Source organism: Mesocricetus auratus, unplaced genomic scaffold (genome assembly GCF_017639785.1).
Source record: "Mesocricetus auratus isolate SY011 unplaced genomic scaffold, BCM_Maur_2.0 Super-Scaffold_100030, whole genome shotgun sequence".
Lineage (NCBI taxonomy): Eukaryota > Metazoa > Chordata > Mammalia > Rodentia > Cricetidae > Mesocricetus > Mesocricetus auratus.
Window position 1 is genome coordinate 14,379,051 of NW_024429211.1, and position 72,089 is coordinate 14,451,139.

The following is a 72,089-nucleotide window of genomic DNA, read 5'->3' on the forward strand; positions in this document are numbered from 1 at the left end:
GAAGCAGAGCTAGTGGCAGCCTCTCTGGAAAGGCCACCACCATAGGCATCTCATGCCCTTTATGTTTTCTCATGCATTCTTTTATTCTCCAGTGAATCCTCGGAGAACTCACAATGTGCCAGACGTGACCATAGAAACACAGAAATGATGAAGACTTAGCCTGTAACCTTGATACGCTTGTTGTCACACTTACACGTGACTAGTGCCACCACAGAAGTCAACTTGGGCAGGCGAACAGGTCAGGGCAGCAGATGGGATCCCTGGCAGAAGGAACAGTAGCTTAGATGAGAGAGCATCCGGAGGGGCCGGGAGAATGACAAAGGTCCTGTGTGCCTTGGATGGAGGGCCAGGTCCTCATTCTATGCCTCCAGAAACAACGGTGCTTTGTTGGATGGTGACTGTGACTTTAAAGATCTTTGGATCAAAGGGGACATGCGCAGGACAGTCACCAGGCAAAGTGAAGAGCAGTCACAAACACAGGAGCAACATTGCAGCTGATACTGGATGGCAGCTAGCAACCTCAGCTACTCGTCTAGTTCCACTGAGGAGGAAAGGCAGAGGATTTCTCTTGCCTCCAACTCTCCTCTCTGCCATCCATTCCCAGGGTTCCCTCAATGGCTCTCAGATGGCCCCAGGGCTTCCTCCTGGAGAAAGACTGCCAAGCCCCTGGAAAGCGGTCTTGTCCCTTGTTTTACAGAGGAACGGGAGCATGTGGGCCTGGTTGCACTGTAAGGGATGTCTGGGTTTTCACTGGGGTTTGATTCCATTTGGGTCTTGCAGGACACCCCTCTGTCTCTCTCCTAAAGTCAGTTAGCCTCCTAGTCCCATGTTTCCTCCTGTCAGGGGCTTCTGACCCACCAGAACTACAAACTGCTCTCCGGGACAGACTGAAAAGCCGGGCAGGAAAGAGGCAGTCGGGGAAAGCCATCTCTAGGCCTTGAATCCATCTACCTGGATTCAGGACCAAGGAGGGCTCCGCAGGAGGGCATGGGCCCTCTCTGGGCACAGCTGCGCCTCTCTGTACCCTTAGGCATCACAGGCTCTTAGGAGCGACCCTGACGTCATGCTCACTAGACTGGTAACCTGACCCTTGATGACAGCTCCCTCTTCCCCCAGCTGGGCCCATCAAGCTGGCTCAGGGCAAAGGTCGCCCCCAGGGGAAGGGGCAGCTGGAGCTCTTTGGAGTGGCTGTGAAAGGAGAGATAATTTTGATGACTGACATCCTTCACCCTCAGCTGCCCCTAGTTCTCCTTGCCCAGCTGCTTCTAAACCAAGGCACTGGCACTTCCCGCTGATCCATGATCGGTGATGACGACACCCCCTGCAGGCTTAAGTTCACTCTGGCCAAGTGTGGAGGTGGCAAGTAGTCAAAGCCTTGTATAGAAGCTGAGATCTCCAGGAAGACAAACACAAATCAGTCCTTTGTTAGTCACTTGCCCTTCCCACTATAAAACCGGTTTCAGTACCAGTCAAAAGCTAAATGTATTTATCTGTCAGATGGGGCATGGAAACATACTTCTGAATCCTGCTTAAACCCATGGAATAACTACAGGACACCGCCGTCCTTCAGCATAAGATCCGCTCTGGGGGAAGAAAACAGCCCTGAGCAGGTTTCTGCCTGTGTACCCTACAGATGTCCCAGGAGCCCCGACACTGTGTCTCTCTCTACTACATGGTTACTGTCTTCTGGCTCTCACCCAGTGTCCACACTGACCCTCCAATGAGACCCATAACAGAACAGGCATGGTTCTCCCACTTAATAAAGAGGGAAAGGTGACCTTCTGCAGACTGCTGAACCGCTTCGCTGAGCTGGGATTTCTGTCATTTGCACTCCGGAGCTGACATGCTTAGCCTGTAAGTGGTTCTGTAAAAACCCTGCTGCAGGTAGAAAAAAAAATCACAGTACAAAGCACAGACTGAAGAGAATCAGAGAAGAAAGGACTAGAGAAGAGAGAGAGGCTTCAAGCAAAAGTGTGGGCTGCATCTTGAAGAGTGGCCAGGGGCAGCTGGATGGAGGAGAGGGGGCTGGGTGAAGGATGAGCCAGGCTGCTTGCTTCATAGATACCCAAGCCCAGCTACGGTCATCCCCTTGAGACCCTGAACACACCAGGAGCATCACCTCGGTTGGGCTAATTTGTCCCATGTTCTCCCCCAAAGAGGAATAAATGTGTTTCTTGCCCTAAGAAGAAAGCTCCAGGGCCACAAATGATAACATGCTGCCCAAATACCTCCCTAGGAAGAGGGCAAACAACAACCAGGCCGTTGTTCTGTAGAGAAACCTAGATTCCCACGGAGAACAACTTCATAGAAAGTAACCAAGTAGTGACCGCTCTTTGTAAGTTATTTAAAAGAATTCCGTGGTGACATCTCCTATAATACAAACCACTGTTTTATGATTGAAAACAAGTCACTTGAACAGTAGGGATCCACGACTGAACCTGTTTCTCATACTGTCACAGAGACGTCTGTCTGCTTGAGGTCATTAGGGACTCCTGTGGTCCTCTGCTCCAGTAAATGTTGACCTCCCTCTCATGCAGAAACTCCAGGACTCTGGGAAGACACTGTGGGAGACACATTATGACAAACTACAGAGCCGAACATCTGCTCACACGTAACTAGGATCAAGTTGGGATGATGGGGACAGGTAGAGTGACACTAGCTGCTCTCTGTTAACCAGGCAAGGCTCAGTTGGTCCCAGAAGATGATTAAGCCTGGAACACATGCCTAATAAATAAGTTGCAGTATGTCTCTGCCAGGAAGTATCCTTCCTCCCATGAGGAGAAAGTAAGGGTACCAGCGGTGGCTTCTGTGGTGTGCTGGCCCTGGTTCCTATGGCAGAGGGTCTAAAAGAGCATCTACTGTCATTTACTTTTTGGTAACTGCTGATAGTACTTTGCTTTTTTGCTTTCTTATTTATAGTCTGTTATTTCATAAGGAGATGACTATCAGTGAACCCCTAGATGTCTCTGAGATAGAGGCTGGCTGTCCTGTCAGAGGGAGCAGTCACATGATCAATTTCTAACCTCTAAGGAAGGGACAAGGGTTAGAGATGGAGTGAATGACCAATGGCCACTGATTTAACCAGCCACACTTCTAACATGGGGTTTCAATCAAAACCACGAACAGTGGGGAGGAGAGCCCAGGGTGGAAGGAATCACATGGAGGTATTGACAGGGTGTGTACCTGTAGAGGACTGTGATCCCTCCCGTATCCCTCACTTTCTGTACTTCTTCCAGAGTTCTGTAAGGCATTATAGATGTGATAAAACCCAAAGAGGGGGCTGGAGAGATGGCTCAGCATTTAAGAGCACTGGCTGCTCTTCCAGAGGACCTGGGTTTAAATCCAAGCATTCACATGGCAGCTTACAACTGTCTATAACTCCAGTTCCAAGGTGGATCTGACAATTTTACCCCAATGCACATAAAATAACGTTAAAATAAATTATTAAAAAAATAACCCAAAGAGGTGGTGGTCATGGAAACCCCTGACTGAAAGCCAGCTGGTCAGAAGGATGGGGTAGCCAGGACCTGGGATTGGCATCTGAAGTACAGGCAGTCTTGTAGAACTGAGTCATCTTCTTGTGGAAGCTAATGAAAGTTCCTGGTAGAAAATACCAGAATTAAACTGAATCTCAAGACAGTTGACTCTAGAGGACTGATCAGGATAGGGAGGAGGGGCAGTCTGGATGGTGGGTGTCCAAAGGGCTCTGTGGGTAGAAAAAAATCATAGTAGCTGAGGCACAGAGTGCCTGGGTTTAAATATGTTTGATCTTGTGTCCACTTGCCAGCTTCAGGGGAAACTCCACCAAGTTACTCTGAATGAAGATGACCACCTCGTATGACTGTTTCAATGATAAACTGGGGCTGTTGCGTTATGCGTTCACTATTAAATAACTTCCAGGTGACAGGAGAACGGGATGGGATAAACGGACAGACAGATGCAGAGGTGAATAAATGCCAATGGTTACTATGGTTACTATTGGGTAGAAGGAAAGGGTAGGTCTGTAGAAAGTGAGGTGAATTTACCTGCACAGAGTGACTATATTAGGAGCTTTATAAGCTCATGGTGGCATCTATGATGTAGCGTGGATGTAGGAGAGCATTAGGAGAGAGAGCATCATGGCCATGATACGGCCCCAAATGGACACAAACTCTTCGGTTCAGTCATTTCCCTTTAGATCTGGAGAACAAAGGGAATGGATGTCTTACTCCTGTAGGCTTTCTCGGGGTGGGAGTGGGGGAGGGGGAGGGCAAGCTCCACAGCACAGCCCAGTCTATGAGCCGGAGGTAGGCAGGACAGTGACAAAGATGAGCTGCAATTCAAAGTTGTTTGGGATCTGGGCAGTAGACGGAATCAGAGCTGCAGTTCTGGGAGGGATGGAGAGAGTCCAAGGACACACAGCACACGTTGTCAGCTCTCTGTCCCACACGGAGAGCTGTGGGATAGTGGGGAGTTCAGCCTGCCTTCTGAGAAAGTGCAGGAGCTATGGGCTGCGAGTCCTCACACCTACGTCACGCTTCCGTGAGCCAGACACAGTCCCTAGTGTTGACGGCTTACTTTAAGCTCAAAACGAGTCCAGAGGGGAGACACCACCATTACTCCATTGTACCAGTTGGGAAGCTGAGGCCCCTGAGGAGCTAGCCAAGCTGTTTAGAGGTAGCAGATCTGAATCTCAGGCTTGGGAGCCCATGGTCTGTGCCCTGAGACTTCTCAAAGTGCTTGACTTATAGTGGGGCTCGATAATAAAAGCTACTATAGTTGCTGTCTGCCATCTTAGTCTTCATGCCATGGGGGCACTGTTTCCCGCACTGGAATCTGTGTACGCCTCCTGGCATTCAACATCATTTTAGAAGGTACATTGGAGACCTTTCAAAACGTTTATGACCATAATTTTATTGAAATATGTATTAGAAAGGGCAAGTTGCCCATCAAATCCACAATGCCACTGAGGTGACCCTTGCGACAAGCTCAGTTTTCTGAAAAAGTGAATCCATTTAAAGACAGTAATGACGGACCGGGAGTCAGGTCACTGGTGGACTAATGCCCGGGGACAGGATGGAATGAAAGGGGACTCAGAAACTGCAGTAGTCAGCCTGGTTCCCTGTCTGCAAAGTGGGCACAATAGCACCCCTCAGCACTGGCCCACCCACCCCCAGCCCATCCCTACCCGGTCCAGCCCACACTTCCTCTGCCTCTTCCCCTGAGCCATGGCAACCGGGATGTCCGAGCATCAGTCTTGGAGCAGCCCGTTTCCCTCCTCACGGTGCAGCTCCAGCAGGCACCTCCTGCCACCTCCTCAGACGTGTTGATAAGATATGGAGACGCCACAGGAATCCAATGGGGAAGACGCTCCAGGGATGCAGCAGAGATTAGATATTTTTCAATTACCATAGGCAACGGGCTTCACGTGGCTTTACTAATGCAAACTGCTTATTTGCTGTTTCCTTCTTGCTGCCCTATCTGGTCCCTGCCAATGATTGATGGCCACAGGAGGGGAGAAAGCACGCATCCGCCACTCACCTTGGCAAGCCCCCTCGATTTCTATCTACAGAGTGAGTTGGCTCCCTTAGCTTGCTGCAATAACTCAAGACCATGGACGGCGTCCAGGACAAAAGACATTCAGGCTGTAGCCAGTCCTGTCTCCCAAGCAGAAGGCTCCCTCTAAAAGTGACCAATATCCCAAATTCCAGCAAGCGAGTTGGTTTTAATGTCAGGGCAGAATAAGAAGGAACCAGGGCAGGGAGTGACTACCAAGTCAGAGCTGTGTCTCCGGGAGCTCGCGGCTGAGAGAAGAACCAAGCGTGCTTTTTCAGACTCCTGACGAAGAGGGACCCACAAGGACCTCAACAGCAAAGTGCAGTTTGTTGAAGCTCCGTGTGAGCTGAGACGCACATAGAAGCTCACTAGACACCACCCCAAGTACTTTACATACATCAAGTTCTTCATAAATGGAGCTGTCAGGATTCCCATTGTGTAGGTGAAGTAGAGAGCTTCAGAGAGGCCAAGAAATTTCCCTAATATTAAACAACAAATAAATCATTGCAAAGATAACCTCTAAACCCAGACTGCTGACGGTCAAAGTTCGGCCCACACACTGTCCAGCTTCCTTCTCCACTGTGGAAAGCTCTGCCTTGTCTGCTATGTTCCTCTTTCAGCGTAGGAAACCTGGTGGATGTTGGGTTGATGGTAATTCACGTAATATCACTCATTCATGTGATGCCACACTGTGAGTAAGGAAGACATCCAAAAGACAATTTCTGGACCACTTACTACTAAGCAAGCCTCCTGCCCCTCACCCTCGTCTGCCCTCTTATGTCAAATCTTACCCAGTTAAGTAGAGATGCCCATCACCGCCCATCCAGTCAGGCCTCCTGGGAGCAATTCTCCCTCAAAGGTGAAGTTCGATGTCATGTGACTGCCTGGCATTAGCACAAACTGACTAACCAGGACTTGGGACTCCAAAGGCTGACATCTCTCTAGCTCAGCTTAGTTTAAAAAATGTAAATATTCTGAGCTAGCAAGATGGCTCAGCAGTGAAGAGCTCTGGCTGCTCTTGCAGAGGACCTGGGTTCAGTTCCCAACACCTACCTGACAGCTCACAACTATCTGCAACTCAAATTGCGGAGCATGCAACACCTTCTGGCTTCCAAGGATGCCAGGCCTGAGTGTGGTACGTGGACATACCCACACACATTCAAAATAAATATAAAAGTGCAAACTTTCTGGTGCTTGTTGAAACAACAAAAAGGAGTTTATTCAAGACTATGGCAACAGAGAAACTGAAACAGGAACAGAGGTAGGGTTCAAGTCTAAACACATTAAAGGTAGCTAGGAACCTACTGACCAGAAGGGGGAAGGGGGAGGGGGAGAGGGCGCGACTCAGAAAAGTTAGGCAACATCAGAGGTGGGAGCTTCTTGTTCAACTGACCTAACAGGATTCTTGTTGAAGGCAGGTCCACAACTTCTTCATCAAGGAATGGCAAAAACAAACAAACAAACAAACAAACAAACCAACTTGATCAGATACTGGGGAAGAGGAAAGTCTTGCTAAACTGACAACAGCCTTTTTTCTTTTCTCTTTCATTGTCTTGTTTTCTGAGACTCCTCGGCTAGCCTCAATCCTCCTGCCTCAGCTTCTCAAGCACTAGGATTACAGGCATGCACTAACATGCCCGGCTTTGGAAGAGGGATTTCTGCTAAGGCTAGGTTGGGCAGGCTTCAATCAGGCTAGGTGTCAAGACTGAACCAACAGGCAGAGCCTGGTGAGGGTAAAGGAGGAAGTCGGCCACCAAACCTACTCAGAGACAGAGACAGGGCAGAAGAGAAGAGTGACACAGGAAAAGTCCTGTCTGCCCGAGAGGAAAGAGGGCATTAAGTGGGCGGGGCCTTTCTTCTAAAGGGGCCCTTTGCACCTGGGCTGACCAGGGTCTACTGCCTGAGTGCATTCCGCCAGGTGACGGGCAGGCCAGCATAACGCCTGAATCCTTACAAAGTGGACCCCACACCACAGAGGTGTGAGAAGCCAGAATCCCAAGCTGCCTGACTTCCCGGGGCCTGTCTGGTGCAATACCCACCTGAATCGGTCCCTAGGCTCAGAATGTTTCTCTTGAATACCGTTCTCATTTTCTCAGAATTTCTGGGATGAAGGGCACCACAAACGCAGCTCCACAGACTTTTCCTTTTAGGAGACTGTTTCTCTACCAAATGGCTGCCTTTCTGATATTCTGCGTGCTTGGATGGGATGGCCCCTCCGTTGAGGAAACAGAGAGTCCCCTCTAACCAAGTCTCTCAGTTTGCTCCACTGTGCTGCAATGTGAAAGGGGGCGTTCTACACCCTTTCCGCTCTAACCTGCTATTGTTTCGCCACCAACTCTAGATCATAATCAGAGTGGAGTCCTAACTCCTCTTTGTGCCCCTTCCCATTCAGAGTGCCTACTGCCACCCATTCACTCAACAAGCAGTTACTGATCCTCCGCCAGGAGGCAGACACTGTACTGCATGTCCTGACATAGAAACTACCATGGCACTGAACGACTCAGGCAAGAGGGAACCTGAGCAACCCCTGGCAGTCTGGCTACCCGAGGGTTCTGGAAGCTACAATGCTTTGTTCTATTTTGTAGCTTCCCATGAGGATTGTTGATGCCATTGAGGACTTTTGCTTATTGAAAATGTAAATTATAACCACAGATGGAAAAAGGAGAAATATTTTGACATGCACTTAGAATCTCCCAGGAAGCCTCTCATCTCATCTCAGCCCACCCTTTAAGAAGCCTCCCCCTCCTCCCTCTGACGTCAACAGGAGCCTGGACTCTGGTGTTCTCACATGGCCAGGTTGTGGGCTCTGTGACAGCATTCCAAGGGATGGGGGTCGTCAGAGGATCAAACTAGCAACAACCAAAATGCAGACTGTTACCTCACACAGTCCTCTGCCCGGTCCCCTAAAGAGCACGGATCCTGGGGACAGGCAAGGCTTTGAGGAGCCAGCCTGGTCTTGTCTTACTCAGCTTAGCCAACAGTCCCATGGTCACCCTAGAATCTCCCTCTCTAGCACCCATGCACAGCTCTGGGCCCAGGTCCCTATCAGTAGCCACCCTGGTCTGACCTCCTTGCCATCTGCTCCAGGCCCGGTCCTTTGTCCCTGCCAATGGTTTCAGCATGCAGCCACCAGTCCTCGGAGTTGCCGCCTGGCTTTGGGATAAGCTGCCTTACAAAAGCCCCGCTTGGCCTCTGCCATCCATATCTACTCCCAGTTTTGCTTCCCAGCCCCCATACCTCCCCCCCTTTCTAATTATCCCAAAGAGAAGGGAGATTAAAATTTAATGCCCCGAGGATGGGAGTCAGAGATGTCATTATTTTGATTCAAACCCCAGGCGTGCCAGAATCTGATCTAAGCTGCTGGAGAAGGGAACCTGGGTGGCTCTGGAGAACCTTGATGAATTGAAATGCACCCCCAGGTAAGAGACTTCCCTCTGGTGCTTGGCTTCAGCCACAGCGGGTGACACCCACAAAGTCATACTGCAGCAAACATTCAAATTGCAAGGGGGCATCTCAGACCTGCACAGAAGCCTGCAGTCCCCCACGCAAGAGGCATGCAGAATTATGGGGTCAAAGGTGTCCTTATAGCAGTCTCTCACACAAAGGAGGGCTTGGCCATGGACTTGCTTCAGGAGGATGTACAGCAGCAGGGGTCTAAACCAGGGGGGGATTTTGTGTGGCCGTGATTAACCAAAAGCAGACCCTATTGCCAGAAGTTACCCTGGTTATTCGCCAAATATGACACTGACAGGGTTTCTGCCAAGTTCAGGGAAGTTCAAGGCTGGGAATTCTGACAGCTTCCATTCAATAGTTTAGTGCTGTGTTAAGTGGGACCAGTGCAGTGTCTCGGGGTCCTCTCCAGGTGCCATTACTGACTTCCTAAGTCTCACCTTGAAGATTAATACTAGAAGGGTTAGATACATTGTCTGACGTTAAAAAGTCCCACAGCTACATGGGTAACTATACCAGACAACTGAGGTGGCTTTGCCACATGCCCCTTTGTCTTTTAAAACCCCATTAAAGCTAGTTTAAAGCAGAAACAGTGCTAACCAAGGGCAAGAGAGCTCTCAGACACCAGTGACAGACAAAGGCTTTGACGAGGCCCCAAGTGCCATCTGAAGATGCAGGTGACGCAGCTCCGCTTGTCGCTTCTTTTTTTTTTTTTTTTCCAGTTTAAATTTAGATAAGAAACAAGGTTGCTTCACAAGTCAGTTCCAGGTCCCTCTCCCTTTCCCTCCCCTCCTCTCGTGCCCTCCCCCCAACCCCCCCCCCCGTTATCCCCTCATTCTCCCAGGGAGGGTGAGGCCCTCCATGGGGGTGTCCATAGTCTGTCATTTCATATAGGGCAGGGCCTAGACCCTTCCCCAAGAGTTCAGGGTGAGAGTGCACCTCACATTGTTCTATGGAAGTCCCGCTTGTCGCTTCTTACCACCGGGTCCTGCCCTCTTCTGGTCTGAGGCCTCTGTGACTTGGTTTCTGAAAGAAACCCCATGTGGGCAGGACAGGAAGGCAAGAGGGGACCCAACGCTGATGTGCCCAGGGCGCCTCATGGGACTTGTGGGAGCTGCAAATAAATGGGGAGTGGCCCGCACTGTGTTCCAACTTTCAGTGCAAAGCAAAGCAAAGCAAATCCTACACACATTTTTCTAGTGCCTTCCAAATGGGATCTCTAAAAATCCACCAAATCTTCCCCAGGGAAAATTTAACTAAAGTGGTAAATGCGCTCATTTCTGCTGATGGAGGAAGACCGTTTGACTCTCTGGAAAGTAACTGTCGGTGGAGAAAGGAAGGAAGGGTAGGCCACCCACTTCTGATTATTAGCGTGTCTTGTGCTGTTTAGTAAGTTGTGTATCTGCCTGTAGCTCTTGTACCTTAACCACCAAATGGAGATAGCACCAATTGCTTTCCTGTGACAGGTGCAGGTCACTGTATACCCGAGGGCATTAGAAAAACACAACCCAGGGCCTGGAGAAATAGGCCTTAAAGTGCTTGCCTTGCGAGCACAAGGACTTGGATTTGAGCCCCCAGAACCCGCAGGCACACAAAAACTAGACATGGTTGGCACACGTTTGCAGTCTCAGCACTGCGGAGGCAGACACAGGAGGTTCTCTAGGGTTCATTGGCCACCAACGGCTCATACCTAATCAGTGAGTTCTAAGTCAATGAAAGATTCTGTCTCAAAGGCAGTGGGGGTTGTTTTTGAGGATGTTATCTGAGGTTGTCCTCTGGCCGCCACACATACTTAAATGCACAAATAACCACCCCCATATACAAGCACACACATGTGCATGCACACACACATGTAAACATACACAGAGGTGGCATATGAAGAGCCACCAGGCTGTCTGTCATTGTCCCCCCTGAAGGCAGAGGTAAGTTCTGGACCTGATCACCAGGAACATGCATAGATCAAATCCACATCCTGCAAATCCTCTTCCTTAGGTGCTTCCCTTGTATCTGGGCCTTCCCTCTGTCCTCCATGACATTGGAAACTTGTTACTAAATGCAGGATGCTAGTGACCTCCTACCTTGCCCCTGGGACTCCATGTTGTCAGGAGGGGAACATCACACCTGATGAGTGTCCTCGGGGCACTTCCAGAGAAGACAGCTGTGGGCGGATCACCTTTAACTTGCCCTCTTTCTCTTCAGCTGCCATTATCTGCCACAACAGAATGCCACACCAGACATCTTACACAGGTGCAGTCCCACCCCACCCCCCATGGATGGCAAAGAGCTCACAGTCTCCAGCCTCTCCCCTTGGCATGCAGACAGCAGCCTTCTGATCCTCCCTCCCATGGCCTTGCTCTGTCCTTCCAGCCCTGGGGAATCTTCCCCTTTATAAGGGCTCAAATCCTACTGGAGTAGGTCCACAGCCTTAGGACCTTGTTGAACCTTAATTGCCTTCTCAAAGGTCTTATCTCCAATTACTGTCACTTTGGGTGGGGATGGAGGGGTGGTGGGGGTCCCAACACATGAATTCTGGAAAGACAGATTCAACCTATAATGGTGGCGACCCCAGCTGCAGCCCCACCAGAGAGCAACCACTCTCCTGGGGGCTGTCTGCTCAGCCCTCCCCCACCATCCCGGCTCTCCACACACACACACACACACACACCGTGCTTCTCATTGAGTCCTTCCACACAGATTTTGGGTTACTTATCCTCTAAGGAGACTTCCTTGGCTTCTCCAAGCCAGAAGGACAGCTACCTAATATCTCTGACACTGCTGCTTGAACAGACACTACCTCTATGACATGAGAAGCTAAGCCCATCATCCTCTCATAAATAAATGTTGAATGGATGGATTCTGATGGCTAGGGATGAGGGCAGGTACCAAGCCTATCCCCTCTGCAGTCCTCTCCCCCTGCCCTGCCCCAGAATGATAGCTCACAGTCCACTGATCGAATCACATATGGCTCCAGTCTCTTTCCATCTCCCTTTTCATTGACGTGTGAGATGCTGCTGTGTGGCCTCCGCATCTGCCCCTCCATTCATACCAGCCAGACAGGTGGGCCAGCCAGACAGGTGGGCTAGCCAGACAGGTGGGCTAGCCAGACAGGTGGGCCAGCCAGACAGGTGGGCCAGCCAGACAGGTGGGCCAGCCAGACAGGTGGGCTAGCCAGACAGGTGGGCCAGCCAGACAGGTGGGCCAGCCGGAAGGCTGCAACAGCCACATCCCCAGCTACAAGAGGTATCCTCACGGTGGCTGAACCAAGAATCCAGGAAAGCTTGTGCATAGAGCTGGAAGGTGGGCTGTGGCCTCATCCTCAACAGATACATTAGGATATCCCCAGACCCAAACCATGTGAATAGCATCTCAGAACTCAGAACTGAACAGAGGCAGATTCCTCTACAGAAGATCTGTGTTACCACCACCCTGCAGCTCACCTTGGGAAGGCTGTTTCAAGTAAGCCTGATTTACAGACTGCCATGGACATGGTCCTAAGTGAGTGATAGTTGTATGGTGTCATGGTGGCCAGTCCAGTACATAGAGTGTGTATATACACATGCATGCCTGGGCATGCATGCACACATACACACCACACACACACACACACACCGCTCTCATATATCATATATGCGTGTGTTTATGCACAACAGCAAAAATGTTGAAAAGATTGAAAAGATCGTTTTAAAAGTTCAGACATGGAAACTTAATGGAAGGGTAAGATTTCAGTGAGGTCCTGTAGCCTAGCAGACACTGCAACCTGTTTAAACTTTAATCAGGTTTTTGCTTCTATGAAAAGGGTTATGAAAACTTGTATGAAGGATACTGGGCAAAAGGCTCAGTGCTGGAGTGTCTGTTATACACAAGGCTTGGCGTTCGATCCTTAGCGCTGGAAAAACAACTAAACAAACAAACAAATTTAAAAAAAAACCTACACAAATGGTCTGAGGAAGAACTAAAGTAAAAGAAACTCCTGGTAGCTCTTCCAGACATAGGGCAGGTACCTGATACATGTTAGTCACTTTCCTTCTTCTTAGACTATTGACATAGGTTTTTAATACTTTCGACACAGTTCACTGAAAGTGGCCATCTATTCCCAGGAAGATTAGCACATTTGTGGGTTTCATTTTCCCCGTGACTAGAAGGAGTAAGCACTGCTTTCATGGGCGCACAGCAAATGCACCGAGAGAGGAGAGAGAAGGCACCACTGTTTCAAGAAGCCCCGCCCACAGCTCAGCTGCTCCTTTCCTGAGTCACTGCTCTCTGAAGCCACAGAAGCAATGACGCTAGCTTGTGCCTAACATTCATCCTGCCCACCCTGTGCCCAGGTCCTCACCGACTCCACTTGTCACTTCGATACAACTGCTTGGAGTCCACTCTCTCTAGACCCTGTCTCGTCTCTATCAGATATCTCAAGTCCTCCACAGAACCCCTGAATGTCGGCTTGAGTCGTATTTCTCCCTCTTCTATCCACTAGTGGAAACGTATTAAATCTAAAAGGCCTGGGAGTGAAGTCCTTTGTGAGAACTATGACATATAAGTAAATACCCAGAAATGGGGGGTCAACTGTGAAGGAAAAATCATCAGGGCTTAACAATGAGAGATGTGGGGTACAGGGAACGCCTAGTCTTGGCGACAGCCACACACTAAACACTCGGTGCCTGGTGATTTGCTGACATCTTGTAAACTATGCATAAATAACACAAGGGACACAGACACGGAGTGTCCTTAGGTACTTCCAGGTTCAGGCTGAAGCAAAAGAGATTCCAGCAGGACTTCAGCATCCGTCACTCACGGGGCTCTAAAAAATTAAGTGGCCGGGGCTGAAGAGGGTGGCCTCTGTAAAGGAACAAATGGGAAATCGCTGGTCAGGATGGCAGCAGCTAGACTGTATAGAGCCACCTTGCCCAGGAGTGGACAGCGAGGTAAGGGGGAACTAGCCAGAATGATATGCCACCCGCCAAGCAAGACATCTTTGATATGAAGCTAGGAATGGAAGGGGCAGGAGGTCAGAGGAGACACAGATGCCAGGCCACCTGGGCTTACAGGGGGTGACTGTAAAAACAATTGGTCTTCTTGGGGGCGAGTGATTCTAAGCTGAGGCCACAGGTGCCAGGGCAGTCAGGGATGTAAGCAGACAAATGACAAGGAAAGGCTGGTAAGGCGAGCTGAGTGACGTGTGCCTCTTAGTGGGACACTGTGTGTTACAATCTAGAGCAGTTCAGCCACGTCTACACATCTTAATTACATGAAGTCTGAGTCTGCCCTCTCCAAAGCCATTTTAAAAAACTGGCTCTAGGAAGCTTTCATGCTGAGAAGGGGACAGCCTGGGGGATAGTCAGGCTAAAATATCCTTGATAACTCTTCAGTCACCAAGCATCTTTGAAACATCCAAACCGATGATTATTTTCCTGCACTCACCCTCCATGGAAAGCTTGCTGTGGAGGACATGGTTCTGTGCAGAAGTAGGAGGGGAAAAAATCAATCCAAAAGTCCTTCCCATGACAGATCAATAGCTGTCTGTCGGGAAGTCTGACTTCTCCCATCTGTGCGGGGTAGATGCTCTCAGCACACAGACACACTCACAGACTGGATTTCTGTCTACGATGATTTGCAGCCCTGCAGCCCCTTTGCCTCATTCCTGACTCAGCACAAGATTTGAATTTGACAGAGAGGCAGAAGGATCTGCTATTCATAGGTGGCACCAAGGGATGTCACCAGAGCAGAAGGGATGGGCTTTGTGAGCTCTGAAATGAAAGACACCTGCCCCTATACAGGTTCTAGACCTGAAACTCCATGACTTCAGCTACCTCTAGATATTCTTGTGGCCAGCTGCTGCTCATCATTAGGTCTCCACCCCAAAGAACCTGCCTTTGGGTGGCATCCCCTTAACCCCAACTCAGATTGCCCATGCTCTCAGAGCAAGAGATGTTATAGATCTTTGACTGAAAAGATGGTTCAGTGGTTAAGAGCATGTGTTGCTCTTACAGAGGACCTGGGTTCAGCTTCCAGATCCACATGCTAGCTCACAGCCAGCAATTACTCCAGTTCCAAGGGATCCAACGTCCTCTTCTGAACTCATGGGAACCAGGCATGCACATGGTACACATAAACACATGCAGACAAAACACACGTTTAAAATTTAATTGATTTTTTTAAAAGAGATAGTACATATCTTATTTATGGGGTGTCTACACAGATATATGAGATGCACAAAAATCCACCAATCTGAAACTTTAGAAGTCTGCATTTTACTAGATCTAACATACCTTCAGCGAAAAGGAAAGCTTAAAATTGATCTCAAAAATGAAATCTACACCAGGTGGTGATGACGGCAAGCGCCTTTAATCCCAGCACTGGGGAGGCAGAGACAGGTGGATCTTTGTGAGTTTGTGGCCAACCGGATCTACCGAGCGAGTTCCAGGACAGTCAAAGCTGTTTCTTCATGTCACCCCTTAGCCTGCTTGTCACCCCCACAGACAGACAGACAGACAGCAAGCACAGACCATGGTTTACAAATGCACATTATTTGCCTGTTGTTTCATGCTCAGAAAGCCACTTGGCAACATGGTAGCCACTAATGCCACGTGGCTATTGACTGAAACAAATAAAACAGAAAACCCAGTTCTTCAGGCCCACAGGTCACATTTCTAGTGTTCCATGGTCAGTTGTGGCTACTGGTCACTGGCACATACAGTGGATAGGAGGACTCTCCTATCATGGCAGGAGGTGACACCAGAGAGGCCCCACATGTCATCTACAGAGAGGAGGAGGCCATGGCTATCTGGCTTTTCCTAAGCCCAGAATCATGTCTACTATGTGGAGACCCATCTTTGATCTTTGAGGAATACATGAGTGATGGAACCTTGTAAGACAAACAAAATCCCAGAGCTAGAAACATCCCACAGGCAGATCTGTGTTGAAATAACCATGAAATGCTGGCGTGCCCTAGTCATCAGTAAAAGGCAGGGCAGTTATGTGTACAGTGAGCCAAATACACTCACTATGCTAAGTAAAAAGAAATCATATGCAATATGATTTAATCTTATTAAGGAACCACCACCAACAGTTTAAAAAGAATTGTTTTTAAATCCAAGGAGTGATGCAGGAGTGTCCAACGTTGTGACATTGTGATGTGACATCAAGGTCTACAGATGTGCTGGGCTGCATCATAGCTAGCTTAGGACACACATGATCCACCAGTTGCAAGTAGGACACCTGAACAGATCAAACTGTTGACAGTCATCACTGCTGGCTAGAACTTGGAAAGAGAACTCTTTACATACTTCTGCAATATTTGAATTTGAATATATAAGTATAGCTTGAGTATTTAAAATCTAACCTCATGCAGTTCTTTAAAACAAAAAGAGAATAATACAACATTTCAACCTGTCCCAAAGACATACAGCATTTTTAAATGTCTCCCAAGTGCAAACTCCCTGCTAGTTTACTTCATTTAATCTCAGTGCTATCCTTGTCTTCTGATAGGTAGCACCGTCTTCTGCTAGACCAGAGAGGGTCACACAGCAAGGGCACAGCATCATTAGCATGTGAATCCAGCCTTCTCCTTCTGTATTCCATAGCATTCTTCACCCACAGATGTGGTCTCCAAAGACCACATCCTAGATGGACCCTGAACAGGCCGCTCCATTCACAAGGGAATGGCAAGCTGAATGAAGCTACCACCAAGTACAAGAGTTAAATCTCTTATTGCTCATGATAGTGGGAAATACAGTAAAAGTTAAGCTTGCTAGCCCTCAGCAGTGCTTGTCACTCACCCCACAAAGGCCTGTGGGTAACTCACGCCTGCTGGTGGAGGCTCCCCAGCTCCCCAGCAGATGCCTTGCCTTTGTGGGATTTTCAGCCAGTCCCCCGGAAGAGGAGCTCTCAGCCCATTTGAGGTAGGAGCCAAAACACTGCAGAGTCCCCTTTCAGCTCTGTGGACAAGACATTCCAGGTTCCATGCTGTGAGGCTTGTTTAGCTTCACACTTGACGCAAATGGGGCGTGTGTTTACCCACAAACACACACAAGTGCACAACAGAAGCTGCCGGCCCGCCAACAGAAGCCGCTGCTGAGGTGCAGTAGCCTGGAAGCCCAGGCTGAGTCCTCAGCAGTGTGGAACTCCATCACAATGACTATCAGAGAAAACAATCTAATTCCTCCTACGCCAAGTTTCAACCTCTGCCCAGAAAATTCAGTAGAAAATGAAATGTAATACTCTATTAAGCTTTATTTTCCCAGCACTAGCGAGGGCTCACCCGAGCATGGAGAGCCATTAAAATGGATCTTACATATATCATTATAAATTTAATAATCACCATGACGGCTAGAGTTCAAGTTAAAATGAATGTCAGCTGAGCATGACCAATTGATGTTACCCCAGCTGCTGCCAAGCTCACTTGGGGTTGTTTTCTCCTTCCAGAGGCTCGGTGGTACATGTGGACCCAACCTAAGCTAAGCCAAGAACAGATGGGAAATGCAAACAGCTACACCTAGCCAAGGAGGAGCCATCATAATTGCAAATTATCTTAGTGGACCAGCCCAATTAAATTTTTCTATGGTGTCAGAGATCTCGAATGTTCCTCTGCTAAGTGTCTGGATCCCAAACTTCGCTGACACTAAGTGAAGTGCAGGCATTCCTCGAGCAGCTTGCTGCAAAAAAATGTTCCTCCGAGCTCTGGGAAAGCTCCTACCAAAAATGGAGCAGAAGGTCTAGCAGGCTCTATACTTGGCAAATGAAACACCGCCAAACACATCCACTTATCTAGGTGTCTGAGATGGGGGCATTCTACCCAAATCACAGGGAGCCAGTCTCAAGAGCGATTCTTTTTTTTTTTTAAGGTATGGAGTCGGTGTCTGTGTTTTTAAAAATGTATTTCAATTTATTTTTATCCTCTGAAAGACAGAGTAAATCCCAATACAAAAGCCTTACACATACACAGCATCACACACACCACAGCTAAGATATAATAGGATGAGTTAAAAAGCCATGGGTATCACACACTGGGAGAGTCTCTCTTTGAAACTCACAAGTGGAGGGAACATGATACTTCATCACCTAGATAGAACACCACAAGTTTGGGTACCATCCTAACATTGCAATGGAAACACAGGGACCATTTGCAGACAAGCACAGACCCCTGTTCTACATCGACAAGAGTAGCCCTTGACAACAGTTGATACCCAGCCTCAGCTTCCTTCCTGAACAGTCAGCTACAGCATGCCAGTATGTCTTCCCAGTGTGTGTGGCTTTTGCAGAAGAGTTGCAAATTAACTAGCAGACACAAGCCCTGGGTGACTGTGGCTTTCAGACCAGTCACAGCCAGTGACCTGCACTTGATGGGCCACTTTAAATGACGGTGACATTCTCACAAATGGGACCAGAGAGTCAACAGGGTGCACTTTGTGATCCATATACACAAGAGCCAAAAGACAGCACAGAAAATTCCTTAGACAAAACCAGCTCAATCAGGAGCACCATGCCCAGAAAGGCTGTGCACACCCCCTGAGTAACTGCACCACAAAGGAGCCCAGCTCGACTTTGAGAACAGCAGAACTCTTTTGCACACTTCTGTAAAGTGTGCATAAGCCTTCACCTTCCTAGTTCCTGGCATTAAATTATCCATTCCTTTTGTTTATCTTAAGCATGACCACCAACAAGCCAAAGCAAAAGGCGTAGCACTAGGACACCAAAGCCAGGAGCACCCGCTCTCACCTTAACACAATTCCTCTGAGCACCCAGCTCTAAGCCACAGCTAGCGACTCCACCTCCAGGCAGCAAACAGCAAAAAGTTCCACCACTTACTTACCCTCTTTTGGTCTTCCAGTCCATGAGTGACTGCCTTTCTCTTCTGCTGTTGGCTTGACTCAGAAATCGGTTCCATTTCCCAGGCATAAAATCTCCTTCAGCGATATTCTAAATCCACAGCAGATCCAAGTGACCCACACAACACCTACGAGTGCACACCAGACAAGGTCCCACCAGAGGGGAGATTGTGCTATCTCTTCAAAGGTCTTGCCATCTTCTTGAAAGCCACTTGGGAACCTGGCTGGCCAACGGTGCCTTGGAGGTGAAGGAGGCTGCCACTGACATCTTGAGGATGAGGACCAGGGTTTCACTCCAGGTCTGCAATTCACTTTACGAGAGCCCAAAGGACAGATTTGGGCAAAGAAGAGTCCATATCCTGGGGCGTGTGCCGCATTCCTGCCCCGGGATTTCTCTGCCTCAATGTCTGCTTGGCACAGATAATTTATATGTCAATAACAATGTAAATGGGCATTTAATCCACCGAGCTGATAACATCCACATCCCTCTCTGCAGCCCTCGGCTCCTATAAATCACCACAAACACCTCTCTGCCAGCCGCTCCTCATAGCTCTCGTGACTGCTTGTCTCCGTGGTGGCTCCCCTCCCGACTGTCATCTTCCTTCACGCAGAGAGACCCAGACCTGAAGAGAAAATGTTCAACGGTCAGCTTTGTCTTTGGTGAAGTGTGATGCTCAAGCTGTCTTGCTGCCATCTGGAGCCACACAGCACGGCCTGGGCCCAACAGTAGCCAGCAGTCTTTCTCTGAACCCCAAACTGGTCACATTTGTGGGTAAGCACCCTGGGGGGTGGCTCATGGACTCCCCACATGTCCTGCTCTTGAAACAGCAGGGCAGTGCTGGAAAGGAGTCATCTTTCGAACCCACGTGGGGCTGTCAAGGCAGCGATAAAGCATCATAGGATAGTGAGAAAGGGGAAAACGCTCAGGGCGGCGGGACGCACCAGCATCCCCCCCGTTACAGTTATAGGAGGTGATGTGTAGCAGGTGAGACATCCCTGGTGGCCACAGGGAAGGGGAAAGTGTAGCACTGACCTGACAAACAGCTGGAAGGCAACTGTGCCTGAGAGCTGCGTCCCCTGCTGGAACCTGAAGTGGCCTGAGGAGACCTCGGTCACTTCCTACCTGATGCCATAGACGCTCTGAGAACTAGGGAGGAGGGGAGAGAAGAGAGCACCCCAGAGCAACATTATCACTGGGTGCAACTTCCCTGGGTGGTTTGAGAGGTGGGGACAGGCCTGAGTGCACTATAAGTCAGCAACATCAAATGTCTCCCTTCTCAATACCAGCACCTCAGGAGACAGAGGCCGAGGAGGTGGTGGGGGCTTACTAAAAAGCCCTAGCTTCATGCCAACATTTCTAACCAAATACCAGCCCCCAACCCCCAGCAATTGAGTCAGTGCCAGCCTCCAGGGGAGCTGTGGCAAGATCCAGCCAGAGTTAGCATAAGACAGAAGCCTCCAGATCCTTTCTTGCAGCTGTCCTGACCAGCAGCCACTTTGAAATGAGACTGAAGTCACCCTCTGTCACTACCCTCTGTCAGGCTTCCAGGCAGCTCACTGCCAACACAGGTTGAAAGGCAGACATGAGAGTTGGCAACAGAAGAGAAAGACCAGACTCAATGGGGTGGCACTTGGAAGAGATGCTATAGAAAGAAATGTGGCTTCCCAGGGGTACCCCCTGAGAAGTATGCCTTGTCCTGTGCCACACGCTTGGCCAGAACAGAGTTCAGTGAGTCACATTGCCCCTTCTGATTTGGATTATGAACCAACAAGGAGCTGGAAGTCCAGAAAAGGGCCACCCGGGGGCAAGATTTCAGAAGTTCTCTACGGGCCCAGGAAATAGCTAAGCACCCTTAGCCACCCACCTGGACATTACCCCTCCAAGAGATCTCTAGTTAGTTCCAGAGCACAAGGCAAGAAAACTACCAAACCACCTCCAAGTAGAGCCCTTTCCAGATGCTCAGCTGAGACTTCAATAGAGGACTCAGGTTGATGTAGTTAAGTTTGCATCTCAACTCTTGCAACTACCTCGACGTGTGACAAGCATCTTCTCTCATCTGGAAAGTGCAGGTAATGCTAATAACTAGACTGTGTAATTCATTTACCGTGTGACCTGCTAAGGCCATTGAATGCCTACTGTGTCTCCAGTGTGGTGTCTACTGATACACATACCCATTTATTCAACAAATCCCTTTGCCATGTGACAGTCATCTTGCCTCCTGTTGAAGACTGGACAAGAACAGTCAAGCAACTGAAACGAAAGACAGTTAAGAAGTGACGTGTCTGGAATCTGAACCAGGTCTGGCTTCAGAATTCTCACCTATGTCCAAACTGCTCTGGAAAGATCACTGGCAATTAGCTAGTTCAGGGTCTACACTTTCGATGATTTTTGGCTGTGCTCATGAGTAACAATGAAAGGAAAACCAGAACAGTGCCCAGAAGGCTCTCCTCCTGACTCCTCCAGCCCTGGGCTCTGCTGTGTCTGAGAACAGCTCCGGCCCCTCCACCAGACTTGAGCCAGCCCTCTGTCTCGGGTGAGACCCTGTCACGTCCCATCACACCAACAGACGCACACACTCTGAAAGCACAGGAGGACAGACGCCATCGCCACAGAAGTATCTTCCCGGCCAGCAGGGAGTGGGAAGATGTGCCACACCTCCTGCCAGCCTTTTGTTTTCTCTAGAAGGCAGTCTGTACCAGTTCTGGGGCCACCACCGTCGTCACTGTGCAGGAGTCGCCGGGAAGCTGGGATGTCGCTGCCAGTACCGTCTCTGATGTGTGTCCTGATGGGCAAGGGGCGGAAACTTCATAAGAGCAAATGCCCTGCTTTCTTACTGCCAGAGAAGTCTACGGAAGTTTACGTGTGCTTGGAGTTGGAGGTGGGGAGGAGGCAAGACTAAGAGGACATTAATTAGCTCACTAGAAAGTAAACATGCCTGTTGGATTGATTCCCCAAATGCAGCTCTTCAGTACCAGCTTCTCCTCCATGCCATAAGTTAGCCAGGTGTCAGCCAGTTAGCCTGGGTCAGGGAGTGGAGGCTTAGAGCAGGTGATACCATTAGGTGAGCTGGGGAGCCTTACGGGCAAGCTCCGTATCTAGAAGTTCGGAAAACAAGCCTAGCCATGTTACAAATATTTAACCACACTGCCAGGGGTCCCAGACCAAACACAGATTCCACAGGGCTTCAACCCCCCATTCCACACCTGCCCCTACTCCTTCCTTCTGGACAGTCACAACAGGGGTATAGAGGACCAGTTTGCAGGTTCAGCCCACAGGGTACCAGGACAGAATCTAGTCTTCAAGGCAGAGATCCTCTCAGAGGTCCTTTTGTGTACAAAGTCCCAGTCCCTCTGAATGGCCCATGGGATTCCAACGCTAAACAGTGGCAGGTTAGGGCTTCGGAGCTGGACCCACGCCTGCTGAGATGTTAGAAAGTTGAGTGTATTTCCCACATTTTTCTTAATTTTCCTAGCTTTTCAAAACTGGGTGCTGTCCGTTGGTCTTCTCCCTTCTCCCTGCTGCAGCTCCCACTCCTGGTTTCCCGCCCGGATTGAAGGATGAGAAAGGGAAGCCTGACTGTGTTGTTTTGTGCATCCCTAATTGAGCATCTTTTTGGTTGCGCCAACAGGAGAGCCAGAGGTGCTTCTTGCAGACCTAACCTTTCATCAACAGAGCCACAGACAAGTTATACAGGGTGTGTGAAAGAGTTCCATGGAGGTATGGTGAGCTTGGGACTTGGGGTGCAGGGCAGGATATTTCCCGAAGGAGTATGTGAGCCAGGCACTTCAGCCAGGAGGACTGACCCAGCCGACAAGCCCAGCGCCTTTATCTGAGCACACCAACGAGCCTAGCTCGCTCCCGCCTCTTCCTCAAGAAAAGAAAGGATCACACACAAAAATAAGTCACTAGGGCCCCAGCTGGGCGGTGCAGGCTGCCTCTGCCGCCACCGCCGAAGTCCGTTTGCTGGCAAAAAAAGAGCTGGCTGGGCAGATGCACACCTCAGCAGGGAGGGCCAGGGTCCCGTGCTGGGGTGCCTCTTCCTCGGCTCCACCTGGAGCCCACAGCTGCCAGGAGTGGAGTGTGTGTGAGAGAGAGAGCCAACGGAACTGGGCCTGGCATGGTACCCCAGCTCAGGCTCCCATCCACCTACCCCCCTCCTCTCGCTGACACGGGAAGACCCAGTGAGAAGGCAGGCTGGAGAGACAAGACATATATACAGGTATACGTAGACACACACGCACACACGCGTACCTACAGCTGCTTTGATCATACACACGGGGACACACATACACACACTCACAGAGACACACGCAGATGAGTTCCAGACATCTATTCGGAGACAAATGTGGCCAGAAACAGAAGCACCGGCATATAACCACACGTAACCATAACGAGAAGCCAGCACAGAAAAGACAAACACACACACATACACAGAGAGAGAGAGGGGGGGGGAGGAGAGAGAGAGAGGAGAGAGAGAGAGAGGAGAGAGAGAGAGGAGAGAGAGAGAGGAGAGAAAGAGACGGAGGGAGAGAGAGAGAGAGAGAGAGAGAGAGAGAGAGAGAGAGAGAGAGAGAGAGAGAGAGAGAGAGAGAGAGAGAGAGAGAGAGAGAGAGAAAGAGAAAGAGAGAGAGAGAGAAAAGCCAGGAACAGTAGTCCTCAGCCCCCAGCACCCCAGAGAGAGTCCGCAGACGTCCACTACGAATTCACAGGGACCCAGACGCCTGCACAACCCAGAGGCACAATCCCAGAGTGGAGCCAGAGAAATGCAAAACAGAGCACTCAGAAACACAGGAACACGCGCAAGGAGACGGGCAGCCTCGGACGCACGCGTACCCCGAGAGGGACACACGCCCACTCCGAATGGGGAGTGTGCGCGATTTCGTGCGCCAGGCCTGAGAAAGTGCACAACGGGGCTCAAAGCCCCGGGTCTCAGGACCCGGAGCAGCTAGCCCAGCCTCTGCTGGGGAAGTTTCTCAGCTCATCTCTGAACAAGGGTGGCTGGACTGGCCCGCCCGCTTACGCGGGTGGCCGAGCGTCTGCCTGTAAGGTTTCTGTGATTCAACCGGGGGCTTCGCAGGCCCCCCAGCCCTACTTCAAGGTCCTGGGGTAAGGGTGTGGTCCCCCAGCCTAGCCCCGTCCCCTTCGAAACCCCACCCTGCCTGGACCTCCAATCCCACCCAGAGCATCTTTAAGACCCGCTTCTTTTTGTCAATCCAGTTGGGTGGCAAACTTTCCCCGGGCCGGTCCTAGTGGACAGCCCGGCCAGGCTTGACCCCAAGAAGGCAGCGCAAGATCCTACCTGCGCCCACGCCGGCTTCTGGAGACACAGCCTCCAGCCAGTCTCTGTACTCTGACCGGCGTTCCTCAGCCCCTCAGCCCGGGCTTTGCCACTATAGCCGCTCCTTGCCCTCCCGTTGCCCGGGAAACCGCCTCCTCCCCCCTCCTTCCCCCAGCCAACCAGTGTAGTTCACATGGTGCCTCCCAACCAATGGGCAGCCTCGCCATTCTTATTCTCCCCCGCCCCTTTCAGGGTCCGGAGTGTCTCCCCCGCCCCGGGACTAGAAAGATAGACAAGGCCCCTCCCGGAGTGGCTGTTACTCCGGTGGTTGGGTGGGGTCCTCTGCTAGCACCTGTGTGTAACCAAAAGCACTTGACAATTCTAGAGAGCAACTGGACAACCTGAGGAGGGAACGACCTCTCAGTCAGCTCCCTCCAAATTCGAACCCCCCCACCCCGGATCCCCGGCTGCCAGGGAGCGGCCAGGGAGCTGTCCAGGCGGAGCTCAGCAGTCCCCACCGTGATTAGCACCGTCCTGAGCAAATCCGAGGTCTGGAGCATGCTTCCCAACGCCAAACTCAAATCTCTGCTTTTCTTGGACACGCAGAAAAGGGTTGCACGGGCCATTTAACAGCCAGGCCTTCGGGAACTAGAAGAGGCTATGTCCTTCCCGGGTCACCCATCTGGGGATGATTCTCTTGTGTTTTCTCCAGTACCATCTTGAAACTGGAGCGGCGTTGCCCAGCTGTCTCCCTTTCACAGAGTGGTGTGGTACCTAACTGCCCAAGTGTGAGGCTGGAACTCGAACTGACAGAAACAAAAATTCTCTCGTCTTCTCACTTAAGTCAGACCCCAAGACATGTAGTTAAGGGAGAGATCAGACATGTCCAGATACAGGAGTGGAGTGAGCATGTTCATTCATTCATTCATTCACTCATTCATTCTATCTCTCTCTCTCATCTCTCTCTCTCTCTCTCTCTCTCTCTCTCTCTCTCTCTCTCTCTCTCTCTCTCCTCTCCCTTTCTCCTCACCTCTCCCAGTCAAGTGAGAGCTGAAGGTGTCTATCAAAAGACCATTTTAGTTTCCACCAGCCGAACTTTACTAATAATCGCTAAAAATTTACACCCAACTATCTATTTGAATCACAACCTTCAATCTGTCCGGGTCAGTCAAGGTGGAATGCTGAAATTTCCCAGACATGGAAAATCTGGAACAGGGCATGTCTAGGTCTCCCAGGTTCCAAGACTGTCAGCAGGGAGACTACAGCAGCACCCCCAAACGCCCCTTCACACCACCAGTCTGTCCACATTGGGCTCAGCACAAATGTCCCATACAGACTGCAGAGTGTCTCTGGAATGGTTCAAATTCTCAAGGAAGAATATGATTGGTTATTGACCTTAGAGTCAGGTCAGATGCCAGTCAGGGGTAGCAATTAAGAGAGGGACCTTTGTTGCCGGGCATTGGTGGCCCACGCCTATAATTCCAGCACTCAGAAGGCAGAGGCAGGCTGATCTCTGTGAGTTCGAGGCTAGTCTGGTCTACAGAGAGAGTTCCAGCACAGATTCTAAAACAACACAGAGAAACCCTGTCTCGAAAATCCAAAGAGAGAGAGGTGGGGGGAGGGGACCTTTGCATGGAAAGCAACAGCACCCTGGAAAGAGGACAAGCAGAGGCACCTGGCTCAGTTTCTAACACCTGAACCCAAGGCTCTCTCACACCTCCATGTTGTCCTTAAAAACCAAAAGAGGGATGAGTATGTATTAGAAGACATTACTTGCATACATGGAAATGTCAGGGGAGCCCAGCACTCTACATAATTAATGCAAGCTAGCTGTAAGACGGGGACCCTTTTATTACTCTTGGGGACCTAATTTTGAGATCCCAAGAATCTAGTAGGCGGAGGCTGGCTGTCTCAGCTGGTCTCCAGTATATGCAGAAATCCTGAAGAAGTAGGCTCTAGGGTCGGAGAAGGGATGGACTTGCCAGTGAGGGCAAAGACAAACAGGCAAAGAAAGAGTAAGCTTCCTTCTTCCAGGCGGCCAGCAGAATGTGTAGTCCAGATTAAAGGTGGATCTGCCAATAGGTGGATCTGCCAATCTCAAAAGATCTGTATTAAAGGTATGTCTCCTCCCCCCAAAGATCAAGATTAGAAGTGGGTCTACCCACTTCAAATGATTGAATTAAGAAAAATATCCTTTACAGGTATGTCCAGCCATTTGTGCTTTATTAATTCCAGACATAGTCAAGTTGGCATCCAAGAACAGCCATCACAGACTCTCATAGCAACACCTGTTTTCTAGCATCTTCCACCCCATATCGTAACCATCACTCTCCCTTCTTGTGTCTTCAGTTTATGTATTCACTGATCCTTACTCAATTCAAGGAAGAACCTAGTGACTCAGCAAGCATTCTGAGACAGAGCAGGGAGGTTCCTGTTCTCATGGGGCTAGCGGGAGAAAATAAACAAATGGAAAATAGACTAATATCACCTGCAGATCATTTGGGCTAGCAACAAAAGCTGTATGGAAAAAAATTTAAAAAGAAAAGAAGGTCAATGGGAGATAGCTTTCTTGAAGACCAAGTTCAAACGTGGGTCTTAGTGACTAGCAAGACCTGCCCATGCAAGGATCAAAGGGAAAACATTTAGTTAGGCAAAGGCATCTGGGAGTGTAAAGTCCATAAGGTAGGTAGTAGAACAGGAATATGTGCTCACTATCAAGAGTATGATCAACACAACCGCTGCATAGGGACAGACCATTAGAGGGGTGCTGGGTGAATTCGAAGAGCTCCACCGTGTAGGGTTTTTGAGTCCACAGAGGTAGACCAGATTTTACTGGCACAGCTAGAATCCACGGAGCACTTCAAATTTGGAAACAAGCATATATGATGCAATGAACCATGCTATCTGCTTCATTGAGAAAAGACAAGAAAGGAAGCAGATAGGAACCTTGAGGATGGGGCAACTGTGATCAAGATGAATGGATGGGATTAAGGAAGACTTTGGAGTCGGATGCAACCAGACTTCCTGAACCTTTGTGCAGCCTACAAACAAAACTCATGCATGTCCTGATTTTTTTAACTTGAGTTACAAGGGGCATTCCTTTGTTATGAGGGTTTTCTCATATTCTTCTTGCCTAGGTCTGTACTTAGACATGAATGGAGTACATGAATGCTCAGTCGACCTTTAGATAGGTGGTAGGGTGGGGGCATGGCTAGGGTATAAATGGATGGGTAGGTGGGTGGATGAACTGATGGGATGGGTGGATGTGTGGGTGAGTTGATAGATAGATGCATGGGTGGGCGGGCGGGTGGGTGAGTGAGTTGATGGATGGGGTAGGTTGTGGGTGTATGAATGAATGAGTCTTTTAGAAATGCCTTGCTCGGTGATTAAGTGTATATACTGCTTTTGCAGAAGATGAGAGTTCTGTTCCCAGCAACCACATTAGGTGGATCACAACTGCCCGGAACTCCAGCTCCAGAGGGTCCCACACCCCTGGCTTCCGAGGGCACCGATGCTCACATGCACACCTCCCACACACAATTTAAAAATAAATCTTTTTTTAGTTGAAACAAAACAACAGAATCACCTTGTTCCCATCATCCTGGGGGAAGCTGGGGAGCCAAACCTGTGGGATCACCAGACTTCTCTTTTCATACCTCTACATGACTCCAATGTTACCACCCAGGCGTCTTCCCTTTGCTTATCTCTCTCCTCTTCTCTCCTTTCTTATCCCCCTCTCTTTTCCCTCCCAAATACCCGTGTAGCCTACGCTGTACTCCCTCACTTCACCTTTTCCCTCAGAGATTTAGTCCCATCTGACTCTGCTCTCATGGGCCATCAGTCATTTTTCTGAGCATTTAGGAGTGCCTTCATGTGTCTGTTCACAATGATCTCACTGATAAGAATTTCAAGAGGTGGGAGTCCCGAGAAGTCAAAAGAGATGGCTGAGAGATTGGCCTCTCTCTGGTCTTCATTCTCAGCCGGCCTGTCCACCCCTCACACCTTTAACAGAGCCAGTTTTTGTGTTTTAAACCCATGACAAACCAGAAGAGCACACTCAACACTACCCATTTGAACTGACAGCCATCATTGTAAGAGATCACAATCTGGCAGCTAGACCAGAGACAACAAACCCGTGAGAAGCAGCACAGAGGGTCTGGGCTCAGGCAGAACAGTGAGGTGTTTCTCACTGGCTTCCTGGAAAGCAGACACAGGGAAGAGAGGAGGACTCCTGAGTTGAGAAGGAGCTCCTTAATGAGGTGGCAATCCATTTTCATTAAACACACTGCTGTGACTCATCAGAATGCTGGCTCAGAAGTCAGTGACAGTCTTACAGAGCAGGGAGAGTTTAGTATGCTAGCCTGTCCTGTGAATTAGCTAACTGGGTTTGAATAGACAGTCTCAGGGCTACCAAAAAGTTCAACTGTCTAAAATGTCTCAAATCCTACACAGCAAGAATTTATGCTAACAGAACTCCTCATTTGAGTTTAGCAGACAGCTCCAAGGCATGCCAGTCAATCTAAATACTTGACCCTACCTAAACCCTCAATAACTATAAATAGGCTCCATTTATCATCATGCTCTAACGAGAAAAGAGGAGGCTCAGAGGAGTTGACTAACCTGCCTTCTTTGGTCACAACACTTTTTTTTTTTTTTTGGTTTTTACGAGGCAGGGTTTCTCTGTATTGTTTTGGAGGCTATCAGTCCAGCCTAGCCTCGAACTCACAGAGATCTGCCTGCCTCTGCCTCCCGAGTGCTGGGATTAAAGGTGTGTGCCACCACCGCCTGGCTTTGGTCACAACACTTTTTGATGGCAAATCGTTTGCAACCCAACCAAATACTGTGTGGGGACACAGACTATATTCCTATGTCTTATTCCTCAGAATGTAGAGCAGAGACCTGGGCATCAAGGATATCTTCAAAGGAGGGCTCAGGGATTAACACCTCAAACTCTTCCCTGGGCAACTCTGTAGGTGCTAGAGATGTTCTGAGAGAAGTTTCGTGAGCCTGTCTCCTGGGAACAACACTGGTGGATCTGCCCCAGCTTTCAAATACTCACTGTGTTCCCTGTGATGACATGAGATTGCAATTATGGATCTTTTGGAACTAGCTGGAGTTTCACCCTTGAAAGAATAAATCCTGGATGACAGTGAAATCAGAGACTGGCTGTGAGGGAAAGTCAACACTTGTTCCTCCAATGTCACCAGAGAGCCGGCGATACCTGTGCTTAGATGCCATTCTTCTACAGCTTTGCTGACAGTGACTAAGTGGATGTCGCCTGTAGTTTCTCTCTGAGTCCCAACGTCTTCATCAGCAAAGTGCACGAACAGAGTGATGGGAAGGGGGGGTGGCTGCAAGACTCCGGGTCTTTCTGCCCTCCCCAAGGTGGGTTCTGCTCAAACACTCATCGTGTGGTCTTCACTCGGCACCACTGACCCGAGCAGCTAGGGCAAGCATGAGAAGCCATTTGCCCAGCTCACGTTGGGTTGAGGCGACATAGCCGTGTCTGCAGCAAACAGTGCTGTGGAAGTTTTCTGTCAGCTGCCAAGGCTGGGAGCAGAGGGTGGACAGCTACATGACCTTGACTCTGGAACTTCTACAAGCATGGGAGGACACTGTAAACACAGGCTGCCGAGAAAACACCCACCTCCTGCTGGCTGCAGAGGAGTCAAATCACAGGAAAGACGTTCCTCCGAGGCGAGCATTTTGTGGAGGCTGGGATGGGTACTGACATCGTCCCTACGTGCCTTGTAGAGGGTGCATTGGTTTTCAAGATATCTTAAGAAACGGTGGGTGTAAAAGTGTTGGAAGTAGGGTGCAAATTGCCAGCAGATTAGATGAACATTTATCAAGTCCCACACAAGGGCTGTTTCTGCTACTGAAAATGCTACTGTGACCGTAATAGAGTGCTCTATCCCGCAGTAGTGGAACCCATTAGGGCAGAGAAACACACACACACACACACACACACTCTGGATCATCTAGTGTGGCAAAAGGATGTGACGGAGGATGGTGCATGAACAGGGACTGTGGGTAGAAAGACTGACATTCCATAGGATGACAAGGGAAGATTGCTCTGAAGAGGTATCAGTCCAAATTAGACCTGATGGGGCTGGCCGTACGTAGGAAAGCCTTTGGGGAGAAAAGACCCTGGGGCCACGGTGAGTTAGAAGCAGTCAGAAGGCGAGTAGAGCCGGACTGTGGTGAAATGATAAGAGTATGAGGGCACGTCAGCCAGGGAGCTGTGCTCTAAAAGCCATGGAAGTTTCAAAAGGGATGTTTCCAGAAGGTTCCTTCAGCTGCATTGTTGAAAGGAAGCAGGGGCACCAGTTACAGGGTCATAGACACCAACAGGCTTGCAGAGAAGATGAAGATGGGAAGGCATCAGGGAGGGTGGGAGGAAGTGCCAGAGGGGCCTTGGTGGCAGTAGGAATTAACTGCCCTGTCTGAAACTTGGCTTTTGTACAAACGCCCATAGCACCCTGTCCTCCCCCTGTCCAGGCTCCTGCATTCACACTGAACTACCACAGGGACCGTCTCCCATCCAAAGGTGCATGCGGCACCTTTGGCCACAGTACACACTGCTAACTGGACCCACCTCATCCAGGCACCACAAGGGACCACCTTACCTCTCGTCTTTGCTCACTTCTAGGGCAGATGGGAGACTCTGGTGCATTTTAAGAAGTAGGACCACAGAGGCAGTGAGCATCCCAGCATGCCAGCATTTCTCAGGAGGGGTGTCGCTGAAAACAACAATGGGTAGGCCCACGAGTGATCTTAGCTCGCACCTCTCCATCAATGTCTTTCAGTGTGCATTATGTGTAATTACCAACTCAGTCCTCGAAATTACCCCATGACACAGATGCTATCCCTACTTTGCAGCAAAGGAACCAGACACCAAGAGGTTTGTGAAGTTGGGGTTCAAATTCACATAGTACAGGGGGGATGTAGCTCTGTGGTAGAGCATTTGAGAGCTGGGTGCCTTCTAAGCACCAGCTCAGACGTTTCTGCGGAGGGACCTTGAAGTGGACGTTGGGGAATCTAAATGGAGGGGAGTTGGGTGGGGCCACTCACAGGGCTAAGCTCCAGACCTGCCTCTGCTGCTCCTACTTCTGTGACTTGGGAAAGCAGGTGTCACTTCTTAGAGCCCCAAGTTTCTCTTCCGATAACAGACACACTGTGTAGTCTTGCTACTGGTGTGTTTGTAAAGCAATGATTATGAATCTGGCGTATCCCGTAAATCAGACAGGGGCTTCCGCAGGAGTGGAGGACAGGAATGGCCCAGAGGGAGGATTGGAATACTGTGGCAAAGACCTGGAGACAGGAGAAAACTCCTACTTCCATGCCTCCATGAATTCTTAGTTAGCTTCCTCCACCCTGGATTTCCCTGACTGCTGTACACACACACACACACACACACACACACACACACACACACACACTCACACACACACACACACACAGGGTACCATACCATACCCACTGCACTCCACTGCCCACCCCATTGTAAGTGCCTCCACCCTGGGTTTCCCTGACTGCTGTTCACACACACACACACACACACACACACACACACACACACACACACACACGCAGAGGGCACCATACCCACTGCACTCCACTGCCCACCCCACTGTAAGTGCCCCTGCAAGGCGTCTTTGAAATTCAGTAATGCCACCACTCTGTGTTGCTGCCTTCTCCCCTGGGACTGAGGGTTAGAAGCCTACATAGTCTAAGTTTCCAAAGAGCATTTCTTTGTTTTGTTTCTTTGAGGCAGGGTTTCTCTGTGTAGCAGGCTTGGCTGTTCTGGGGCTCAATTTATAGATCAGGCTGCCCTTGAACTGACAGAGATCTGCCTGCCTCTGTCTCTCAAGTGCTAGGATTAAAGATGTGGGCTACCACGCTGGCCTTCAAAGAACATTTCAAAACCCTGTCTTCTTCCATGTGGCCAGGTTAGCTTTGGGAGGACTTGGCACAAATTCCGACCCTCACCAGAAAGCTATTTGTGACTGGTAACTCCTGGGAAAGTCAGATTTCTCCTGTGGGGTGACACGGGTGTATAATAAAGCACAGCCAGGGCAGGGGCAGCCCCATGCTCAGGAGTAGGTGACTAACACCAGTCACACTCCATATATATATGGACCTCTCACACACAGTGCTCAGTGCTCTGTCCGTGGTCAGCCCCACCTAGACACAAGTTTACTAGGGAGATAGTAAACTCTGTTCATGCACTTTGCTGATGAAGATGTTGGAACTCAGAGAGAAACTACAGGCGACATCCACTTAGTCACCGTCAGCAAAGCTGTAGAAGAATGGCATCTAATATATATATTGTTTTGAGAGAAAGAATTTGAAGTTGGGTGGGATCTGGGAGGAGTTCAGGGAGGGAAAAGACTGTGATCAAAATACATCATATGGAATTCTCAAAAAATAAATAAAAACATTAAAGAGTTCTAAACTTTACAACCACAAAAAAGGCAAAGGAGAAGGAGACGGAGGAGGAGGAGATGAAGAAAAGGAGGAGGAGGAGCCTGCTCTGGAGAGAGGGATCGGGCATTGGAATCATCTGCTGCTCTTACACAGGGCCCAACTCCTATTGCCAGCACCCAGATCAAGCAGCTTAAACTGCCTGTAACTCGGCCTCTAAAGGGAATCCAAAGCCTTTGGCCTCCGAGGGCACCTGCAATAGCAGGCACATACTTCCACACAGATACACACACACACACACACACACACACACACACACACACACACAATGTAGAAATTAAAAATAAGCCTCCAAAAGAGAGAATCTATTCTAGTTGAATGAAGTGGAGCATGCCTGTAATCCCCCAGCTCTGGAGATGTAGAGGCAGGATGATCGAGGCAAGTTTGAAGCCAGCCTGAGCTACAAAAGCCATACAAAATAAAGGAAACAAAGCGAAATGAAAGGTAAAGACAGTGCTAAGAAAATGGTTCACCGGATAAGGGTGCTTGCTGTGTAAGCATGAGAACCTAAGTTTAAATCTCCAGAGCCCACATTCAAAGACCAGACGTGGTCATACGCATGCCTATAACCCAAGAACTGTGGAGTCAGAGGCAGGAGAATGCCGGGGACCTGCTGGCTGCCAGCAGTTGTCAGCAATTGGTCAATGTCCTCTACCCATAGACAAAGTGACCTCTATGACCCAAGTGGTCCAGCGAGCAGGAGAGGCAGAATGTTAGACAGGACCGGGATTGAAGAGCAGAGGCCATATGTCCCGGCAGGCCTGAGGGTAAGCAGGTAACAAGTCCAGGGCAGGGGTAGAAAGGGGAGAAGGAAGCAACCACCATGGTGAGACCCAGCTTTGTAGCATGGAGCTAAAGAGTCTCCCAAGAGAATGGGGTCATGAGTAAGGCAGTGTGTTAGTTAGCACGCCTCTTCCTGCTTACCTATAGACGGCAGTAAGATCAAACCACAAGCTTACACTTCAGTTTCTTCCTCATCCTCCCTCAGGCTTTCGGATGCAAAGGCAGAGAAGGTGATCCAGGTACTGGCACCCACATCCATGACCATACCCCAGAGCAGGTGGACATGATCTTCCAAGTCAGGGTGAAGCAGAGCTGATGAGACCCATTCCTCACTCTTTGTGGAACACTGAATGACCCATCCCTACTGTCTAGACCCCAGCATGGCTTCACAGATCAAGCTTGAGGGGATTCCTTGAGTCTCATTGCCCAACTCACAGAGCATTCTGAGCAATCCAGAGTCTGTGGTGACCTTTGAGAGAAGTATATGAGGGATAATAGAGGGTCCTATCTAAAGAGGAACCAGACTGAAGGGAAACACTGAGTATGTAGAGCAATGGCCAACCTCTCCCAGATGGCCCAGGGATATGCCAGAGGCCAGTGTTAACCTGTATAACCCCAAAGGTGAGAGCAGACCTGACTTCTCCTTGTCACATGCCCACACAGGCAGGCAACACCAGTTCCACAGTTACTTGTCTACTTCCAGACCTGTTAAGAACCTTTTTTTTGTTTGTTTTTTGTTTTTACGAGACAGGGTTTCTCTGTTTTGGAGGCTGTCGGTCCAGCCTGGCCTCGAACTCACAGAGATCCGCCTGCCTCTGCCTCCCGAGTGCTGGGATTAAAGGCGTGCGCCACCAACGCCCAGCCCTGTTGAGAACCTTTAAGGAACCCTGTCACTACTCTCCACATAGGGAACTCTACTATCTCCCTAGTAAACTTGTGTCTAGGTGGGGCTGACCACGGACAGAGCACTGAGCACTGTGTGTGAGAGGTCCAGCTTCCTGGGCACTGTATCCTTTGGGATTTTGGTCTGGTAGCACATCCCTGTGGCCTCTGCTTCAGTCTCAATAGACATCTAAGTGGGTTATGCACAATCTGCATTTCCCTATGCCCCAGCATCCCTCATGACAGTGAGCAGCAATTACTATCCCGTTGGGCTTCTCAGTCCCTGTGGGCAGATCCAGTTCCCCTACACGGCACTGGGCTCCTGGTTCTTTAGACTGGGACTAGGCAGGACCAGAAGACCCCACCCCAACCGGCACCCTTCATGCCAGGTTAGACCCCTAGAGTCTATCACAGACTCGGGGTGGGAGGTTAGATCATCTTAATTAACCAAGGCCTTGCAAACTCAGCTGATTGTAGTCTTTAAAATTGATTAAGGCAAGGGGTTAAGACTGGGCTGGTTTAACCCCCAGAAACAGCTGACCTGACAAGGGTTAGCTCTTGAATCCCAGACTGATGGCTGGGAATCCAGCATGGGACTGATCAAGACCCCCTGAATGTGGGTGTCAGTGAGGAGGCCTAGGTAATCTATTGGGCCTTGGATAGTCGATCAGTATTTATCCCTGGCATATAAATGGAATTTGGGTGCCCATCCAACAGTGATTATATGGTGCTGGGCATCAAACCCAGGGCTTTGGGAATGCCAGGTAACTATTTTACCAACTATATATACCCGTACCTACCCGATGCCCTTCTACAAATACATTTTCATGATGGACTGTCTCGTTTGAGTCACCTGGGTTTTAGCAGATCAGACATCTCTGCATCGGTGTCAAGGATGCAGCCACCACCTAACATTTTAACAATACGGAAGAGTTCACAGAAACCAAGGTGTGAAGCTAAAAATACAGGAAGCAGGAAAGACAAGTAGAGGCGTTAACACACTGCATCTGAAGCAAGCACTGAACTTTCCAGAAGCCACGGCACAACCCAACTAGGTCAGATGCAAAACTCTCACTACAGACCCAAGGTGCCCGAGAAATGCTTGTTCAACTTGGGTCACATGCTGGAGTTAGATGGCTTGGCCCCGATTTCTCAGAGAACAGGTCTCAGAATACCCTTGAGCTATATAATCTTGGACTAGAAGAGCCAACACATACCTCATGTCTTCATACCCAAAGAAGAAATGCATGATTTTTTTTGTGGGTTTTTTTTTATTTTCCAGTTTAAATTTAGATAAGAAATGAGGTTGCTTCACAAGTCAGTTCCAGGTCCCTCTCCCATTCCCTCCCCTCCTCCCGTGCCCTCCCCCCAACCCCCCCCCCCGTTATCCCCTCATTCCCCCAGGGAGGGTGAGGCCCACCATGGGGGTGACCATAGTCTGTCATTTCATATAGGGAAGGGCCTAGACCCTTCCCCAAGAGTTCAGGGTGGGAGTGCACCTCACATTGTTCTATGGGAGTCCAAAGTCCGTGTGTATACTTGGGATGGGTACTGATCTGCTGCCCAAGGCTCAATAGATTCCCTAGGCCTCCTCACTGACACCCAGATTCAGGGGGTCTTGATTTTTACAGAGACGGCTGCGAAGAAGACGTTTAGGAAATGATGGAGTTGAGCAGGGTTTGCATCTGTAATTCAAGCGCTTGAACAGCTGAGCTGAACTGGGAGATTCACCAGTTCTGGGCTAACTTGGACTACACGGGGGACCCTGTAACACATACACAGAAAGAACAAAGGCAAGGAAAGGAACCAACAGGAGATAGCTCTAAGCAGTGCTGAGCCCGGACTCGGAGCCTGACTGACATAGGTTTTGTCATCACACAGAAGCTATGTGACCTCAATGGTTTGGGGCCTCTTGTCTCCCCACCTAAATATAGGGGTGATAAGAGGCTCCCCTAGAGAACCTGTGAGGACAGTGAACAAGATGGCGCTGGTAGCCTATCAGTGTTATTTACTGCCATTTCACAGACTCCAATCCCTAAGTTTCGTTTTGTTTCCAGAATAAACTAAAGATGTCAAAGGCAACACATTGAGGTGCAGAGCCTGCGCTAATCACAAAAGGAGAATGTAAAATGAACATGCCCATGTTAAACTGTTATTTAGAGGGAGGAGCTGTAGAGCCAGAATACAGTAGGACCAAGGATGGTATCAGAGACACAGCTGTGCTGTGTCACAGAGGACTTGGGATGTTCCAGGATCTCCAGGGCTTCCTGACTGAGCCTCACTTAGGTTAGAAGCCGCTTTTCCCTGATGTGAAGGCAAACAGGACTCTCCGCAGCTTAGAGAAGAGACCTGTGCTCTCGCCTGCCCGTGCTGGGTTAGGAGGACCAGCTGGGGGAGGCATACCACCTGATTCCACTGGCTCCCCAGGCCCTCTGTCTTCAGAGTCCACCCAGAGATTCAGATAGGCGGAGAGGAAGGGACTACACAGTCAAATGCAGCAAATAAAAGGACACATTCATACCTGATGCCTCCATCTCATGCCTCATCCTGTGATTTTTTTAAAAAAGACTAGTACTGAAAATCTGCTGTAAACTTGAGCGTCCTCCCCCCCCCCCCCGCCCGGGGAGGGGGTGTCCCCATGCAGATACAACCTCTGCTTGCATCCTGTCTCAGGGCTTTTGTGAACCTGCACGAATCTTCTAATCTAAGGTCTAGAGGTAATTTTCTTCATAACAAGAATTTTGAACCCTTGAACAGAAAAGTTCAAGTTATCCCACGTGGGATAAATGATCCTTTGAACAACAAACACCAAAAGTCATAAACTTTCCCCGGCAAAGCCGGGCTGCCTCCTCCCTTGCTGCTGCAGTGTGACCCTCACAAATTCCAGGGGCTTATGAGCTGAACCCCACTTCCAGTCACATTCCCAAATCCAATCCCTCCCTCATGGAATGGCCTTCCTGCCAAGCGTGTACCAGCCTGAGACATCCCCAAGGCACAGCCCAGGAGTCCCTCCTAACCAGCTGGGCAGTCAGGGCAAGCCTCATTGCAAAGCTGTCAAGACAAAGGCAAGAGGTTACATAATTCCAATTAGCAAAAGCCCCACCGACTCGAAACAGCCCCTCACAGCTTCATCATCTCTCCCCTCAGAGGAAATCATCACAATTGCCACCAACATCCCAGAAACAAAAGGTGACAGAAAAAACACGCGGCTTTCAGGCAGACCTCAGGATTAGAATGTAATCTCAAAATAAAGTCTAATAACTTTCCCCCTTTTGAACACACTTGGAATAAAATTAGCATATAAATCAAAGCTTAATTAGGACATTGTAACAAGAATCAGTACCGGCTGCTATGAGGGGTTTCAGGCCTGCTATAATGCACCAAATAAACACCATAATTAGAGAACAAAATCAAGGCGGTCTCTTGGCAATCAATCACCCAGCCAGGCTGGAATCTCTACACCGAGGGTCACCTCTGTCTGCTGTCTTGTGCCTCTTGTCTCCCAGCCAGTCTCTCTGAAGTCACCACACACCTTCTAGTCTGTGTTGGTGGCACACATTTCTGGGTCCTGGCACTCATCAGAGGTTGGGGCACTTTCAAGTAACTCAGAACAACAGTCTGAGGGCTTCCGGCAGAAGCAGTTAACTCCCTATTCCAGCTGTACCAGATCCAACAATGGCTGGTTTTACCCACTCCAGAAAAAAACCTGCTGGGGACCTAAGGAAGAGTCTTCCCTCATTTCACTATGTTGTGGCCATGTGACACCCCCCCTCCGTCTCTGTCTGTCTCTCTCTCTCTCTCTCTCTCTCTCTCTCTCTCTCTCTCTCTCTCTCTCTCTCTCTCTCTCTCACTCTCTCTCTCTCTCCCCACACACACACTTCCATTAGGACATTTACACATGCTATCCCCTCTCCTAGAGATATGTTTTTATTTTTTGTTTGTTTGTTTTCCTTGGATGGCTTTCTCTTTTCTCTCTACAAATAACAGCTCAGATGAGTAGTCCTCCTCAATTCAAATATTTCAGATAACACCTCCCGTCATGTTGACACCCTTTGCTGGGAAGTTTGAGGGGCCGCAAAATTGCACCATCTACCCCTGTTGTGGGATATTTGTTTAACTGTACAAAGATGTTTTGCATTTGTTTAACAATGTGAAGTTTATGTCACAGAATACTTGTTTAACTCTGTAAATATGTGTTGTATTTGTTTAATTAAGTAAGGTGTGTTGTTGTTTTACCTTGCCTGCCTAAGGCACGTGATTGGTCTAATAAAAAGCTGAATGGCCAATATCAAGGGAGGAGGTATAGTGGGAATTCCAGGCAGGGAGAGTTACGTAGGAGAAGGAAGAAAAGAGACACCTGGGAGACACCAGGGGCCAGACAGACAGACACAGAGGAAGCAGGAAAGTAGGACATACAGACTGAACAAAAGGTAGAAAGTCCCAAGGCAAAAGGTAGATGAATAGAAACACGTTAAATTACAGGCCTAGGCTAAGGCTGAGCATTCATAACTAATAGCAAGTCTCCCTGTCTTTATTTGGGAGCTGATTGACAGCCCAAAGAAACTTCCAACTACAAACCCCTCAGATCTGATCCAATGGCAGGAAAAGAATAAGGATGAGAATGCAGAGAAGGAGGAGAAGGAGGAGGAGGAGGAGGAGGAGGAGGAGGAGGAGGAGGAGGAGGAGGAGGAGGAGGAGAGAGTCAAAAAGGGCTGGGGGAAATGACTCAGTCTGCAATGTGTTTGTTGTGCAAGCATGAAGACTTGAGTTTGTTCTGCAGTACCCACAAAATAAAAGGCCAGGGCCAGGTTTGGAGAGATGGCTCAGCAGTTAAGAGTATGTACTCCTTTTGCAGAAGACACAAGTTCAATTCCCGGAACCCATGTCGGGTGACTTTAAGCCACCTGTAAGTCTTAGCTCTACTATCCAATGCTCTGTTTCCCAGGACACGTGTGTGTGTGTGGGGGGGTGTGCATGTGCACGCACACATACAGACATACACACAGACATAATTAAAAATAACAATATAAAATACATTTTTTAAATCCAGGGCCAGTGCTGCATGCCTATAATCCCTGCACTGGTTAATAGAGACAGGAGAATCTCTGGGGTTTTCTGCAGCCAATCTGGCCAAATAGCAGCAGTCCATGTTCAGTGAAACACCCTGAGTCACTAAGGAAAACACCAATGTGGATCTCTGGCCTCTACAGGCACATGTGCATGTGTATACCACGCGCGCACACACACACACACCATACATAGACACAGAGGCACACACACAGATACACAGAGACAACTACACACATAGACACACATACCACAGACACACTTACACACACCACACACATACAAACATCACACCACACACACACACACACACACACACACACACACACATTGAGAACAGGGACCAACAAATAAAGAGGCAGAAAGGGAAGTGTCTTGCAAAGAGCACAGTATGATAGAGGAAACAGGCTCGTCAAATTATATTAGCTGACATTACAACTTGGCATTTGTTCTCTTTATTTTCATAACTCCATTTTAAGCAAGTCCTAGCAACCACCCCCTGTGTTTTCTACAGTGAAAAAGTAGAAAAAGAAAGAGGAAATGTTTCACCCAAGATTGTTAGTGGCCGAACTGAAATTTAAACCCAGTAATGGCTTGTCTCCATGCTCACAACAAAACAGTGTACAAACTATTACAGAATAAAACTGTGGACTTCTGTAACACTGTGAAAAGGACAGAAAGACTCCATGGCAGGGAAATTTGATGTGGCCAGGGAAGGAAGGAGGGACAGCCAGGCAATGCTCTTCAGTGACATTTGACCTAGGACTTTCTGGATAGCAGTTTACTTGGCTAGTTGAACTCAGGTACAGTGGCCCTTTCCACATGGAGGGCCCATGTTTGCAAAATCTTGGAGGACGTGTCCTGGGGAGCCTCCAGTGGCTCACAGTCGGGGTAGATTAGAGGAAGGTGGTAAGATGGAATAGTGACAGATGTCCATGAACGTAGTCTTCATTCTTGGTCCAGCTGGAAGGCCTCCAGCTCTCAAAGAAACATCCCAGTGAAGAACAACCACAGAATGTGTAAAATGTGCTCAAAGCACAGAAAATCTCATTTTTCATACCCCTCACTCATTCAATTATTGCACGATATTGCCTGAGTCAGTGTCGTGGGAGTCAGGGACATGGTCGCCATCCTTGTGAGGTGTGTACAGAGCATGCTGGAGAGAAGTCTTAGACAGCTCACTGTGCATATTTTGGTCTACACTGCATGGGGCCAGCTAGAGCCTGTGTCAAGGTGCTCTATTGAGTGGTCTCTGTGTTTTAATAAAAAGTGAAGACACGTCCCCAAATTACAACTAGACCCAGTGACCAAAACAGACAGCACTTAACAACATCAACAGCCACTTAAGTCTTTATTGGGTTTAAAACATGTCTCATGAAGCTGGCACAGGATAAGTCATGCGGGCTGCTCTATAGCATGAGCTTTGCTAATGAATCAAGGATGATGAAATGAATGTCTATGGACCTGTGATGTGTTCTGCATATTGAGGTGCTCTACTCCACTGAAACTTGTCAAAGGAGTACAGTCAGCAATAAGTGGCATAAAGGTGAGCCAGAAGACAGATTGCTTCCAAACAGACTTCAGAAGCATTTTCAAAAGTGTCTCCTTGGCCTCTTGCTATGTCCTTCCTCCTGTAGAACAAACAACCGGAGATGCTACCACACTCCCCGAGGCCCACTTCTCCAAGTCAACCTTCTTTGTGCAACTCAAGAATGCCAAGCTCACTCCCAACTGAGAGTCTTTACTCGGGCTATCCCCCTGCATCACGTGCTGTTGCTCCTAATGCTGTCTGGGACTCCTCTCTAATGCCACACCTCAGGCGTCACCTCCCAGGAGAGGTGGTTTGGGCTGGTTGCTTAAGGTTTCCCAACCCGTAGCTATGTGAAATGATCTTGCTCTGAGATCTGTTTGGTTTACCCCCTCCATCTTCCCTTAGTAAAATAAAAGCATCACCTAGCAAAAGGCTCACTTTTAAAAAGAAATCTCCTCAGCCTATAGCCCATCACAAAGCAGATTGAAAAATGCATGTATGGGTTATCTAGGGTGTTTTTTTCCCAGCATGCTCTGGACACACCCCATGAAGGTGGAGACCCTGTCCCTGACACCCACAACACCCACTCAGTCAATAGCTTGTAATAACTGAAAGGGCGAAGGGTGAACAGTTTCTCTGTTTTGACCACATTTTACACACACCGTGGCTGTTCTTGTGGGGCCCTTGGCGTGACATTTATTTGGAAATCAGAGGCCTTCCAGCATGGTCAAGGAAAAAAGAAAACTGTTGTTATAGCAATAGGGTGCTGCTGTGTATCCTGCTTCAATCTTGGGAACCACATAGGAAAGACCCAAAATCTGGGCTCCTGTATCGCTCGCTGCCTGGAGGAGAGCTGCTGGGTGATCATCTGGTTGAGGTTCCAGTGAGGTTTGAGGTCTGCCTGTTATGTCAGCAAGTATTTCCTTAACTAACCCAACACCTTTGACCCAGTTTCTACCGAGCCCTTACAGTCTAGATTTGAATCGCTGTCTGGTGCAGGCATCACGGATACTTCCTCTGGGTCTGTTGCTCATCGTTTAACTCTCTGTAGCTGTCTTTTGTTCCGCAGACATTCAGAATTTGTACCTAGTCAAATCTGTCATCCCAAGGCTTTGTTATGCACTAAGAAAGAAATCCTCTATCCCAAGATTACAAAACAACATGCTCTAATATTTCTTTCCTATTCTTTTCTTTTTCTTCTAAGTGGGTCGTTAATTGTCACAATATTTCAATTGCTGTTGTTGCTGGTGGTATAAGAGGTTCCTTTCTGCTGTGATCCTATGCATTCTCTACTCTGTTCTCTGAGATGGCTTTACCTATACCAGGTCACATTTGGGGTGGGGGTAGGGACTTCCAGAGCTTTATAGTTTGTGCTAATAATATAAGTGTCCTTACATTATGTTTTTATTCCTCAGTTTTTTTTTACTGTTTCTTTCCATTTATTCTTCCAGATTAATTCTAGAACAAATTACATTTTCACCAAAACTATCTCAGTGTTTTGTTTAGCAGAGTTACACTTATGAACTAATTTGAGAAACATTGCCTTTACAATACTAAGTCTACCTTAGGGAAACATAGTGTATTTATCTCTTACTATTCTTTTTTTTTTTTTTTTGGTTTTTATGAGACAGGGTTTCTCTGTATTGTTTTGGAGGTTGTCGGTCCAGCCTGGCCTCGAACGCACAGAGATCCGCCTGCCTCTGCCTCCCGAGTGCTGGGATTAAAGGCGTGCGCCACCACCGCCCGGCTGTCTCTTACTATTCTTTAGCTTACATAATAAAGATATAAGTTTCCTTTACATTAGCTGTCTTAGCTTGCATCGTGATGCTGTAACAAAACGCCCAGGGCTGAATAATTTATAAGAAGAGGCTTGTTTAGGTGGCGGTTTTGGAGGGTAAAAGTTTGAGACGTCAATCTGCTTGCACTGTCATATGGCTCTTCTGAATGCTCTATAGCAGCCAGCCACAAAAGTGGCAGCCGTGCTTGCTTGGGAGGGAGGTCACATGGCAACGAGGAAGCAGGAGAGTAACTTTTTACCAGCCTGCTCTTCAAATAAACAATCCTGTATCCTTCCCTAAGGCACACTTCTAACACTGAGTTTTTGTTGAGAGAAGCCATGGCACTGGCCTTGACATCTCGTCTGTCATTACTCCCAGGTGTGTTAAAGAGCTTTCTGTTGTCCGAATTCTCCCTATTGGCTGCTAGGTTAGTTTGCAGCTAGAATATCCTCAAAGGACCCCTGTGTTAAAGGGTTGGTCTCCAGATCACAGTGCTGGTGGGATCTGGTGGGACCTTTAAGAAATGGAGTCTGAGTCAAGCGGTGGTGGCACATGCCTTTAATCCTAGCACTTGGGAGGCAGAGGCAGGCAGATCTCTGTGAGTTCAAGACCAGCCTGGTCTACAAGAGCTACTTCCAGGACAGGCTGCAAAGCTACACAGAGAAACCCTGTCTCGAAAAACCAAAAAGAAGAAGGAGGAGGAGGAGGAGGGGAGAGGGGAGGTAAGGAAGGAAGAAAGGAAGGAAGGAAGGAAGACAGACAGACAGACAGACAGACAGAAAGAAAGAAAGAAAGAAAGAAAGAAAGAAAGAAAGAAAGAAAGAAAGAAAGAAATCTGGAGAGAGGTCTTCCTGTAGGGATACCTCCCTTGAGTGAGATACTGGGGCCAAGTCCTTCCTCTTCTCTCTTGTATCCTGACAATGAGATGAAGGGCTGGTCATGTACTGCCACCACAACGGGCTGCCTGACCACAGGCCCAAAACAATGAACCCAAGCAATCAGAGCTAAAGTCTTTAAAACAGGAAACTAAAGTAAATCCCTTCTCTTTATCCTTGGCTGTCTCTGGAGCTTGTTAGAGTAACAAAAGCTTAACACCAGTACCCAACCAGTAGTGATTAACATACCAGAGAGTTATTGTTCTGCATATTTCCTTGTGCCCAGAGCCTTAATAATAGTTTTTTAAGGCAGAAACTTCTTAATAGTTAATCTTGTTATAATGCCCATCCAAACAATTCTACCATCCTCAAATAGACATGTTCATCTCTTTCCCTCAAATATTTGAATCTTTTATTTCTTTATCCTATCATATTGCTTAGGCTAGGAATCTAGTCTCATCCTGGCCAACCTCAGGGACAGTGTCCGTCTTGTGCTTTCTTTACTGGAGGGAGAGGCCTCTATAATTTATTATATATTAAGTTGAATGCTGCTTTTCATTTCTCGTGTTCTTTGAGCTTTATAGCTTTCAGAATTCACTAAGTAAGTTTTAATGGGGGAAATGATGTTTAGCTTTGTAAAAATGTGCATTCAACATTTGCAGAGACTGTCATATGGTTCTTCTCCTTTAACCTATAAGTAGAGAAGAATCGTTAACAGAGTTCCAAATGTTGAACCACACTTACTTTCACGGACAAAACCTTACTTCCTCATGGTGGGTTGTACTATCAATGCTTTGTTGATTGTATTTGCCATTTGGTACAGAATCTCTTTTCAACCACATTCATAATCATATGGTTGTTGTTTGAGACGAGGAATATTCTGACATCCCTTGGAATATCCTGAAAACACGATGTGGGAAGTTATGGAACCTCATGAATTTAGTGGCTAACTGAAAAGAAACAGAACAAAGAAACAAACTTCTGAGGTATATCTAAAGCTAATGGCTAAGGCCTCTGAAGGCAATCTACTTGCTAACTCTGTGGCATCACTGCATCCCTTTGATACCTGGGAGTCAAAAACGAATCTGGGAGAGCCATAGGTCCCATTCAGGCTCATCCTGGTGGGTGACACCTGCACCAGGAAGACAACATTCATGAAGTGCCACTTGATGGGTAAGTTTGGGAAGAAGTGTGTAGCTGCCCTGGGTGAGGAGACTCACGCTCGTGTTCCATACCAACAGAGCACCTACAAGGTTCAATGTGTGAGACACAGCTGGCCAGGAGGAGTTTGGGGGCCTGCACAATGCCTATTGTATCCAAGCCTAGTGTTCAGTTATAATGTTTGCTATTAACCCCAAGAGTTATTTATTAGAACATACCTAACTGGCATGGAGGTCTGGTATGTGTGTGCATGTGAAAACATCCCCATTGTGTTGTGTGGGAACAAAGAGGATAGGAAAGAAGAAAACAAGTCAAAAACCTATTGTCTTCCACCAAAAAGAAGGACCTTCAGCACTGTGACATTTCTGACAAAAGTAACAACAGCTTTGAAAAGCCCTTTGGATGACTTGCCAGAAAGCTCGTTGGAGATCCTGACTCAGAGCTTGTTGCCATGCTGGCTCCTGCCCCACCCCACATGAGGTGTGGCAGCACAGTGAGCGCATGATTTAGAGGTTGCTCAGATGACTGCCCTCCAGGAGGACGACCTGTAAGAAAGTGAGGACGGACACCAGCATCAGAAGTCTGGCCTCGCAGACATCCGTCCTGTGACGATAGCGTGAGGACCACCTCACTGAGATATGGAGAAAGTGTGCTTTTATGGGATGCTGAAGGAGATGAATGGGCTGCCCAGTGAGTGTGGAAGTTAAAACATACCTTGGTTTTGTTTGGACTTGTGTATTTAGCTGCTTGGAACATAGTTGTTTCCTTCCTGAATCTCAAAGATAAGACTGTTCCAGTCATGTTGAAATGGTCAGTGGTGAGATCTTGTTTGTCGGTGTCACTCCTATTTCTTTTGTTTAGAAACAGGATAAAGTTGTATTTAAAATAATCCAAAAAATTTAAAAATGGAACCCGGTGTGGTGGAACACACCTTTAGTCCCAGCATTCAGAAGGCAAAGGGGGTGGATCTATGTGAGTTCGAGACAAGCCTGGTCTATGTAGTGAGCTCCTTGTCAGACAGAACAAATGTTGAGACTTTGTCTCAAAAAAAAAAAAAAGGGAAAAAACCTGGAATATAGCGGCAATTTGAGCTTCGTTGAATTGAATTTAGAAGGTGCTAATGCTAAAGAAGTTTCAGTCATTTTAATAAAAAGTAACAGAAGCTGAAATCACAAAGGAACTCAGACTACCTAAGAATCTGGGTGAGACCTCTCTGACTCCAAATAGGCAGAAGAGGAAGATATTACGGGTATTTTTACTTGGGCTTTTGCGAGCAGAGAACCCCAGCGTTTGAATTTTCAGTAGCATCTTCATAAAGGAGTTCACATTATAATTTGGAATGCTTCTGGTTAATTTAGTCCTGCTGTGTTCTCTTAAATGTTCTGTTCACACGTGTGAACGCTTGGTGCCCAGCTGGGGGCGCCATTTAGGAAGGTTGTGGACCATCTGGAGACTTACTGAAGGATGTGGGCCACTGGGCTAACCTGGAGGCTTGATAGCCCCGCCCCACTTCCTGTCCGTCCTCTGCTTTTGAGTGCTGCTACGTGTCCAGCTGACTCCATTTCCACCATCATGCCTTCCGCACCGAACTCTCGGCCACAGTTGTCTTCCCTGTTAAGCCGCTCTTCGTGAAAAGTAATTAGTATAAGCTCCTTGATTTTTTGCATGAGAAGAGATGATTTCACAGAGCATCACTTGGGATGGAAGATATAACATTAGTTTGAAAGAGATGCAATTTCCAGGCACATTATTAGGAGAGGTCAGTAGTTCTCAACTTGTGGGTCAAACAACCCTTTCTCAGGGGCCACCTAGGCCATAGGAAAACACATTGTCATAACATTAGCAAAACGACAGTTATGAAGCAGCAATGAAAATAATTTTCTGGTTGAGGGTCACCACGGCATGAGGAACTGTATTACAGGGTCACAGCGTTAGGAAGGTTGAGAACCACGGGGAGAGAGTGACCTTTAGCTGAAAACTGCCTCTAACAGGCATCGGTTCCAGGGGACAGCAGAGAGTTCTCAGGTGAGCAGCTCCACATCTGTGTGGTCAGAGACTTACTGATGGCCCGGGCTTGCTGCTGACCCCAGTGAAGAAAGAGCACAAGCCACAGGAAGGCAATGCGGAGCCAGGGAACGCTTAGCCCTTGGGCTCACTAGCCTGGCTTCTCTCAAGGCTGTCTTCAAAGGGCAGTCGCGATTCGCACATCACTGCCTGATGGCTTCTCACCTCAAAGGCAAATTCCTTCACACACACACACACACACACACACACACACACACACACACACACACACACACACACACACGTCCCTAGCTTACATTTTCTCCACCAACTCTGTACTTGCAGGAAGGGAGTGATTTCATGATCTATTCTGCAGCTCTTAATAACTGAGAGACCCTTGAGAGAGTCTACACCTCCCACTCCAGTGGGTTTGCTCTACTCAAGGTATAGATATCGTCAGGAAAGAAAGTAGAAAAGACCCACTTCAGGACCCAAGCCAGATGCTGTCTGGGGCTGCTGCAAGGCCTCCTCTGACACACAGCCCTTGCACAAGTGTTAGTAAGGGTGTGTGTGACTGGCGTGCTTCTTTCTGCTTCTGAAAACAGCACACGTGTCCCCGATTGTGGGAGAACTGTCCGGCCTCCGGCTGAGGAACCCAGCGTCTCTAACCACAGCCGAACGGAAGCAGGCCTGGTGCACAGGCCTGCCTTACCCACAGCCCACATCAGGAGACCCGGAATGCTTTGTGGGTTTTGTCTTTTTCGGGGGTTAGGATGTTTACCTTCCTCTTGGCGGGACATCTTGCGCTAGTTTCGTTTTAGCTGGTGGAAGAAGTTCCTTATGGAGTTATTTTCTGAACGTGGTCTCCGATTTTGCTCCTCTAAGTGCATAAATATTCCTTTGTCACATTCTGGGGTTGGCATTGCAGGTAAATTTGATGCCAAAAAACTCTCTCTCTCTCTCTCTCTCTCTCTCTCTCTCTCTCTCTCTCTCTCTCTCTCTCTCTCTCGTGTGTGTGTGTGAGACTCTAGGCCTCTCTATATGACTCTAGGCCTCTCTGTGGCTCTAGGCCCCTCTCTCTGGGGTTCTAGGCCCTTCTCTCTGTGGCTCTAGGCCTCTCTGTGGCTCTAGGCCTCTCTCTCTGAGGTTCTAGACCTCTTTGTGGGTCCGTGGCTCTCTGTGGCTCTAGGTCTCTCTCTCTCTCTGTGGCTCTAGACCTCTCTGTGGGTCTGTGGCTCTAGGCCTCTCTGTGGGTCTGTGGCTCTAGGCCTCTCTGTGGCTCTAGGCCCCTCTCTCTGTGGCACTAGGACTGTGCTGACATGCTACTGATCCCATAAGCTTCAAGAGAGATCACTCTGCACTCCCCTACAAAGTTGCTTGCATTGTTAAAAGGGGTGGGTTTGAGGGGACCTCTCTTTGAATCCACATGTCTCATGCAGGCTTGGGTACACATGGTCCCCTTCAGGCCTATGCATGGCACCAGCAAGTGTCCACACGCTAATCTGTCATTCGTGCCTCCTGCAGCCTGGAGGCAAAGTTAGGGTCAGAATCTCTAGAGGAGGTTGAGAGACCTCCAGAGTTCCTTCACTGAACTGCTCTTCCTACGCTACGGCACCCCTACTCTACCTCCTGTGGTGATATATCATTTATGATTTATTAAAGCTCGACTGATGATCAGGATATAGAGATCAGGCAGTGGTGGTGCACACCTTTAATCCTAGAACTCAGGATTAAGAGGTAGACAGATCTCTGTGAGTCCAAGGCCACCTAGATCCACACAAGACTGAATCAGTCTAGAAGAGAATTCCAGCTCACCCCTTTAATCCCAGCACTAGAGGGGTATAAAAGACAGGAGCAAGCAGTCAGTAGGAGGCACTGATTCTCCAGTCACGCTGAGAAGAGGTTATAGTCTGAGGGTTGGTGAGAGCTTGTGGAGACAGGATCAGCCCGGTCAGCCTGAGGTAGAGATAAGAAGCTATTGGCATCTGCTTTGCTTTTCTGATATTCATCTTGAAGCATGAACCACAGTATATGTCCCTGGGTCCTTTATCTTTTGTGTTATAACCTCCCAGACCTAAGGCCACCCTGAATGTTATGGGTACTACCATATGTATTGCCCTTAGTGGGTGGATCCCATGTGCTGACTGACAGCTTGGGGCAGGAGTAGGGAGACCGTAGGGAGATGCTGGCCAGGACACCTGGGTGTGTTTCCCACCAGACTGGGGGCCTTTGAAGAGCAAAGGTGCCGTCTGATACTCTTTCTAGCCCCAGCACTTCCCACACACTTCCGCAACCCCAGGCTGCTGTTCAGATGCGATGATGCTCAGCTAACCCTCCCAATCTCCACTGCAGCTCAGTCCCACATCCGGGATCAACCATCTCCCATGGGGGGATTCAGCTCCAGCATCTTTCAAAGGGAACCATCTCTGTCCTTGCCTTCTGTCTCTCTAGACCCCATTGGCTCTGACTGCTTGAATACCATAATAGTCCTGGAGTCAGGGAGAATAGGAAGGGAGATTTATTATCAGGCTCCTAAGATGAGTCAAGCACTGTACCGCGTGCTATCTCTAGCATCAAAGAGGAGGAGGGTTTCTATACTGATAAGTAACACTTGACGTATGAAGTTGTACTGTTAGGAATGAGTTGGAGACTGGTGCTTACTTTTCATAAAAGGTGAACTAGCTGGTTCAACACTGAGAGCCTTTAAGAGGCAGAGCTAGATTTGAACCCACACATTTTGAGTCTGGGTCCGGGGCTCTAGTGTTAGGGTATACCTGCTCTGGTAGACTGTATCCATACCAGGCCAGCTGGGTACTCAAGGGACCGCGGCTCACCCAAAGCACATGATTAAAACCAAGCCTTTTTGTGGCAAATTTCTTGCTCTTAGAAACCATTTGAGCTTTTCTTTTCCTTTTCCTTTTTTTTTTTTTAACATGCACTAGCCCCTGAGACCCAGCCTAAAGAGACCTCTAATAGTCAGTGAGACCAAAAGTCCTCATGAACAGAACCTGGGGAATGAGAAAACGGTGTCACCAATCTGTAATAGAGGTGAGAGAAGCCATTGACAGTTGGAGGATGTAATAGAAGTAGTCGCAAGTCCCTCCTGACCCAGACTGCCGGTTACTGACTGCTCCAGCGAGATCTCCTGTTGAAACCACTCACTCTGTAATGTCCTTTGCCCCGGGCCACTTGCAGGTCAGAGGGACAGATGGGAGCATGCCTCCTGTCACCTTGTCGGCTGCCCTACCACGAAGCTCCTCCTTTTTTTTGCAAAAACAGGTGCCATCATACTGGCATCCACGCGCAAAGACGGAGAGCCTTTCTGAATATTAAGCTTTCTCCCAGACAGTGGCTATAGCAGGGCATGAGGTTAAATCTCGGTACATGGACTCAGAATAGGAAGCCATCCCTACAGCTGTCCTACCTCTTCACACACATGGCCTCCCCTCCTGGTCTCACCTGAAATGGAGGCACAGTGTCACACCATAGTCCCTAGATGTGTCTATGAGACAATGTGAGGGGGAGGGAAATGGGGATGTCTGTGACATCCCTATATCCCTGCGTGTTCTGAGCCCAAGGGAGGCCTGGGCATGCAGTCTCTTAAACTCCAGCTAGTAAAGTTCATGCTCAAGTGGTCCCCGCTGTTGTCTGTGGATGGAGATGTTAACTCATCCTTGCCATCTCTTCAGTCTCTCACAACCCCACGGGAGAGCTGCTAGCATCATTTTGCAGAAAAGATGAAGCTGCTGCCTTCTGAGCAGTGAGTGGAAGAACTAGATTCTGATCCCAGATGCCCGTGCGTCTGTCATCCCAGTCTGAGATCTCTGCTGAGAGTGTGGCTCCAAATTCATCTTTGCCCCGTATGCATGTCCCTACAGACCTGGGTCACTGCCAAGCCTGGGAGCGAGTCGATGAAAAGACTTAAGGAAGGAAGAGCACAGGCCAGGATTCAGGAGAGGCGGGGAGCAGGAGGGGACATGGTATTGGAAGGGATGTGGTTCCCCGTGAGAGGTCACCCAGTGCCCGGGAGGGAAGGATGAGAAACAGAAGGTCTAAGAAAACCGCTTGGGGTGGGTCTCATCGCCAAGGAGGCTGGGCCTGGATGAGGACTCGGTATCCCCAAGCCACCCTTGTGTTCTGTGTTCCAGCAGCAGGCACAAGACCCTGGATGTCCAAGCTTCCAGCCACAGCCTGAATACATGCCACAAACCCGGTGTCAGTTCCTGTTCAAAGGTGCCATCTGGGGGATGGTGGAGACGTATTGAGAGTATCACTGGTCAGAGGGCTGCCCTGGCTGGGCCTTTGGCTCTTCCTCTCCTCTGATCACACAATTGCAGCTTACAGTGTGGCCTTAAGCAAGCCACGTAGCCACGTCCACTTTTGCCTCTGGGGCCACGAAGAAAATTAGTTTTGTTTCTTCCAAAGAAAGGCTGTTCAACAGTGAGTCTCTCCTCTTCCTCCTCCTCTTCCTCCTCCTCCTCCCTCTCCTCCTCCTTCTCCTCTTCCTCCTCCTCCTCCTCTTCTCTTCTTCCCCCTTTCTCAGAGCAGATGCAGACCTCCTCTGACCATCTTGGAGGTGCTCCCTTTAAGCGTTTTCCACAAGTGAACCTCCCCAGTCATTAGCTGGTGCACAGCCCGTTGAAGATTTGCACAGGGTGACAGGCAAAGCAGCTTGGAAGTGCCCACTGCAGGGACGCTTAACACCCAATTCCTGCCATGGGGAGATTTACAAATCTCAGTAAGAACAAAAACCATAGGAGCCCAACAAGAAACAATGCATCTTGAGGCTGGAGAGATAGCTCAGTCAGTGAAACTCTCGCCACATAAACTCAAGGACCTGAGTTTGGTCCCCAGAACCTTGCAAAGGATAGGCACAGTGGCACATGCCTGCAAGCCTGATTCTGTGGAGGCAGACAGAGGCGGCTCTCCAGGGCTCACTGGCTAGCCAGCCTCATGATGAGCCATGGGTCAGTGAGACACCCTATTTCAACAAGCAGAGCAGGCAGGTCCTGAGGAACAACGCCCAAGGTTGCCCTCTGGCCTCCACATACATGTACACACATGGACCCGAATGCCTGTGTGCCCAGGTACAAACGTGCATACACACAAAACGTCTCTTAGTGCCCATCTGCCATCATTAGTCCACATTGTGTCATCTGCCATTACAATAGGACAGCAGAGACAGTCACTGGCAAGTGATGGCTCGTGTTTTTTTTTGTGTGTGTGTGTTGAAACATTAAGTGCCATAATCCTAACGAGTTCACCTGTCATGAGAGCTTTGAACAGAACAAAGCCTCATGTTGCCAAGTGCCCTGTTGATCAAGAGATGGTAAGCTAGATCCAAAAACCCTTAAAACTTAGAATTTTACAATAAAAATACTTAAAAGTCAATCTGGCCTTCCAAATAAAGTTGAGTTGCATACCAAGGGATGGAGATGGCTAATAGTGTTTGAAGAGACTATATCTGTGACAGTCATGGGACATGTCGCATGTGTACCTGTGACAACTGGGTAGGACCAGAATGCACAAATAGTGTGGGGGGACTTCTAGTCTGAACAAACCAAGGCGTAAGCACAAACATGGGCTTCCAAAAGCCCCGAGTAAGAGCAAACGCCAGGATACTGAGAGCCGGCAAGCCTTGGTCACTGCAGCTGGAAGCCGGAGGCCTGAAGAGGCTGCAGAGCTGCCCGGCTACAGTCTGCTCCAACAAGTTCAGAGGAATCGGTGAACTGAGTCACACCCTTCAGGGCCTCGAGAGGACAGCTGGGTGGACAGAGGCCTCAGCTGCACCTCAGTGTGATCTTAAAGGCACCGCCTCTCTGTTCTTCAGTTTTATTCCCTGTAGAAGAAAGGATGTAGGGGACACTGGTGTCTTTACCCTTCCAAGGGTCATAGACCCCTTTGGTGACATGAAGACTGTGAATTTCCTTGATGGGGAAAAAATAATCCATTTAGTCTAAAATAAGCTATTTCCATTACCACTCACCAGGCCCCTTTCTCCACCAGAGGCTCCAGAGAACAACCTCAGGCTGAAAGATTGTTAAGCACTATTTTCAATCCAGACAGGTAGGAGAGGTTCTGTCTATAGGAGATTGTGGACGTCAGGCTCCAAGCGGGTACAGAAAGCCCCAGAAGGCCATGACCAAAGGGTTATGTGTTGGAGATACTTGCTGACCGAAGTTCTGTCTTCCTCATTGAGAGCCTGGGAACAAATAAACCTAGTTGACAGCCAGAACACACCCAGGAGCCAGAACTACTGAAAACGACACAATGGCCCAGTTTCCTGGGAGAAGGACCCAAGCAGGCCCCCAGCAGAGGCTGAGCAGCCCCGTCTGCCTGGACTCACAGCAAACCAGGCCTCCACACTCTTTAGACAGGAGACGCTTTCCCACTCTCTGGAATGTAGACACATATGCTTACCTGTACGTCCTGCCCAGGAGACATCTGCTACCAACTCCAGTCCAAGCTGCCAGGTGGCCTCAAGGGATTGGGACAAAACTGCAGATCCTGCTAACATTTGGATTGGGTTGGCTGGCTTCTGCTTACTACATCAAGTCACAGCTAAGGACTTACCTTAGAGAGCACTCATCTCTCCTTTGGGGTTGGGGTCAGGAACGAATTGCAAGAATGGACTGCAAGAGAGTCCAGTCCACATGAAAGGGGGGCGGTGCCAAATGCTTCTAGCAATGGCTGAGTTAGAGTCACCAAGGGAGACTGAACTATATTGCTTTGCTTTCCACTGGGGACCTGCTAGTGATAAGCGGAGGACCACCCTCGAGGCACCATACCCTAAGCTCCGGCCTCTTAAGAAGCAAAGTACACTATCGGGAAACAGCCGTGTTGAATACATGTACACATGCACAGTGCCCAAGGAAAACCGTAATTCCGATTTGGGGAGAATTCCAGAAAAGCTGCCTTTTCACTCTCTGGGTCCTGAAGGCAGCAGAGCCTGTACAGGCATCGGGGAGACGAAGGGTACTCCTTCCAGGGAGCAGCTTGAGTAGACAGCTAGAGGCTCCAGACCCTCCTGGGACATCAGGACTCATGGTCGGGATCTCCAAATGAGGGCTACGACAACTTCCAAACTGCAAGCAGCAGATGGACTCCTGCATGCTCCGGGGATGCATAACAGTGTCCCTGACTTTCCCTTAGTTCTTTGTTCTAGGAAAAAAGGGACCATTCTGCAGTTGGACCTAGAGGTGAAAGGGCATGGGGGATGGGAAAAAAACTGTAACAGACTGTCCACACAATACTTTGAAATACTTCCCAGGGAATCGCCTTTGGGAGGAGGACAAAAGAAGAGTAGTCATTTTTTTAGAGGACCCAGACAAGTAGCCATTTTTTTTTAGGGGACAGAAACAAAGGTCCCTGCCTTGTGTCACACAGGTGGGCACCATGAAAACAATCTCTTACCAGTTTTGTAGACTAACCTGTCTGGCCAGACTTGTTTGTAGACTAACAGAGCTGGCCAGCTTGGTTCACTCAGCAATTTGGATCGAGGAATCCCAACACTCCAACCCAGACCAGAGAGGGCAGTGGCATATTCTCCACGGGCCACTAGGCATTCAGATCTGTTCATTTGACCAGGAGCAAGGAACTAAGAAACAAAACAAAGCAGATATGGGCCCTGTCATAGCTTGATAAATGGAAAATCAATTTAGTCTCTATAATCCTCCAGTGTCCCAAACTGCAGGAATAGGTGCCGAGTGCTTTGTTGCCCTACAGAGTCTATTATTTGGCATTTAAAATGAAGCTTTTGAAGAATTTTCACTACAGTTATGTTAGTTGGTTAGACTTTTTATTACTGTAGCAGAAATCCCCAAGAAAACAACCTAAAGAGGCAGGATTAATTTCAAGTCATAGCTTTGGGGATTGTCGTCCGTGACAAGATGGGTTCATGCTCCTAGTCCTGTGAGGCAGCAATTTGTCTTGATGAAATAGAACTGATGAACTCACCCCAGCAAGGAAGCAGAGAGAGAAAGACGGAGGGGCCCAGGACAGGATACAGCCACTGTGGACATTCCCCCAAAGATCTACTTCCCCTAGGTAGACCCCACCTTCCGAAATTCCCAGAACCCCCTGAAATAGTACCTCTAGCAGGCAAAGCCTTCAACTCACAAGCTTCCCAACAGACATGTTATATACAAACCATAACAGCTCCTTCTATAATGTTACATAACATTGCAGAAGCATTTACAACATTACACATTAACACGGTCACTCTGAATTCACAACATGAATTAATGTCCCGCTAGACACCATCCTGGGCACTGACAAACCACCAGGGGGTGTCTATAGGTGAGCCTCAGTTGGTATAATGCTTGCGTAGCGTACAGGAGGCTCTGGGTTCCATTCCCAGTGCCGTGTGAGTCGGTGTGATGGTGCACACCTGAAATTCCAGCACTAAGGAGGTGGAGGTGGGAGGACCAGTAGTTCAAGGTTATTCTTAGTTGCAGATTGGAGGCCAGCCTGAACTACATGGAGATCCTGTCTTTAGAAAGGCAGTGTTGGTGCACACCTTTAATCCCAGCACTTGGGAGGCAGAGGTGGGCAGGCTTCTGTGAGTTCAAAGCCAGTCTGGTCTACAAAGCCAGTTCCAGGATAGGCTCCAAAGCTACACAGAGAAGCCTTATCTGGAAAAACAAAATAATAATAAATAATAATAGTAATTGCCAAGTAACAAGTCACAAATGTGGCTAAGGAACAGACCATGTTTGACGTCATAACAAATGCAGATGCGAAAAAAACGAGTCAAGGGAGGAAGAATGTGTCTCCTTCAGACTTTAGTGTATTTTCCCGACATCGTTGGTCTGTTCATGGTGTAACTTTCCACAGTCACAACTCCCTCCTAGGCTGGGCAGTTAAATCAGCGACTTCCATGAGCACTGGGACATTCGTATGCTCCTTTTTAGCATCTTCTGGGCTGTCCTTTGCCACAACCTTGTTCTTCGCATGACAGATGGATGGCTTAAGGTTGAGAATAGAAGAAATGGAAGTGTGGGGGGGGGTGAAGGGTGTGTGAGTTAATAAGAGTTCTCACCACCGGGCATGGGAAGAAACGGGATGCGTCTAGGTTGTGACCCAACAACAGCTCCACGCCATGCCACGCGGCTGGCCGGGGCGAGCCTCAACCAGGAGCCACTCAGGGACTCTGGTCCCGGGCCAGGATGCAGCAATGGCTGCATGCCGTGCCATGCGGCTGGCGGGGGCAGGACTCAGCTAAGTGTCACCTGGCATCTATGGTGCAGGGCAGTCAGTCGCCATTATGGTGAGCAAATTCAGCGTAGGGAGGCAGAGGAGAGAGAGAGAGTGACGGGGAGAGGCACTGGGAGAGAGGCAGGTCTGAAGAGGCGAGGGTGGTGAAAAACAAGCTGATGTGAATGGCCTGCTTGCCATCTGGATCCAAGGCGATGGCCTGGCCTGGCCTATTGACCAAGGCCAGTCTTGGTCAGGTGCCCTGCAGCAGCTAAGGAGGCATGAGTTGATGTCTGTGGTTCGTTTCGCCACTGAGGGCCATGCAGAGGCCTTTGGTCTGTGCCACCACCTAGGGCCAGCTTACTGTCCAAAGGCCATGCTGCAGCAGGGGTCATGCAGATCTTAGTGGCCTGTACTGACACCCGGGACCATGGTGACATTGGGCTGGGGCTGCTGTCCAAGGATCATGTCTGGGTCTATGGTTCTACAACAGCCAGGGTCTGTGCTAATGTCCAGTGGTCCATGGTGACACCAGAGGCCACATGGATGCCCAGGGTCTAGGCCACAACCTCTGGCCATGTTAGTGCCTGAGGGCTTTGCTGGTCCCAGGGCCCTGCAGAGTTGAGTGACCAGCACTGTCGTCAGGGCCAGGGATGCTACTGAGAACCACGCCTAGGTCCATGACCCTACAACAGCCAGGGTCTGAGTTGATGTCCATAACTCCTGAGGTCTGCCAAATGCCCAAGACATGGACTGCCACCTGGGATCATGTTGGTGCCATAGGCCATGATGTCATGGGGGCCGTGCTGAACCAGTGGCCTGCACTGCCATCTTGGAGCCATGGTTATGTCTGAGCCCTGACTGTGGCCTAAGACCATGTCTGGGCCCATGGTCCTACTACAGCCATTGTATTGATATCCATGGCCCATGTTGCCACCAAAGGTCACAACCCTCATGCTGGGTGTGCACCTCACCTGGGCAGCACCCTGGAGCTGACTCAGGTGTCCGGAACACGGGCGAACCAGCCTTGAGGGCGTGAGAACAACCGAGCTGCCGTACGGTGGCATGGGTGAGGAAAAGATGTCCTTCACCTCCCGTCCCTCACTAGCTGTGCTGTCCGCAGGGTCACGAGAGTTGGAGAACCAGCTCTGTCCCTCACTGGCTGCAGCACACTATAGCAAGAAAACGGGGTGGGGGAGAGAGAGAGAGAGAGAGAGAGAGAGAGAGAGAGAGAGAGAGAGAGAGAGAGAGAGAGAGAGAGAGAGAGAGAGACTTGCCTGGGAACAGTAGAGCTGGCCCTGGTGTGTAAGCATCGGTGAGCCGGACCCGAGGGCCTGAGAGCAGGAGAGCTGGCCCCTCTCCTCACTGCAGGCTGCACTGGGTGAGCTTGCTGAGGCAGCAGCGCTGGAGAGCTCACTGGGGTGGTGACGATGAGGAAAAGTTGGCAGGCTGACCAGCCCAGTTACCACTAAGGCCCAGGACCAGGGCTGTGACTTGGCCCACCCCAACATCCACCCCATCTGTGAACTGCTGGAGCACTTGACGGGGTGGGGGGCGGCAAACCCATAAATCCAAAACTACAGGAGTCCCACGATACAGGACAACAACAGGATATCCAAGAGGAGCCCCATCGAGGGCCCATTTGTTTGTTTGTTTGTTTTTGTTTGGTTTGGGTTTGTTTTTTTTCTTTTAAATTGGGGGGTTGCAAGGGTGGAGGGCAGGGGATGGGGCGACGAGTGGGATTGGGATGCATGGTGTAAAAACCCTCAAAGGTCAACCAAAGTTCGGGGGGAGGGGGCAAAGAAACAAAGGAATGGGTTGCTAAGAAAGGGTGGGCCATGGCTGAGCCTTCACTGGGCTCCTCCTCCTGGGACCCTGTAGACTTCCTGCTATTATCACACCCTCTTACCTCTTTTTCCTCCTAGCGCAGGAAACTGTCCAACAAAGGCCTTTCTTCTCTTGACCCGCCCCCCCCCCCCAGTGAAAGTCTTTTTCTGCTAGTCTGGTGTTTCCCTGCACCCTGAGGCCATACCCTGCTGTGAGGACAGTAGTGTCCACAGTGTAGAGTCACAGGCTGCGCAGCCATGGTGGTGGTCTGGGGAGGTGGAGAGACACTCGATGGTGAAATCTGTTTGAGCGTGGCTCATCCCTGCTCTCTGCCGCCCCCTATTGGTGCAGAGCCTGAAGAGCTGCTTAGCTGTTTACTGTGTGTGTTGTGGCAGTGAGGTCATAGAGGTCAAAGAGGGGTCTGTAGATGCCCCCAAAGTCCATGCTATCCTGCCATGTTGTCTGCTCTGGGATACTAACAGGTGAGGTGCCCCATGTGATTGATCTAAGGCTCCTAAACAGGAAAGTCAGGTTCTCAAGCCCAGCTTCGGGAGGTAGGGGCAGAGGGACTAAGAAGCCAGAGTCCGGTAGCCCATAGACACGCTGTTTTTGTTTCAGATCCCTTCGCCAGTTGTGAAGTGGTTCTCACTCCAAAGTAGGGTCATTCCTCGGTTAATCTTCCCTAGAAACGCCCCCACAGACCTGCCCAGAGCTATGTCTCCCAGTTGACCGCAGACCTCTTCATGTTGACACTCAAGACTAACCATTATAGGGGCTTGCTGCGCTGTGTACGGATTTGAAAACTTCACAGGAACCTGGCAGAAGCAATGCCCTTTCCCCACCCCTGGGTCCCTGCTGAGCACTGTTCCCATGAGCACAGCCCACCCTCGAATCCTTCCTTCTCCACAACGTCTGCTCCGTGAACAGAGTGCTAGCCGTCCAGAAGTGTTCCATCCGACACAGACCTGTTTCTCCTCTAGGCGTCTGAAACACCGCGCTCTGGGGCCTGCAGCCAAGGAGGGGATGTGGACATCAGTGTCCTGCTCCAAACCTGATGCCATGCTAGATCTCTTCTGGAGGCCTGGGTGTTCGGTGGTTTGAATGAGAACCACCTCCCCACAGCCTCAGATGTGAGAATGTTTGGTCCCCCACTGACAGGAATATTAGGGAAGGATTAGGAGGTGGGGCCTTGCTAGAGGAGGTGTCACTAGGGTCAAGCTCTGAGGCTTCAAAAGCCTCCCACAATGCCTCCATTCGGTCAGTATGGACTCACCCTCTGAAAACCCATAAGGCCCAAATAAACTTTTCTTCTTCAAGTTGCCTTGGCTGTAGTGTGTTATCACAGGAATAGAAAAGGAAATGACTCAGGGCACATCCTAGTTGCAATGGTTAGTGGAGGTGTGGGTTTCCCTCCTTGAAATGCATGAGCTAGCGTGTTGATGGAGTTTCAGAAGGAGCAGGAAACGTCACTCAGAAGCATCGCTAGTCCACCGGATATCCAGGGTTTTATAAGATGTGAAGGTTGCTGATACAAAGGACTTATGCCAGGCTAATTAGCCAGGGGACAGCAGATGAGTGGGCACAGGGATAACATTAACTGCTGTCTTAGTTAGGGTTTCTATTGCTGTGATTAAAAAAAAAAACACCATGACCAAAAGGGAACTTGGAGAGAAAAGGGTTCTTCTCATCTTACTATTATTCCACACCACAGTCCATCACTGAGGTAGAGTCAGAGCAGGAACTCAAGCAGGGCAGGAACCTGGAGAGGCGGGAACTGAATCAGGGGTCACAGGGGAGTGTTGCTTACTAGCTTGCTCCCCATGGCTTGCTCAGCCCACTTGTGCACAGCACCCAGGACCACCTGTCCAATGAGCTGCATCTTCCTGTGTCCATCATCAATCAAGAAAATGCACCACAGGCCAGTCTGGCAGGGACGTCTTCTCAATCAATGCTCTCGCTTCCAAAATGACTCTAGCTGGTGTCAAGTTGACGAAAAACTAGCCAGCATAACTGATGTCCTTTCCTCCAGGGTTTCCAGAGGTCACATCAGAAACCTCTGATGTGGGGACATCACTGGGCAGGGGCCCTGGTCCATATGAACCCAGGTCAGGTCAGGTGAGCCTGGCATCCCACAAGGAGACGACTTCAGAGTGACTTCCGGGCAAAGCCTGGGCAAGTGAAAATGTGCCTGCGTTCCCCCTCTGGAACCTAGCAGACCGGTAGATGCTGTGGCAAGAAATGGAACTCTATGTGTTTAGTATCAGAGAGGCAGAAACCTAACCTCAGTCAGCCTGGAATATTGTCACTCTTCTCTTCTGTGGTGCTGATGCTGTTTAATCTGCTTGGGGGAACCCAGGCGGGCACAGAGGAGTCTGTTTTCAATGATCACTTGTCCTGTTGTCATCTGCTGAGCTATTCTTCATCAAATCTCTGGATCCAGTCCACAAATATCTGCCCCAGTGACTGTGGATTAGGAATCTCCATCTACAGGAGTTTGGAAGTTTCTGTTAATTTCCTGTGTGTGTGACACTCATGTTGGATAACCTGACCTAATGTTAATTCACAGGCAGTATAAGCCCAGGAAAACCACTATATGCTCTCTCCTTGACTCAACAGTCTCTCCCGTATAAAGGGCAGAGCAGGAGTACTTGCTTCACAGGGTTGCCTTGGGAACTGAGTGAGCTCATGAAAACTAAGCACCCAGAACACTACGGAAGTGCCTATTATTTCCGTTCTTTCCTCTGAATGTGAGAAAGGCTCTTCAGGCAAAGCTCAGGCATTTCCCGTTTGCACACATCCTCTGCTGTGCCTTCCCGATCCGGAGAGAAACAGAAAGGTTATAGCCGGGCACAGGGTGCAGGACGTAACGTCGGAATGTGTTGATGTCAGATCCAATAGAGCAGTCCTGGAGGCCATGTCTACACCAGCCATGGCCCCATCAGCCGGTGTTGCCTCTCCTCCCTGGTCCTGGGGGGTGTCCGCAAGAGCATCCTGTCTTGAGGCTACCCCACAACGTGGAGAGCAGGAAGAGCAGCTGGCTGTAGGAGGCTTCTGCTGGGCTGTTCCTTGCACGGCTGTTCAGTTATGTCACCAGATAAAGACAGGCTGCAGGCTTGAATTCCAACAGCACTAGACATTTGGTTTTATTATGCAAAGTGTCTTAGTTTGGGTTTCTTATTGCTTCGATGAAACACCATGACCAAAAGCAACTTGGGCAGGAAAGGGTCTATTTGGTTTACACTTGCATATCACTGTTCATCACTGAGGGAAGTCAGGACAGGAACTCAGACAGAGCAGGAACCTGTAGGCAGAAGCTGGTATAGAGGCCACAAGGGGTATGGCTTATTGGCTTATTCCTCATAGTTTTCTTTTTTTTTCTTGGCAAAATCATATTACAGATACATTAAATTCATATTAACATATTGTTACATTAAATTATTTTCTTTCTTTTTTTTTTTTTAGGTTTTTCAAGACAAGGGTTTCTTTGTATTATTTTGGAGTCTGTTCTGGAACTTGCTCTATAGACCAGGCTGGCCTCAAACTCACAGAGATCCACCTGCCTCTGCCTCCTGAGTGCTGGGATTAAAGGTGTGTGCCACCAATGCCTGGCTACATTAAATTCTTTTTTTGTAAGTTAGAAACAATGTCAATCCTAGCTCCCTCTCCCTCCCCTCCTCCCCATCCCTCCCTATCAGGTCCCCCAGTCCCCCACCCAATCTCCACTCCAATCCCCAGGGAGTGTGAGGCCCTCCATGGTGGATCTCCAGAGTCTGTCATGTCATCCAGGGTAGGGTCTAGACCTTCCTTCAAGAGTCCAGACTAAGAGAGCATCCCTCATTGTGGGATGGGCACTCAAAGTCTATTTGTACGCCAGGGATATTTGCTACCCAAGGTCCCATAGATTACCTAGGCCTCCTCACTGACACCCACATTCAGGGGGTCTGGGTCAGTCCCATGCTGTCCATCCAGCCATCAATCTAGGGTCCAAGAGATCCCCCTTGTTCAGGTCAACTGTTTCTGTGGGTTAAACCAGCCCAGTCTTAACTCCTTTGCTCATCAGTTCTCCTTTTCTGACACTGGATTCCAGGAGTTCAGTTCTGTTTTTACCTGTGGGTATCTGCCTCTGCTTTCATCAGTTGCTGGATGAAGGTTCTGTTTCCCAGAATCTCTGGTAATGGGATTGTATGCTGGCACTCCCCTGATTCATGTCTAAAATCCATAAATAAGTGAGTATATAACATGTTTCTCTTTTTGTGACTGTGTTACCTCACTCAGGATGGTTTCTTCTAGTCCCATCCATTTGATTGCAAATTTCAAGATTCCATTGTTTTTTTTTTTCTGTTGAATAGTACTCCATTGTGTAAATGTACCACATTTTTTCTATTCACTCTTCAGTTGAGGGGCGTTTAGGTTACTTCCAGATTCCTCATAGTTTTCTCAGCCTGCTTTATTATAGAACCCAGGACCACAAGCCCAGGGGGATGGCACCACCCATAATGGACTGGGCCCTCCCACATCAAACACTAATTAAGAAAATTCTCTACAGCCAGATCTTTTTTTTTTCAAAATCAGTTTCCTGATTTTTTATTTTAATTTTAAATAGCTTGTTTTACATGTCAATCCCAGTTCCCTCTCCCTCCCCTCCTCCCGCACCCCCCCAACCATCTCCCCCAGCCTCCCACCCTATTGCCATTTCCTTCCACATAGGGGATATCTAGAGTCTGTCATTTCACTCAGGGCGGGGTCCAGGCACTGCCCTAAGAGTCCAGGCTGAGAGAGTATCCCTCTTTGTGTTATGAACACACGAAGTACGTTTGTATGCCAAGGATAAACACTGATCAGTGCACTGCCCAGGGCCCCATAGGTTGCCCAGGCCTCCTCACTAACTCTCACATTCAGAGGGTCTGGATCAGTCCCATGTTGACCTCCCAGCTGTCGGTCTGGGGTCCAAGAGCTCTCCCCTGTTCAGATCAGCTGTCTCTGCTGGTTTTGCCAGCCCATTCTTTGCCAATTTGCTCATCACTCCTCTCTCTCTGTCACTGGGTTCCATGGGTTCAGTTCAGTGTTTAACTGTGGGTGTTTGCCTCTGCTTCCATCAGTCATTGGATGAAGGCTCCAGGATTGTTATAGACATCAAGTTCATTATCAGGAATGGGCATTCGAGGTGGTCTCTCCACTATTGCTTAGCTTGCCAGTTGGTGTCATCCCTTTAGATCACTAGAGGTCTCACTGGTGCCTGATCTGTTTTCTAACCTATGATTCCCTCTCCCCCCTATTCTGCCCCTCACTCAACCTTCCTGTTCCCCCATGACCTACTCTCTCTTCCTCTTCTCCCCCTCTCTATTTCCCAGCTCCCCCTCCCCCACCCCTCGCCGTGTTCCCCAAGTGTTCAGAGGATCTTGCCTCATTCCTCTTCTCTGGGGTACCATGCATATCTCTTAGGTTCTTTCCTGTTTCCCAGACTCTCTGTCAGTGGAAGTGCAGACTGGAATTATCCTGATCATGTCTAAAATCCATATATGAGTGAGTACATACCATGTTCACTCAGGATGGTTTCTTCCAGTGCTATCCATTTACCTGTGAATTTCAAGATTCCATTGTTTTTTTCTGCTGAGTAATACTCCATTGTGTAAATGTACCACATTTTCTCTATCCCCTATTCAGTTGAGGAGCATCTAGGTTGTTTCCAGGTTCTGGCTATTACAAATAATGCTGCTACGAACATAGTGGAGCAGATGCCCTTGTTGTATGAACCTGCCTCTTTTGGATATATGCCTAAGAGTGGAATTGCTGGGTCTTGTGGTAGATTAATTCCCATTTTCCTGAGGAATCTCCATACTGATTTCCAAAGTGGCTGTACGAGTTGGCACTCCCACCAGCAGTGGAGGAGTGTTCCCCTCTCTCCATATCCTCTCCAGCATAAATTGTCTTCGGTGTTTTTGATTTTAGACATTCTGACAGGAGTGAGATGGTATCTCAAAGTTGTTTTGATTTGCATTTCCCGAATGGCTAAGGATGTTGAGCACTTTCTCAAGCGCCTCTCAGCCATTTTAGCCTCCTCTATCGAGAATTCTCTGTTTAGTTCTGTACCCCACCTTTTGAATGGATCCTTTGGTGTTTTGGAGACTTGCTTCTTGAGTTCTTTGTAAATTTTGGAGATTAGCCCTCTGTCAGATGTGAGTTTAGTGAATATCTTTTCCCATTCTGTGGCCTGCCTTTTTGTCTTGTTGACTGTGTCCTTTGCCTTACAGAGCTTTTTAGTTTCAGGAGTCCCATTTGTTAATTGTCGATCTCAGTGTCTGTGCCACTGTTGTTATGTTCAGGAAGTGGTCTCCTGTACCAACTCATTGAAGAGTATCTCCCACTTTCTCTTCAGTGTGGTTGGATTTATGTTGAAATCTTTGATCCATTTGGACTTAAGTTTTGTACAAGGTGATAAACATGGATCTATCTGCAGTCTTCTGCATACCAGTACCCAGTTATGCCAGCACCATTTATTGAAGATGTTTTCTTTTTCCCATTGTATAGTTTTAGCTTCTTTGTCAAAAATCAAGTATTCATAGGTGTGTGGGTTAAAATCAGGGTTTTCCATTCGGTTCCATTGGTCTACCTGTCTATTTTTGTGCCAATACCAAGCTGTTTTCAGTACTATAGCTCTATAATAGAGCTTGAAGTCAGGTATGGTGATGCCTCCTGAAGTTTCTTTATTGTATAGGGTTGTTTTGGCTATCCTGGGTCTTTTGTTTTTCCATATAAAGTTGACTATTGTTCCTTCAAGGTCTGTGGAGAATTGTGATGGAATTTTGATAGGGATTGCATTGAGTCTGTAGACTGTACAGCCAGATCTTATGGAGACATTTTTCTCAACTGAGGTTTCCTCTTTTCAGGTAACTCTAACTTGTGTCAAGTAGACACAAAACTATCCAGCACACAAAGCCAGCCTGCCTGTTCCCTGTTCCATTACCTATAAAGCAAACCCTGGGAACAGGGCTTTGCCTTCGACCTAGCCTATCCTGGTCTCAGCCACCTCTGCAGCTCCTGAGTGTTGCAGGTCTCTAGCCTCCCTTTGTCTGGTGCCCGAGGTGTGACACTGGTGTGTCACGTCTGCTGTGCGGCCTGTGTCTGAGAACGTGCGGAGGGTGTCGGGGATTGACAACACAGAGACTCGTTCAACGATATAAAGAAAACTTTAAACAGGCTCCAAAAAGGTTCAAGAAAACTTCCTAAGAAAGGCTCCCACCAGAGAAGCTTCTGCTCTCTCCTCTCCCCTGGCTGGTTCTGCTCTGACACCAGAGGTGGATGTGTGTGGGTTTTGAAGGTGCGGTTAGTCTTTGGACAAGGTCGAGGTCAGGGCGGTTTCCGTGGGAAGGCCTTTTCCAGGAACTTATTGTATCGTTTTTAGTAAACATGTTTTTACTAAACATTGTCTTACAGCTGCCTATTCCCAGGCAGAAGGGGAAGTGGGTCTCTGCTCAAGGTCTGGTGTTCCCACAATTCACCCCTTTTTATTTTCAAATGAGGCACTCCTGGCTTAGGTCAAGTAGGGTCACCCTCCCTTGCCCGTCTTCGGGGGACCTTGAACCCCTGTCTTAGGTGGGAGGGGTCTTCCCCACAGGTTGCCCGTCGTCGGAGACACCCCAACCTTAAATCATCTGTAACCAGCCTTCATGGCTATTGGGATTGCCATGGGCTAAGCTAAGCAATACTTGGTTACGGATCTCTTGCCTCTGTAACAAGGCACGTTTGAGCTCGGCATAAAGCCAGAATGCCTACTGCCACTGCCACCATTTCCAGGACCCCCATTGACGTATCGCCTCTCCATCACCATACCCATCACCAGATCTGGGCCATAACATTCTACCAGCCTTCATCTGTTACAAGGGTAACATGCACGTGACTTACATTCTGTTACAAGGGTAACCCGCATGTGATTTACATTTACAATTTGATAAAGTTTCCAATTGTTTCAAGATCTGCTCAGGAAAGCATTTAGAAAGTGCACTTGCACAGATACATTAGGTATAATCATTGATGTTACACATGTAGCATTATGAAAAATATGAACAATAGTTGTCGCATTAGGACAAGTTGCATTTCTCCAGAAAAATACACTGGCCTAGTCGTAATTCCAGAAACAGGAACCATCAAGTCTGATATTTCAAGTGACCATGTCCTGTTCAAATACTGAAAAGAGGCTTTTGCCACTCATCATAGTCCATACCAATGTCCAAATGTTTTAAATGGGTCCTTTTTTCTCTGTTGGCTTCACGATAAAAACTCATGGGTCCGGAAGGTTGATGAAGCAGGTCTGTTGAGAAACTGGAAATCTCGAACCGACTGTTTTCTTTCTTTCTTAGGCTCTAGATTCGATGACATCAAGGGTCAGGAACACTGATTTAGGAGATCTCGCTCAAACTGGCTTAGGTAGGCCCCCATGGTCTCAGGTCCAGTTTTTCTCTGCTCCATGCATCTCACTAAATGGTCTGACAGCTGCCAAAGCTTTATTCTTTTCCTGCAAGAAAACGCAAACATGCCCTCGACCCCAAATTAGGGTCTTCTCCACTGTCTAGTGCATGGATGTCTCCATTTGACCTGAGCAATGGTTGCTCAAGTTCCATCCATGCCAGAATCTGTCTGAAGCTCACTGGCATTCACATTATAAAATTTTTAAATGAGGAGTGTATTATTTGATGAATAATGTGGGGACTGGGGACATTATTCCCCCTTTTTTATTTTCTAAAATTTTTTTTTCTTTTTTGAACTGTTGAAGCTGGACCATAACAGTAGAAGGATTTGTTTACCCTCCTTGGTTAACTATCTAGGTAAATTGGGATTACTACTTAGATTATTTGTAGATGCCCAATAAAAAGGACATATCCATTAAGTATTTCCCAAAAACTTCTGAAAATCACTCAAAGATTGTAAACTATACTGTGTCCAAATAACTTTTGAAAATTATTTGAAGTCTGTGAGCAGTCTTTCCCAATCTAACCTGTAGAGCTCTCACTAGCTGACAAGGCCTCATTTGCATCTTAAATTTTTCTGTTAAAACATTAACAGACTGGATGGATGTTCCTTTTGGCTATATATAAAGCAATCTAGGTAGCTTTTTAACTATTTTTGAAGGGATTTAAGTATCCTTTTAATCATATAAGCAGTTCACACTCACACATTCACAATCACATTTCATACATACCGGTGTGGCCACACCATACATTCAGAACATACATGCATCTTTCAGTCATCCTTTTTCCCTAGGTCATGATTAGTCTGTTGCAATGAAGCTCCCTTAATTGAAATCTATGTAAAAGAACAACTCCAGCCAATCCTTGAACTAAAAGGGTTAAAAAGTCCTGTATGTTCTTTATCATTCCTCCATTTGAGCTACAGTCATTGGGTACAGCCGTACTTACTCCTTGTAAGCCTCACCTTCTGTACCTTGGGTTCTGTCTGCAGTTATCCCTTCAGTGACATCTGCTTCTCTAGAAATGTCCCAGCTCAAGGAAGGAAAATAGATTTTACTCCCGAAGACCTCTTGGCCATGCCTGATTGGCTGCATCTGAAGGGTAGTCCATGTCAAGGGTGCGCAGGGCCATTCAGCATCATCTATTACAAGGCCAGAAAGAAAGAAGGGACAACAAAATTATGCTAAGTACATCGACTAACACTGCTCTGGGCCCATCAACCCAAATATGGAGTCTTCAGCCTCATGGGGAAAGGAGGGACAGATTTGACCACTAAGGGTCCAAGAACCTGCCAGAGGCAGTTTTCCCAAAATGAAAAGGCACTCACCACAGACTCTTGGGGGAACCACAAAAATTTACTAGGTGGTGTCTAAGGACTTCCTGCCTAGCCCCAGCAGGCCTTAAAGGCAGGCGATGAATTATTCCAGTTGACCTGAGATGTTTCAGGTTGAGCATGGAAGGTCCCACATCCCAAGAACCCAAGTCTCATACTTGGAAGGCTGGTGACAATACTGACAGCAGAGGTAAACCAACCTCCTCTGTTGCCACATCCTGATTACCAAGAGAACAGACCCCCCCTCCAGAAGGAAATGCCCTTGATACCCTCTCTGACTCTGCACTCAGCAGAGGTCTGTGAGATGCTACCCGCACCCTAACATCCCAATCTACTGTTCTTACCTAATATGCAAGAAATACTTTCCATGCCCCAAACACCCAGGAAAGAAGAAAACATCCTTTCATGCTTGTTTTTGCCACAACTAGTGGGAAGAATGAAGAACCAAAGGAAATCGTGAAGAAAAATAATTTGCCTCGGCCAAACCTCCAGATAGCCATCAAAGACAAGAGGGAGAGCAGAAACTTACTGTGCCCCTTGAGTTGTGTCCTTCCGCACGCACTTGCTAAGAAAGTCCCCCTCTTGCCCTCAGCCATGTCTGCTCCTGGTGACATCTGTCAGCCAGGGGGTCTAATTGTTGGTAAAAAAGCATGCCCCTGCTATTGGAGAGCGCCACACAAATATCGTAAATACAGTTTAACCACTTTTCCAAGAATTCAGAAACCTGTGTGCCGTGCACACCAAATGCTAAGGCTGATTAGCACAAAATTTAATTTTCGTGAATATCAGCCCAAGACAAGTAGAACATGAAATTGCCCTGATGTGTTGATATTGTGTTTCCTAGTTCCAACCGTGTCCTGTGACCCCCGTCACTGGAGACAGGTGCCACCCTGTGTGGAGAAGAACTCCAGCATCCGCAGGGGCTGAGCCGGGAGGTGAGAGGATTGGGTCTGTAGAGACAGGGTAGCATCCCTGCAGAGCTATAGGAGCTCCAGGGCTATGGGATAACAACTCCAAAGGACACCATTAGCGGTGGTGGCAGGAATGTGGAGTAGCAGCTTGGGAGGTACTTTCTGAAAGCCTGTGGGCCTGGGTTTTTTTTTTAATTTATTTTTTTATTTTATATACATTGGTGTTTTGCCATGGGTGTTGGGTCCCCTGGAACTGGAGTTGTAGACAGCTGTGAGCTGCCATGTGGGTGCTGGGAGTTGAACCTGGGTCCTCTGGAAGAGCAGTCCGTGCTCTTAACCACTAAGCCATCTCTCCAGCCCTGGGGTTTTAAATCTTAGAGTAAACTTTCACAAGTCAGACGCTATTGCCTAAATAAGTCACAGGCCCAATCACAGCATCTTCAGCCCCCCTGTAGCTAAGAATCAGCGGTACATCTTTCTGTGGTCCGGGGTAGGGAACGAAAGATTTTATGCTGTGAAAATTAAGTGAAACTCAAAATCCAGTGTCCCTATAATTTTACTGGGACCCAGTTATGCCTTTCATTTGGCATTGTTTGAAGCTGTCCTGTGTTACATGAGCAGACCTGAGGTTTTGCAGCAGCAGACATGTAAACTGACAAGTCCTAAATATTTACTTTCTGTCCCCTTCCTGGAAATGTTTGCCAGCCTCTGAGCTAAGACAATTATAGTTTTCAAATGAGCTCTCTGGAGGAGGAGGAGGCCAGGAGTCAAAGGGAGCAGAAGGGGATCTTGAGTGAGGCAGCCATCTTTGTGTCACTTAGACACAAAGCACTTTTGTTTGAGAAGCCCGACTTGCCCAGGATCTGTACAATAGGTTAAAAAGTGCTTTCTCTTCGGTGGTTCCCACTTGGTTTGGGAATGGCAGGCTGTAGAGTGGCTCCTGGGAAGCCAACATTAGCCCCAAACGCAGCTCAAACAGTAGCAGGGTATGTGTATGTGAACACTTGCATCCGTGCAACCGAAGGTCAAAGAGCCAGGGGCCGAGCGCACAGGGAAACTTAATATAGTTCCCAAGGGCCCACGGCAAGAATTCTCCTGGGTACAGCCTTCTTTTCCTGTGTGTCTGGCGAACACCCACCCATCCATTCTAAGACAAGCTTGTGTATGTTATTGATTACAGCATCTTTGTAAGAAAAATATTATGCTACTATTTTTTATGAATCCCTGAAATGAAACCCTACCTGGGGAAAGGGTCTTTGTAGGCAAGAGTAAGTCAAGACTAGAAGTTGAGGTAGGTTATCCTCCTTAAATTGGTACCTACCTTGTTCTTTCAGACAAGATTTCTCATTGGATTGGCTAGACTGGTTGGCCAGCAAGCTCCAGAGTTCCCCCTACCCTGTCTCCCTAGTGCTGGAATTACAGATGGACACTGCTGTGCCTGACTTGTTATGTGGGTCCTGAGAATCTGAACTGAACTCTGGTCCCAGGGCTTACACAGCAAGCCCTTTGTGGCCTGAGCCGCCTTCCTGACCCATTCATCTTTCTTTTAAATTTATGCTTACATAAATTGATTTTTTAAAATACAATTGTTGGTATCCAATAACTGGCTTGAAAAGATGCTGAAAATGTAATAGTCAGCTGCCACAAGCTGGTCCTTCTTTCCTGAGGTAGATGTCCACTGGTCATTTCCAGCTTCCCTATGCCAGCACGGTACCCTCCCAGAGCAGAGCCCAGCTGCCTGCCTCCGAAGTCAATGCCATATCAACTATGAACAGCACACACTCTGCAGCTGGCATGTTCTGCTCAGTTTTCTGAAGATTTCAGCGGATGCTATTCCAATCCATGGGAACAGACTTGCCATGATCGCGTTTTCTCAAAGGAATGGTGGCTTTTTGAATGGAGATTCGCCTTGGTTTGTTTTTATTTTGTCTAGCAGCCCAGCCAGCACAAGCAAGAATGTAATATGTGAAGCATGCACAGGAACTTTTGATTTGCTGAAGGTCCCTGGATCAAAACTTCCCCATGCCCAGCATGCTAGACTGCAGAGCCACATGACTACTGGCATGGCTATAATTTTTGCCCTTTAAAGCCCCTTCAGTAATAACAACGCTGATTAATGTGGGTGGCATTTTTGAAGTACTTACTATATAAGATTCTTTCCTAAGTGCTTTATGTGAAGAAACCAAACTAATCCTTTGGGGGGCACCATGTCGTCCTCTTAACCTCACAGATACAGAAAAGAAAGACTTGGAGTAAGTAGAAACCTAAGATTAGCTTCATCAAATCTAGTATCCAATCCCAAGAAGCCATCCTGTGAGCCAGAGTGCCTCACCATGGTCAGGGGGCATTGCCACACAAGTAACAGAGAAGACTGAGTGTTTGCATGTCAGTTCATTAGGGTTGCAGAGAAAGCAGAGTTCCAGTTTGCGGGACACACAGCTCTAAGCTGTCTTCCCGATACATACACTGCCCACCCCTTACCTGCCCCCTTTACTGTGTTCTTCCGGACAGCAATCTACAATCTTGGCATCCAGTCTCTGTCCTAGAAGAGCCTCCTTGGAGCTGGACCCTGAGCTCTGCATGCAGAACCACTGATGGATGGGCTCATCTAATAGTGTCAGTGTGTCTCACAGCTGTGCTAAAGGGGCCTCAGTAATCTCTGTCCAGATCCATAATCCACAGTCTAATTATGACAAACATCTGCAGACTCAAATTAAGGGATGCCCGTGGATCCCCGGCCAGGATTCCTCAAGGTATCATAACCAGGGGAAGAGAGAAACGGAGATTCAACCCCAGAGTGCAGTGTGGCATCTCAGATAGGATCCTAGGACAGAAGAGGAGAGGAGATGGTGAAATGGGACTAGAGGCTGGAGTTTAGAAACTAACAAGTCAAGTTGTTGCAGGTACCGTGATGACTCATGTGCATACAAGAGACAGTGAGGACCCGGCTGCCAGGAGGGCTGCCTGTAACACCGAATTATGGCGCAGTTGTCTAGTCCAAAGAATCTCGGTAGAGGCAGTAGACGCCCTCTTCCCTCCTTCTGATTGGTCCCCCAGGAAGCAAAGGTATGTTTTCTTTTCAACCACGATGATCAATTTTTGGGTCAAGGACAGGAACTCTTGTTGGACTCATGGGTTCCCACACAAGGTATCCCAAGGGTGACACAGCAGCTCCTCTCACCAGAGCCCCTGCCTTCTCCCAGGCTGGCCAGCACCACCTGGCTCCTAAAGTCAACCGGCTCATTTTAGGATCCACCCACTGAAGGTCAGAGGTCAAGGGCTCTTAAAGCCTGGCTGGCTGGCTCTGCTTGGACCATTGTTTTGCAAAGGACTGTCTCATCTGAGGCCGAGTGGCCTCATGAGTAAAATGAGTGTGTGCGTGTGTGTGTGGGGGGGGAGAAGGATAGCAGCAAACAGACAGAAGGCTGAGGGGGGACAGGAGGTAGAGGGGGTCACTGAATCTGAATGAATGAGGAGGTGAGTGGTCTCAAACAGGCATCTGGAAATACCCAGCAGGGCGGCAGTGAGCCCTTTTGGAAACCACCAGATCAGGAAAGTGATGCTGACCTACCTATTGTGGCTGCCCTTCTATTGTCAACAGGTAAGGAGGGACTGAAACCTCCCCCAGTCCCCAGGCTAATAGTCTGGGTGACCTCTGCCTCCCGGCTGCATCCTGTCAGCTTTTGGTGACAGCTCTAAATC

At 48.6% G+C, this 72,089-nt stretch overlaps 1 long non-coding RNA gene and 1 pseudogene across 1 annotated transcript; one reads left to right on the top strand and one right to left on the bottom strand.

Annotated features, from left to right (window-relative positions):
• Positions 1–9,822: 9,822 nt before the first annotated feature.
• On the bottom strand, positions 9,823–24,218 carry LOC121134785. The gene is made up of 4 exons (XR_005872012.1): positions 24,110–24,218; positions 18,794–19,432; positions 11,064–11,194; positions 9,823–10,099 (listed from the first exon to the last, which is right to left on the bottom strand). It is a non-coding gene; the product is annotated as an uncharacterized LOC121134785 (long non-coding RNA).
• Positions 24,219–44,492: 20,274 nt separating this feature from the next.
• On the top strand, positions 44,493–45,203 carry LOC101834928 (annotated as a pseudogene).
• Positions 45,204–72,089: the final 26,886 nt, after the last annotated feature.